Source organism: Onychostoma macrolepis, chromosome 03, assembly GCF_012432095.1.
Source record: "Onychostoma macrolepis isolate SWU-2019 chromosome 03, ASM1243209v1, whole genome shotgun sequence".
In the NCBI taxonomy this organism is placed as follows: Eukaryota; Metazoa; Chordata; class Actinopteri; order Cypriniformes; family Cyprinidae; genus Onychostoma; species Onychostoma macrolepis.
In genome coordinates this window covers 53,806,753-53,878,841 of record NC_081157.1, presented here as the reverse complement: position 1 = coordinate 53,878,841, position 72,089 = coordinate 53,806,753, and the positions used below count along the sequence as shown (strand labels likewise).

Here is a 72,089-nt window from a genome sequence, read left to right as displayed (position 1 = left end):
TCTCTGCCTGTTTTCTCCAGCTTTTCCACAACGTTACAGTTTTTGACTGGCATGTCTCTTTGACTTGTGCATCTTTGAGCCTATATTTAGTAGAAGTAAAATACTTAAGTACTGTTAAAGTCAGATACTCTAATTCTTTTGCTCAAGTTGTTTTGGAATTGGTGACTTGTAACTTGTAGTGGAGTAATTTTCACTGTAAGGTATCTGTACTTTTATTCAAGTATGGTTTTCCGGAACTCTTTACGCCCCATTCACACGGGGCACTGGCGTCAACGCCTCTCGTTTACTTTGAATGGAGTGATGTCAAGCGTTGCCGAATTGAATTGTGGGTCCGTCGCGTTGCTTCACTAGTGATGAATGGATCAGTAGCCCCTCACTGCAGAACAAAGATCCAGGGGGCGGGGTTGGATCCACATCTAGGGGGTGGAGATGGGTAGGTTTAGGGGTGGCGATGGGTGGGTTTAGGGGTGGGGATGGGTGGGTTTTGGGATCAGGGGGTGGAGACGGGTAGGTTTAGGTATATGTAAGGTGGGAGGAGTTGGATCTAGATCCAACCATGCCCCCTGGATCTTGTGTTCTGCAATGATGACCATCTCCTGTAGAATATTTTTATTGATATTAATCAGAATTATTTAGACTTAATCAAGGTGAATTTTGCCAAAAATGTATCTATTGAATCTACCAATATGTTCTGAAGGCCTTTTTGTCAAAATGTGTACGTGGCAAAGCACATCTGGAAGAAGTGAGGAGGGGGCTTTTTTCCCCTTTACCATAACAAAGTCAGGATGGTCTTCTCTCCTATGGGACAGATAGAATTATGTACACTAGTAAAATATAGGATGGTACATGTGGGGTTCAATGTATAGAGACCCCCTCCCTTCTGTTAATTTTTTGAGTATATATACGAGAGACGACAAGTTCTCGGGAGAACTCCTTTGCAAACAAGTTTTCAGGTTTTATCCCATTAAAAAATAAAACCTACTCTGGAATCAAACTCTGGCACTGCGTTTTGTTCTTTGAACTGAGGCGGACGACACTTCAATTGGCGTCACTAACAGGATGGAAAAGAGCAACGGAGAGGACAGCCACTCTGAGCAGATTCTGACGAACAACACATAAAAAGTGGCCACTAATTAATCAGGTAAGCGTTTTTGCTTATATAGTTATGTGTTGTTTGCAAAATCTGTTCTTAGTGGTAAGTTCACTTAAATTTTGCTCTTCCAAAAATTACCAAATTTAAAAAGAAGTGTAAAAGAGTAAAAAGGAGTTTTATTCCAGAGGAAATAACTGCATGCATTATCTGGTTTATTGTTTGAGGCCTTGATAAAGAACTTAATCAAACTCTGGCACTGCGTTTTGTTCTTTGAACTGAGGCGGACGACACTTCACTCCCTCTGATGCAGGGTACAAGATAGTAATAGTAGTAGTAGTAGTAGTAGCCTAATTTATAGTAATATTAAACGGCTCAAAACGTAAGAACGTTCTCAAAACAGTTCTGAAGTATGCTTTTTGTTTATGTTTACTGACAGACACCAGTGTTTCCCACAGACATGCAAATGCAAATTCATTCTCTGCCAGCAGGATGTGCTGTTGGAGCGGGAGATATAACGGTTTCCACGGTAACGACTGTAGTCAAATAAGTGTTGCGCTCACAAACGCTGCTTTATCAGACATTACAGGAAAGACGAAATTAAAATGACATCTAAGCTTTTCTGAAGCCGGCCGGTCGGTTGTTTTCAAAGATACTTTCATATAAAAACACCTGTGCTGCATTTTAATTTTGAAACCTGCAGTGCATAGTTTATTCAACGAAGTGTAAGCCTTTTGATAAATCTATTTGTGGCGGTCAGTTCTGATATAGTGACGAGCCGCCACAAATAACAAATAACAAAAATAAAAGAGTTCACACGTTACACAGCCTGCTGCTCATAACTGATAAAGCCTCTTTGATGTTTCCATGTTTTCTACAAAACAAAATGGAAATCGAGGGTGTATGACGTCACTGGCAGGAGACACAATGACACTATGGACACGGTCCGTGTCACTTGTTAAAATTGCTTATTTCTCTGGATTTAAACTTTCTTCGAAACATTTGGGATAATGTAAGTACTAGGGATGGGAATATTAAGTCACCTCACGATCCGATCCAATTCCGATTCTGGGAGATTAGGGGGCACAATTTTAAAATTCATCTTAACCTTAAGTAGTATTAATTCAGTCATTTTTCACCACGTCATGTATCACTGCAATCTCTAAAAGTAATCTACAACAATTTCAACTAAATTAAATATTTCATCATGTTTAATTTATTTGACATAATTTTGTATTGTAGTGTCAGGGGCATCATGCACTCATTTATTTTATTTTTTTTGAGGGGGCATTCATGCTTGTCATGTGACACACAGCAGCCACAATACCACTGTATAACTGATATCGGCTTATGTCCCTACTGAAAAAAAAAAAAAAAACATCACAGATTTGTATGGTTTCCACTACAAATACCATTACAAACATTACAAACTATCAACTTTTAACCATTAAAAAATGTTTTCCTGAAGTGTGTTTTAGGACATATTCCATTAGGATTTATTAGTTTTAACAAGCCACCAATAGAAGGCAACCAATTACCAGCAGAGACCCACAGGGTCCATTACAGTTTCCAGTAAAACCAATACAAGTCCCATTATATAACCAGTAAAAACATTACTAATTTTGTAATGGTGTCTGTTGTTTTTTTCAGCAAGGGTTTTATTTTTATTTATTTTATTTTTAATTCAATATATCCTTAAAATATATCATGAAATATCTCGATTCTCAAAAATGTGTAAGTAAAAGCATTTTGCACCTTTATAGATTGTTATTTGGTCTATAATGGGCGATGGGCAAAGTAGCCTAATACTGTAATCTATTACTACGCATAAAAGCCCGTCTTTTTTTCTTAAGTACCAGATATGGGTGTCATGCCATAAAATACTTTTAATACGACTGACTTTGTATTTAATGTAAATTTAATAAAAACACTGTAAGTTAATTAGCCTATAACACATTCATTGTAGAAAAAGAGAGCAAAGAACGTTTACATTATCAAAGAACATTTTCACTTCAGTCCAGCGAGTTCAAGCACTCTCAAAAACTGCCATAATAATCTCTAAAGCTGTTTACACTGTGAAATGAATATCTTACTTACATTCGTAAATCTTTACTTTGTTGTTTCTGATGAGAGAATTAATGTCAGTCAGAGAATTCAGTCAGCGCTCGCGGTGATGAAACAGCACTGATTGGTCCTTGCATTCATAAGCTCAACAGAATCACATACGATTCTGTGCCAGTTTTACTTTTTATATAGTTTACAGGACAAACTGCGCATTTTACCCAAAATGGTTTGCTTTGATATGATTCCAAATTTAGGGGTTGGAAGGGGGGTGGGGGGGGCGAGCTTGTTGACAGGGGGCACCCCCCCCCCCAGAACTGCACCTGCCGGTACGGCATTCCACAACAACGCTTAGCTGCCCGCATTTAAATATTAATCAAAGATAACAAGTAAACACAACATGCAGTTTTTAAATTAAGTTTTTTATTATGAAGGGAAAACTAAATCCAAACCCACATGGCCCTGTGTGAAAAAGTGCTTGCCCCCTAAACCTAATAACTGGTTGGGCCACCCTTAGCAGCAACAACTTTTGCGATAACTTGCAATGAGTCTGTTACATCGCTGTGGAGGAATTTTGGCCCACTCATCTTTGCAGAATTGTTGTAATTCAGCCACATTGGAGGGTTTTCGAGCATGAACCGCCTTTTTAAGGTCATGCCACAGCATCTCAATAGGATTCAGGTCAGGACTTTGACTAGGCCACTCCAAAGTCTTCATTTTATTTTTCTTCAGCCATTCAGAGGTGGACTTGCTGGTTTGTTTTGGATCATTGTCCTGCTGCAGAACCCAAGTTCGCTTCAGCTTGAGGTCACAAACAGATGGCCGGACATTGTCCTTCAGGATTTTTTGGTAGACAGCAGAATTCATGGTTCCATTTATCACAGCAAGTCTTTTACGCCAGATGTAATGGGACACACACCTTCCAAACAGTTCAACTTTTGTCGCATCAGTCCACAGAGTATTTGCCCAAAAGTCTTGGGGATAATCAAGATATTTTTTGGCAAATGTGAGAAGAGCCTTTGTGTTCTTTTTGGTCAGCAATGGCTTTTGCCTTGGAACTCTCTCATGGATGCTGTTTTTGCCCAGTCTCTTTCTTATTGTTGAATCATGAACACTGACCTTAATTGAGGCAAGTGAGGCCTTCTTTAGATGTTGTTCTGGGTTCTTTTATGACCTCCTGGATGAGTCGTCTTTGTGCTCTTGGAGTAATTTTGGTAGGCCGGCCACTCCTGGGAAGGTTCACCACTGTTCCAAGTTTTCTCCATTTGTGGATAATGGCTCTGACCATGGTTTTCTGGAGTCCCAAAGCCTTAGAAATGGCTTTATAACCCGTTCCAGACTGATACATGTAAACTATTTTGTTTCTCATCTGTTTATGAATTTCTTAAGATCGTGGAATGATGTGTTGCTCTTTAAACATGCTTCACTTTGTCAGACAGGTTCTATTTAAGTGATTTCTTGATTCAACAGGTCTGGCAGTAATCAGGCCTGGGTTTGGCTAGAGAAATTTATCTCAGCTTTCTAAAATAATGTGGTTAATCACAGTTCTTTCATGATTTAACAGGAGGGGGCAATTATTTTTTCACGTAGGGCCAGGTAGGTTTGGACAGCTTTTTTCCCTTAATAAATGAAATCATCATTTAAAAACTGCATTTTTTATTTACTTGCATTATCTTTGTGTAATATTAAAATATCAGATTACCATATGTGTACGTTGGGGGGGCCCATGAAAAAAAGTTTGGGAACCACTGTCTTACACTATAGCCAACAATACATTGTATGGGTCAAAATTATCCATTTTTCTTTTATGCCAAAAAGCATTAGGATACTAAGCAAAATGTTTTATGAAGATATTTTGTAAACTTTCCACTGTAAACATATCAAAATATTTTTTTTTTTGCTAAGAACTTCATTTGGACAACTTTAAAGGCGATTTTCTCTATGTTTTTTTGCACCCTCAGATTCCAGATTGTCAAATAGTTGTATCTCGGCCAAATATTGTCCGATCCTAACAAACCATACATCAATGGAAAGCGTCTTTTGATATAATGGGATGTTGGAAGTGGAAGAAGAGGAGAGAGAGTTGTTGGCATTGTTGTGTGTTGTGAATTGATCTTTGTGGTGACATATTATTGGTCTTTTCTGAGTGGATAATTTGTGTAATGTATAACTGTATAACAGGGTCGTAACATAAATTGGGGGCTTGTCCTATTTGTGCATATGTAGTGGAAATTAGGAATTCATTTGAATGTGCTTTCTTTGGTTTGAACAAAGCCGACGCTACCCTTCTGGTAACTGCATGTTTGGTAAGTCACATCTCCTGGTTTTGTTGGGGTGTTTTCTTTTAGTGGTGTACGAAAATCTAGTGAGTGCTAGTATAATGGAATTTGATTTACTTGCTTTTACACTAGCTCCAAACATGGAACAGTTTAATCGTTGTAGAAAAGATGAGTTATTTAAAATCGCTGAGTTTTTTAAATTGATGTGCCGCGGAAAGCTTCTAAAAAGAAGTTAAAACTTTGTTGAACAAAGAATTGATTCAGCAGCAGATTTTACCGGAGGAATCGGGAATAGCTGGGGCAGAGGGTGGAGCCGCCACGCCGGTAGAGGCTGACGAAGCCCTCCTCTGTTGTGCGTTCTCCCGTTCGTACAGGCGAACCGTCTTTTGTACCGCACAGTACACCGTATCCAATGTCGGGTGCTGATCGTATGCTTGCTGTTAAATTAAAGGAATTAGAGCTGGAGGTTAAGCGGGTGGAGAGGGAGACAAAAGGCTTCGATTGAGGGAGTTGGAGTTGGAGGAGAGAGCGATTTCGCGATCTTCATGGGCAGCCATTGTCGGCTATGGAGTCGCCGGGACGTGCTCCTCTATGTATTTCGCTCGGCTGCCCTCAGGTCCTGTGCCTGTTTCTTCTAATTTCAGAAATTTAGAGCCCATTTGAAAACAGACAAACAAACCTTTGTGGAGTTTGCGAGAGAAAAACATACTCTGTTTGATAAGTGGTGTGCAGCAAGTAAAGTTTCTAGCTTTGAGGATCTGAAATAGTTAATTCTGTTAGAAGATTTTAAAAGGTGTGTTTCAGAAACTTTGGTGGTTCACCTAAATGAACGAAAGGTGACATCTTTTCTGCTGCCGCCGTTATGGCTGATGAATTTGTCTTAACGCATCGCACTGTTTTCTCTCCTATGGTGAAGTCTGATAAGTTCGCTGTCCAGAGTGCTGAAGTGCAGTTAAAAGGTAGAGAGTGGGGTTTTAAGTTCAATCGGGGTGGGACCTATGGGGGAGGGAGAACGGCGAAAATTCGAGCAGGTAAAGGCCGGGTATGTTTTTACTGTCTGAGTCCTGGTCACTTGATTGCCGATTGCAAGCTTGGAAAAAAGAATGTGTCGGCTAAAGCTAAGGGTGTGGGATTTGTACATTATTTTTATTCTGTCTCTCCGCCGACTGGTTACGAACCATTTTTGCTTGATGGTTATGTCGCAATTAGTGCTGATAATAAAACTAAGCAAGTTACTTTGCTTCGTGATACTGGTGCGGCCCAATCTGTAGTATTGGAAAATATGTTAGATTTATCGCCTGAAACGCATACCAATACAGATGTGTTGTTGCGTGGAGTAGGCTCTGACTGTATAAAGGTTCCGTTACATCGAATATATCTAAAGTCAGATTTAGTGACAGGTTATGTCACTGTAGCAGTGTGTCCAAAGCTCCCAGTTGAAGGGGTTGAGTTTATTCTTGAAATGATTTGGCCGGGGAAAGTGTTCCCACCTCCCGTGGTAGTGGATGCACCTGAAATGTGTACTGATGAAATCACTGAACCACTTTTAAAAATGTTCCCTGCATGTGTGGTGACGCGAGTACAAGCTCGTAAGTTTGATGATGCTGTCAGTTTGTCTGGTTCATTCATGTGTGGTCCTGGGGGTAGCGACCTTTCTCCGCATCAAACAAAAAAAGTGAGCGATGCGCCAAGTATTTCTCTGTGTAAAATGCCGTTGCAGGTGGGGCATAAACAGTTAGTGGCTGCACAACGAGAGGATCTCACACTGTCTGAATGCATCGCGGCTGCAGATAACGCCCGATCTAATGACTCTAAAGTAAGTGTTTTTTTTGATGGTGAGGTTTTGATGAGAGAGTGGGGGTCTACAGATAAGGTATGCCAAATTGTGGTTCCTAAGGGTTTTCGTGATCAGATTTTGAATTTAGCACATGATCATGTTTTGTCTGTTCATTTAGGTATCCGAAAGACTTACCAGCGCATTCTAAGATACTACTTCTGGCCGGGGATGAAAGCCGATGTAGCTGCTTATTGTCGTTCATGTCACGTTTGTCAGGTGGTAGGGAAACCGAACCAGAAAATTCCACCTGCTCCGTTGCATCCGATTCCCGTAATGGGAGAACCGTTTGAGCGCATCTTAATAGATTGTGTGGGTCCCCTGCCTAAATCTAAATCTGGGCATCAGTATATTCTGACTATGATGTGTATGGCTACCCATTTTCCAGAGGCCATTCCCTTACGTAGTATTAGGGCAAAAGTGGTGGTGAAGGAGATAATTAACTTCTGTTCAAAATTTGGGTTACCTAGAGTGATACAGACAGATCAAGGGTCTAATTTTACCTCGACTCTCTTCACACAGGTTCTTCATGAACTCGAGGTAAAACATCAGCTATCGAGCACCTACCATCCTGAGTCTCAAGGCGCGCTGGAACATTTCCACCAGACTCTCAAAACGATGTTGCAGGCGTTTTGTGTGGAAACGGGCCGAGACTGGAATGAGGGGTTGCCGATGCTGTTATTTGCGGTACGCGAAACTGTACAGGAGTCGTTGGGCGTATGGGGGTTCAGAGAGGGGCGGGGTGATTTGAGTTCAGGGCTCTCACAGCCTGGGGGAAAAAGCTGTTGAGCAGTCTGGCAGAGCGGGCTCTGATGCTCCGGTACCGTCTTCCTGATGGTAGGAGCTGGAAGAGACTGTGGGAGGGGTGTGTGGAGTCCTTCACGATACTATTGGCTTTGCTGGAGCATCGTGTGAGGAAAATATCCAGGATGGAGGGGAGGGGGGCACCGATGATCCTTGCAGCGGTGTTCACTGTCCGCTGGAGGGTCTTGCGGTCTGCTGCAGTACAGTTCCCGTACCAGACAGTGATGCAGCTGGTCAGCACACTCTCAATGGTGCCCCTGTAGAAAGTGGTGAGGATGGGTGGAGGGAGACTTGCTCTTTTCAGCGCTGTTGTGCCTTCTTGGAGAGTGACATGGTGTTGGTGGACCAGGTGAGATCCTCTGTGATGTGCACCCCCAGGAATTTAGTGCTGCTGACTCTCTCCACAGTCGAGCTGTCGATGGTCAGTGGGGGGTGATCAACGGAGTTTCTCCTGAAGTCCATCACAACCTCCTTTGTCTTACTCACATTGAGGGACAGGTTGTTAGTGCCACACCATTCAGCCAGCTGTGCCACTTCCTCTCTGTAGTGCGTTTCATCGTTGTTGCTGATGAGACCTACCACTGTTGTGTCGTCAGCAAACTTGATGATGTGGTTGGAGCTGGACTTGGCAGTGCAGTCGTGGGTCAGCAGCGTGAAGAGCAGCGGGCTGAGCACACAGCCTTGTGGGGCACCTGTGTTCAGTGTGGTAGTGCTCGAGGTGTTGTGGCCGACACGGACTGACTGAAGTCTTCCGGTTAGAAAGTCCAGGATCCAATTGCAGAGGGAATTGTTAAGGCCCAGCAGGTTGAGTTTATTTATGAGCTGTTGTGGGATTATTGTGTTGAATGCTGAGCTGAAGTCAATGAACAGCATTCTAACATAAGTGTCTTTGTTTTCTAGGTGGGTAAGAGCCAGGTGGAGGGTGGAGGAAATTGCATCGTCCGTAGAGCGGTTCGGACGGTATGCAAACTGGAGCGGATCGAGTGTGTTGGGGAGGCTGGTTTTGATGTTGTGCATGACTAACCTCTCAAAGCACTTCATTATGATTGAGTCAGTGCTATGGGACGGTAGTCATTTAGACAGGACACAGGTGATTTCTTTGGTACCGGTATGATTGTTGTGGATTTGAGACATGTGGGGACGACTGCCTGGCTCAGCGAGGTGTTGAAGATATCTGTTAGGACATCTGTCAGCTGTGCAGCACAGTCTTTCAGTACACGGCCACGTATGTTGTCGGGACCCGCAGCCTTGCGTGGGTTGATCCTAGATAGGGACTTCCTTACGCCGGCTGGAGACAGACAGAGCGCCTGGTCGTTGGGAGGTGTGGGCAGTTTTGTGCAGGTGTGTCATTCTGCATTTCAAACCGTGAGTAAAAGTGGTTGAGTGTATCTGGGAGGATGTGTCATCATCACAGGCCTGTGGCGGGGCTTGTAGTCTGTGATGGTCTGAATAGCTTGCCACAGGCTCCGTGTGTCACTGCTGTCTGTGAAGTGATTGTTGATTTTTTGAGCATATGACCGTTTTGCATTTTTGATGCTGCGGGACAGATTGGCTCTTGCTGTTTTGAGGGCTGCTTTATCTCCTGATCTGAATGCTTCATCTCTGGACTTTAGCAGCCCACGAACCTCTGCTGTCATCCATGGCTTCTGGTTGGCGCGTGTGGTGATGGTCTTGGTGACTGTCACATCATCAGTGCACTTTTGGATGTAAGCAGTCACAGTTTCAGTGTACTCCTGTAGGTCTGTGTGGTTGTTGTAGGTGGCCGCCTCTTTGAACATGTTCCAGTCTGTGTCCTGGAAGCAGTCCTGCAGTGCTGAGGTGGCATTGTTTGGCCATACCTTGATCTGTTTGTGAACCGGTTTGGCCAGTTTCAGAAGTGGTCTGTATGCTGGGATTAGCATTACAGAGATGTGGTCCAGTACCGAGGTGGGGGCGGGTTCAGCTTTGTATGCGCTCTTAACTGTTGTGTAAAAAAGTCCAGTGTGTTATTTCCTTGTTGCAAAGTTCACATGTTGGTAGAACTTTGGCAAAACTGTCTTTAAGTTTGCGTGGTTGAAGTCACCGGCTATGATGAAAAAGCCGTCGGGGTTATTTGTTTGTTGTTCGCTGATGGCGCTGTACAGCTCAAGCGCGTCCTTTGCGTTTGCGCACGGTGGGATGTATACCGCGACAATAACAATGGCCGTGAACTCCCGCGGCAGATAGAACGGTCGACACTTCACAAACATAAACTCCACCAGCGATGAACAGTGTTTTGTCACTACCCCAGCATTGTTACACCATTCTTTGTTGACGTACACACAAGCCACCGCCGCAAGTCTTACCAGACAGTGATGAATCTCTGTCCGCTGCGGTAGCAAGTTAGTCCGTGCAGCTGAATGGCGGAGTCCGGGATGTTGTCGTTCAGCCATGTTTCAGTGAAAACAAACACACAACAATCCCTTGTCTCATGCTGTGTAGATCGACTGAGTTGAATTAAGTCCAGTTTGTTTTCCAGAGAGCGAACGTTTGAGAGCATGAGTGTTGGAAGAGCCGGTCTTGTGGGGTTTTCCCTCAGCCTAGCTCAGATACCTCCGCGCTTACCGCGCTTCCGTCCTCTCTCACACCGCTATGACGCCGCCTTGTGCGGGTAGCGACAGTAGGCGAGGCCGCGGTCTCGAGGTCCGGCTTCAGCAGTAAACAGAGGCCTCGTAGCTTCTCAGTAGCCGGCGAGAGTTGGTCTTTGTATGCGTTGCCGATATCCAAAAGTCTTTGGCGAACATATATGAGTTTAGGAGTGATTTCCTTATGAACTAGCGGTAAATTTACACTATTTGGAGACGAACAGACGACATTAAAAGACAAAAAGCACCGTCTTTGGGACCTGGAGCAGCCGCTGGCCTGATCGCGCCGCCATCTGCTATTCGCCTTGCCTGATAGTGCCGAAATCTGAAGGCACTTTCAGGTTTTGTACCGACCACAGGAAAGTGAATGATGTCACAAAACCTGACTCGTTTCCTGTCTAGAATGGAGGACTGCGTTGATCGTGTTGGCTCGGCGCGTTTGTCAGCAAGCTAGACCTGTTAAAGGGTATTGGCAGGTTCCGTTAATGGCCAGGGCTTCTGAAATTTCTGCTTTTGTTACACCGGACAATTTTCTTCAATATTCAGTGATGGCTTTTGGGATGCGAAATGCACCAGCCACTTTCCAGCAGCTGATGCACAAGGTTTTGTCCAGTGTGGCAAATTGTGAAGCATACCTAGATGACGTGGTTGTTTATACCAGCACTTGGAAGGAACACTTGAGAGTGTTGCGCAAGATTTTCACACGCTTACAGGAGGCTTCTTTAATTATTAATTTGGCCAAATGTGAGTTTGGGAAGTCTATGGTCACGCACTTGGGTAAGCAGGTGGGACAGGGTTGTGTGCGTCCTGTGGATGCTAAGGTTTCGCAATCTCTGAATTTCCACCCCCTAGGACTAAAAGGGAGCTGCGGCATTTTCTGGGGATGGTGGGCTATTATAGGGGGTTTTGCAAGAATTTTGCTATGGTTGTGTCTCCCCCTAACTGATTTGTTGAGTTCATCTAGAACGTTTTTTTGGGATGCAGAGTGTGAGATTGCATTCCATGCTGCAAAGGATCTGATGTGTAATGCCCCTATACTCTCTGCCCCTGACTTCTCTCGTCCCTTCAAATTGGAGCTGGATGCAAGTGCTGTTGGAGCAGGGGCTGTACTGTTGCAGGAAAGTGATAAGGGAATTGATCATCCTGTGGCTTATTTCTCCAGAAAATTCCTTCGGGCACAGCGTAATTACAGCACTATCAAAAAAGAAGCTTTAGCTTTACTTCTAGCACTTCAGCACTTCGAGGTTTATGTTGGTGGCAGTATTTTGCCTGTAGTGGTTTATACAGACCACAATCCGTTGACTTTTCTTTCACGTATGGCGATACAAATCAAAGGTTGATGAGGTGGTCCTTAATGGTCCATGGGTTCAACCTTGACATACAATTTAACCCTTGTGCGGTCTTCATTTTGGGTTGTGCACTTATGGTCTTTGGGGTCTGTGGAGACCCCAGGCAACAAAATGTAATTTTGTAGCAAAATAGTTGGGTTTTTTTTAAACCAATGTAATTTTACTCTGTTTATTAATGTTTTTACTCCACATTTGTGTAGTTTTTGGAGGATTTATGATAAATTAATTAAAAAATATTTTTTATATAGGTTTTTATACAAAAAAACAGCTTTTTATGTAAATTTCACTTAATAAAAGACCCACATTTCTAACTTTCATTCATGGGGATAACATGGATCATTTGACATGGTTTAATGTAAAATTTTGTCCATATTTTGGAAATTGCAGTTTCAAAAGTAAAATTATCATTTTACCACTAGATGGCTGCAGAGCTCCACTATTTACTATTTGCTATTTGACCAACTGAAAGATATCTTTTCACAAGTTTTTTTCAGTTGGATTAATATCTACATATTGTGAAATCACAATTATAACAATAACAATTATTTTTGTCAAAGTTTTGCATTTTTAGAACTGAAATAAAAATTTAATTTTCAATAATGTTACATTATGATTCGAATCAAACCTGAACAAGATGTTACAAAGAGAAAAGGTTGGAGTCTTTAGAGTTCATCATTTATTTCAATCATCTGTGTTTCATAGAATTTTCAAAGTGTGTGTGTGTGTGTGTGTGTGAGTGCGGGCGGGGGTGATTGTGTGTGTGTGCATTGTCGATGTGTCAGTATCACCAATTTATTTTTGTGGTGGCTCTGCATTTCGGATTATTTTATTTGACAAATTATAAAAGAGCAGTTTTTTTTAGTCTCACAAATTTATTCCTCTGTGTTTGTGTGTGTGACTGTATGTGTGTTCACAGCATGATCATTTTGCAATATTGGAAGTGTGACACTTCATTTCTGTCCATGTGTGTTCTGTGTTGTTTCTGATTTTGAGGATGAATTTTGTCCATTTTCTATGCGGGGTCTCTTCAAATAAAATAATCCAAAATGCAAAACCACCACAAAAATAAATTGGTGACACTGACACATCGACAATGCGCGCACACACACACACACACACACACACACACACAAATAAATTTGTAAAACCATAAAAACTGCTTTCTTATAATTTGTCAAATAAAATAATCCAAAATGCAGAACCACCACAAAAATAAATTGGTGACACTGACACATCAACAATGCACACGAACACACGCACACACACACACACACACTTAAAATTATATGAAAAACAGATGATTGAAATAAATGATAAACTCTAAAGACTCCAACCTTTCTCTTTGTAACATCTTGTTGAGGTTTGATTCAAATCATAATGTAACATTATTGAAAATTTGATTTTTCAGTTCTAAAATGCAAAACTTTGACAAAAATCATTTTTATTGTTATAATTGTGATTTCACATTATGTAGATATGAATCCAACTGAAAAAACTTGTGAAAAGATATCTTTCAGTTGGTCAAATAGCAAATAGTAAATAGTGGAGCTCTGCAGCCATCTAGTGGTAAAATGATAATTTTTACTTTTGAAACTGTAATTTCAAAATATGGGCAAAAATGTTACACTAAACCATGTGAAATGATCCATGTTATCCCCATGAATGAAAGTTAGAAATGTGGGTCTTTATGAAGTGAATTTTACATAAAAAGCTGTTTTTGTATAAAACCTATATAAAATGTATTTTAATTTATTTATATAAATTTAAAATATATCATAAGTCTTCCAAAACTACACAAATGTGGAGTAAAAACATTAATAAACAGAGTAAAATTACATTTGTTTTAAAAAATATATATTTTGTTAAAGAATTACATTTTGTTGCCCCAAAGACCATAAGTGTAACTTTTTTCACACTAACATAAAATCAAGAAATCATTCCAATTTTATTTTTATTTGTAGATCTAGAAAGTGTTGACGACCGTACAAAGTCTCATGCCATTTGGAAAAAGAGAACATTTTTTAAAATTTAGCAACTTCATTTATGGTCAAAAGACCTCAAGAACGCACAAGGGTTAAGAAGGGTAGTGAAAATATACTTGCAGACTCTCTCTCGTGTTTATTATGGGAATGTTGAAGATTAAGTGTCAAATGGTATTGACTTTTATGGGTGGGGGTGTTACGCCTGGGGACGTAGTTTCTTCTCTCTCTCTTGTTCTCTCTCTCTCGCTCTTAGGTGACTCCGCCCTAATTGGACGTAAAGACGCATCTGCTGATTCGTCCCGGGGAAATCCAGCATCTTTTGAAATAGTGGGACGTTGGAAGTGGAAGAAGAGGGAGAGAGAGTTGTTGGCATTGTTGTGTGTTGTGAATTGATCTTTGTGGTGACATAGTATTGGTCTTTTCTGAGTGGATAATTTGTGTAGTGTTTAGATCTTTGTTACAGTGTTGATTATTGTCTCGTGGTTTCGACTTTTTAACTAAGTTTATTTTCTTTTGTTTTTGTTTACTAACAAGGCTGTAAAACTACGTTTTCTCCTGTTTTGGTTTAGGTAGGGAGTCAGGGAAGAATGCTGTCATTTGTTTCTTTTTTCTTTACTTAGGTTATTTAGACTCCTGGGTATAGTTAGTGTTACGTTTTGTTTGTTGTTTTGGCTTTGCCCAATCCGAAGAGAGCCTTTTTACTGTGTTACTACAAGTGAGACTTAAAATAAGAAAATAAATTCACCAATACAAAGTAACATCAGGTCTCAGAATTCTTTATTTATGTTGGCTTCCTGACCCTAGACCAGGGTCTTAACAATAGTAATATAATGGCCAGGGCTTTAACAGCAGGGCCGGCGCTAGCTATAGGCAGAGCAGGCGATTGAGGAGGGCCTCCATAACCGTAACATCCCCTATACGCCACTCCACCAGTCAAGACGGCAGAAAAACTAGCCTCATTGTTCATTGGATATTGTTGAATTGTCACTCACCCGCATTAAACCAATTAATGTTGCCGCTTCAAAGCAGGTCCCGCATTCTGAATGTTTGCCGAACGCTTCCTTCAGGTGCTGAAGCAAAGGCTAAACAGACACGCAAAGAAGTACAGCTCCTAATGCAGGTGTGTGAGTTGTCGTCAACGTACAATATTTTGCAGTGATTGCAATGTATTCTAAATATAAAATTGTTCTGTCCATCAGGGACATTTCTGGACAGATCATTCACCGGTCTATTACGAGTTTAAAGAGCATGAGCGCCGATGACGCCGCCTAAATGCCATGATTTGAATTTGCGGCGTACAGTGAATGACATCACGCCGACTAGCAAAACAGCTAAAAAATAAAAGCAAAGAAGTTTGTGTTCAAATTCAAAAAGCAAACACACTATGCTATTTTTTTAATGCTTACAAAAAAGTACCTCAGATAACATTGTGCTGATGTTTTACTCCTCTAACATAGCACTTACTTTCAGTTTCATTTAACTAATGCACTTACACTTGATTTGTGTAGGCTATATAGTCAAGTCAAGTCACCTTTATTTATATAGCGCTTTTAACAAATTAGGATGGTGTCAAAGCAGCTTTACAGTATCAAATAGGAAAATAGTGTGTCAATAATGCAAAAGGACAAAAGTAAACACTCAATCTTCAGTTAAAGGCAGTTCAACATTGAATTCAGTGATGTCATCGTCCAGCTCAGTTCAGTTTACATAGTTTCTGTGCGATCATATCGACAATATCGCTGGAAATGAAGTGTCCCCAACTAAGCAAGCCAGAGGCGACAGCAGCAAGGAACCAAAACTCCATCGGTAACAGAATTGAGAAAAAACGCAAGTAAAACACATTTTAAAATGAAATGTATAAATAAAAAGGTTAGGTATCATATTTGATTCAAGTGCTTTTTATTGAGGGTGGGGAGCTTTTTGTACACTTTTTAAGGCTTCAAAGATAGAATTTGGAGGACATCTGCTTTACTTATATTAATGCCAGTCTTGGGCTGCAGGGTAATTTGGCTGGCGGCCATATTTTCAAAAAGCCTTTTTCCAAAAGGTACATCTGGAAAAAGCGGGACCGTCTTATATTCGGGTCAATACAGTAGTTAAAAATAAGTAAACTGATTTCTTGTTGATTTTGGCAAATCTGCTTCTTCCACACAGAAATCCATGTTCAGTGAAGCTCCTCACAACAATCACACATTCAGCAGTAAATGCTGGAATATTCCCATCAGTTTACAAGTGAAGACGAGCATCAGAGCATCAGGAAGAGCTGAGTTTATTAAAGAGGACAGAGAGAAGATGAGAGATCCAGAACCCTGCAGAATCAAACACACTGAAGATACTGAACAACAAACAGGTTGGTGTTTATTCTTCATTCTTCATTAATAATGCTGACGGTTATAAAGCTTCAAGTAGTTTTAGATTGTTTGTGTTGTAATTGGAAAATTCTTTAGAGATCTGCAGTAATATAGCTGAATAATCAAATAATAAGAGACACTTTCTGTAAACTGGGTAGTTTTCTTTTCAACAAAATTATTTGTTAGATAACTGTGTTGATCAAACATATTTAATAATTATCCCTATAGAAACATGGGATTTGTGCCTATAATGTTTTAAAAATCATAATTTGAAGATCAGTGTACCTCATTCATTGATGAATGAAAAAGTTGCAGAGATTTCTATATGACATTTACTAGATGTATTTATAAAACTTATCAAAATGTTGTATAGCAATTGCCTACTTTCTGCTACTACATCAGGATTCACGTTTATGTCTTTACGCATTTCTTTTTTTTTTATGAGTTAATGAAAATAAACCATTTTTACTTTTATTTCAGAGTTGATTGAAAAAAACGAGGAGAATGAAGAATTGAGTGAAGTTGAGAGAAAAAATCACTTCAGAACTGGAAAAAAACCTTTGAGTTGCTCTCAAACTCAGAAAGATTTAAAGAAAAGAAGAGCCAAGAAATCTTTCACCTGTACTCAGTGTGGAAAGAGATCGACATGCAAACAGAGTCTTGAGCGTCACATGAGATGATCCACACTGGAGAGAAACCGTACACATGTGATCAGTGCGGAAATAATTTTAGAAAAAAGGGAGACCTTTCATCACACATGAGAGTTCATTCTGGAGAGAAACCATTCACTTGTGATCAGTGCGGGAAGAGTTTCTCACAATCATCAAACCTTAAGAATCACATGAACATCCACACTAGAGAGAAACTGTACACATGTGATCAATGCGGGAAAACATTTTTGTGGGCTTCAGTCCTGAAGCAGCACCTGAGATTTCATACAAAGGAGAAGCCACATTCATGTCATTTGTGTGGAAAGAGTTTTTCACAGCTACAACATTTAAAAGAACATCAGAAAATACACACTAGTGTGAGAGAGTACATGTGCTTTGAGTGTGAGAAGACTTTTACTACAGCGAGCTGTTTAAAACAGCATGAGAGGATTCACACTGGAGAGAAACCACACACATGTGATCAATGCGGGAAGAGTTCCACACATAAAGGTGACCTTACGGAGCATATGAGAGCTCATACTGGAGAAAAACCGTTCACCTGTGATCAGTGCGGGAAGAGTTTCACACGATCATCAACCCTTAAGAATCACATGAAAATCCACACTAAAGTTCATACAAAGGAGAAGCCAAATTCATGTCATTTGTGTGGAAAGAGTTTTTCACATCTACAACATTTGATAGTGCATCAGAAAATACACACTGCTGTGAGAGAGTACATGTGCTTTGAGTGTGAAAAGACTTTTACTTCAGCGAGCTGTTTAAAAAGCACCAGAGGATTCACACTGGAGAAACCTTACAAGTGTTCACACTGTGACAAGAGATTCATTCAGTCAGGAGACCTGAAAAGACATGAGAGGATTCACACTGGAGAGAAACCGTATCACTGCACTGCATGTGGGAAGCGTTTCAATCGTTCATTTGCTCTACACAGTCATATAAAAAACAATCACAGTAAGTAGATCATCTTCAGATCTTTCAGGTCTGATGCTGCGTCCTCAACAAATGCGACACAATAATGCATCAAGCAACAGAATATCATCTGGATAAATCTGTCATAACAAGCGACATGACAAAGAAACATTATCTAAAGTTTTCACAGTGAATAAAGTTCATCTTCAAAACCAGCAGATTCAACTGAGATTCAGATCAACTCAAAGATGGAGTTCCTCCCCAAAGAACAATGCCAAAAAGTTTTATTGCTTTCTTATGAGTTTCATATTATGTTCAATTGTCTTATAATGTATATGCGTCACTTGTAGTTTGTTACTGTTTCATGAAGGAAAGCAGAAGTTTTTACAAACTGTTCTTGTTCAGGAAGATGAAGAAGAGACTGTAACACTTTTAAGAGAGACAGAGATTTATTTTTTATTTTGTTCTTCATTGTGTAAGACCTCTGCAGAACAGACCCACCAAAAATCTGCAGAATAAACACATTCCCAAATCAGGATCTAAAGATTCCCCCACACAGCCTTCACGAGGTGGTAAAACTAACAACACCCTCATTGTCTGGATTAGTTCCTCTCAACATGATAATAGTTAATCCAGTCAAGGGAAAAGAGAACTCGTTTGTCTCGACGAACTGAAGTCATTTAAGCAACATACGGTTAAGAGCTGCCTCGTGGACATGGTGCATAAATCCAGAGTTTTCCGGAAACAGGAAAAATCTAATTTACGTGACACTCTCCAGGCCTGCAAACACACAAGATCCATACAGCGTGACCCCTCGTGACCCCCCGGGGGCAGGGGTCTGCAACCTTCAACATCAACAGAGCCATTTTAAACTTCATTACAATCCATACAATTGTGAAAGTAATTTACTGAAACTCAGGAATTTTCCATAATGAAAGGCAAAAATAAAAATAAAAAATAGAGCTACCATGTTAATCATACTGCATACACCCAAGTGTGAAAAGTGGCAAGTATTCTTTTTCTTTTTTGAGTAGACATTCAAAAACGGGACCAATTCAACAGATTGAAAGTGATAATGTCTGTCAGTTTTACTGGAATCCATCTTTTCGTTGTGTTCCTCGGGAGAAGAAAAATGACAATTATAATCATGACAACACTGGGCGAAACTGTTGAAGTGTCTCGAGTCAGATATGATTGTGTAATTCTTACCTGTAAGAAGGCGTGATGGTGTTAAAACTAAAATGCTCCTGCTGTAATCTGAAAGTGAAAATCACAGTAAAGCACATGTTGATGCAGTACTTCAGCAATCATCATTTCACTTGAACACAAGTCTACAGTTGGCCACAAACGGGTTAATGTTTACACCTCACCGGAAGTGCTGTTTCGTTCTTCCTGTATCTATATCTGTGTATTGTTCACTCCAGATTCTGAGAAATCCAGAGCATTTTGCTTCATTATTTTCATTCTCATGTTGTCACCATGTCTTATTATAAATGCTGTTGACCTAATCAACATTTTACATCAAATCAATGGCTTAGCCATTTAACATGGAATATTGTTTCAGATTTTAAAAATGTATGCTGTGATACAAACATGCAGTTCATATTTAATACTTTTTAAATATTTTAGTTTTCAAATTCAGATGTAATAATGTAAAAAATATCTAAACTAAACAAATACATTGCAGCACAGTTTTACAGGGAAACGTTACCATATTACAGGTGAGACTAAATGTTTCATAATTAATGAATTTCACAATGTTATCAATGTGTTTTCTGGTTTATTTTTGTGAAGCTGCTTTCAAGCAATCTGTTCTGTGTAAACACTATATCGAGGGCTGAGACCCAGAAGGACGAAGAGACATTTCACTAACTTTACAGGAGCCCCAACACAAAAATGTACCTTAGTTTGATCTGATTTTGTGTACTGATTTTAATCATTTATAATAAAAATGTGTACACACATGGATGACAGTATACTTATTGAAAACTATTTTAACATTTATTCAGAATTTGTATTTTATTTTTAAATATTTAAAAATGTCACATTTTTTGTCACCAGTGTCATTCAGTTTCATGTATAAAAACATGGGCACATCTGCTGACAATATGAACAAAACACTGCATTAATGAATTTAAAAGAAATAACAATCCATTGTGATAAAATATCACATAAAAAGACCTTACATCAACTTAGTTAACTGAATGAAAAAAAAATATTTTACTGAAATAATAATCTCAGCCACTTAACAATTTGGCCAAATGGGTGATTGAAAAGTCTCTACAGATGACTTCCCTAGTGAAAAATGTTTTTGAAATACATTTATTTCATGCTATACATAAAATAGATTTACATATTGTTTACATATCACTAAACTGGTCTACTTAAAGTCAGCTAAAGTGGAACAACTAATTTTGTACTTAACGCACTGTAATTGTGAAGAAAGTAGTGAAATGCAACTAAAGATGAACTGTATGGAATTCCAAGACTGCCGAAATTATAAATAAAATAAATTAAAAAAAAAAAAATATATATATATATATATATATATATATATATATATATACTTATTTATAATTTAGTTTCCCTATTTATGTATTTTTCCACATGTATTTATTTATTTTTAAATTTATTTATACATTACTTATTAATTTCTACTTTAATTAATTTTCACATGTATTTATTTACATATTTGTTCATTTATTTTCACATTTACTTCTACATTTCTTTGTTTGCAGGGTAAATAGCAATGGTGTCACGGTGCACACAGCAGGGAGGAACGAGGAACACGGAGACAAGGAGTAACTTCAAAATAATAGTCTTTAATAAGGACATCAGGACAGGGCAAGACAAGGCAAGGTTGACACAGACAGGAACACCGGGGAATAACGAGTAGACCAGACGAAATCTAACTAAACAGGCAGGAACTAAATACACATGACAATAACTAATAATTAGACGAAACACAGCTGGACGAGACTTAACTAATAATCACACTTAACAAGGACAGGAACAAGACCAAATATGGACACAAGAGGCGGAACACATGACACACACGACAGAGGCGTGACAGTACTCCCCTCCCGAAAGGCGCGACCAGCGCCATAACAGTTCCACCAGGGAGGGGGGGTGGGCACTCTGGAGGCCCCTCAGGACAGACATGAACACTAGACGGGGACCTCCAGAGCTTAACACACAGACGGAGGCCCAGGCAGGGCTGGGAGCACAGGCGGTCATAGATGGTCTTCGTGGCCGTGGCCTCGGGTCCCTCGGCCCGGCCACTCTACCCGGAACTCTACTACCCCCAAAAAAATTTCCTTGGGAATCCAGGGGGTATCAGGAGCCCTCCGGGGCTATACAGACAAGACACTGGCCAGACACACAGACAGGACCGGATAGCCCTCCAGGGCTAAACAGACAGGGACAGGACAGGCCAGACAGACAGACAGGACAGCCCACAGGAACAGGAAGCCCTCCTGGGCTAGCTCGGAAGCTGAGGCTTCCTCCGGGCATGTCAAGGAGTCAGGGGCCCTCACAGGGTCCCTCAGCAACCGCCCACTTCCACGACAGGGAGGCAGGCGGCTGGAATGGCCTCCATGGCCACGACTCAAGGAGCCGCCTGCCCTCGACGAGTCTCCATGGACAAGACAAGGTAAGTTTCATTAAAATGTTCCTGTGGGCAAGACAAGACGGCACTCCTGGCCGTCACATGTGGACTTGATCCACAGGGACCCGGGACTGGACTGGAGTCAGCGGCGGCCGGCGGGCGGGAGCTCCAGGCGGGCTTGCCATACGCGCTCCTGGCGGGCTTGCCACACCCCAGGCGGGCTAGCCATATGCGCTTCCAGGCGGGCTAGGGTGAGCCGCGGACGGCGGCGTGACCAGACGAGACCAGACGAAATCTAACTAAACAGGCAGGAACTAAATACACATGACAATAACTGATAATTATACGAAACACAGCTGGACAAGACTTAACTAATAATCACACTTAACAAGGACAGGAACAAGACCAAATATGGACACAAGAGGCGGGAACACATGACACACAGGACGTGACAAATGGAGCCAGAGTAGACGAGGGGTAAGCTTTGAGGCCACAGTAACAAAATACAAGAAGTGTAGTCTATATGACGCGCCTGTTGATAGTGTGGGATGAAGGACTCAGATGGGCAATATGGCCAAAGTCTTATATCACGGGTTAAGTAACTGGCCTAACAATTAGCCTACAAATGCATAAAATCTTATGAGATTGTACTAGTTTCATATTAAATGTATCATTTAATTGATTCCATCATGTCATGTCTCTGCCTTCAAAATATAAAACAGTAATCTCATAACATTTTGTTCAAAGATTTTATAGAAAGCAGAAATACAATCCAATTGGCATTGACTATACATTTAAACACAATGCCAAAAAAAAAAAAAAAAAGTTATTTTATTTATTAATATTTATGAAAAACTCCTGACAAAAATGTTATCGGGGAAGTTTAAACTACATGTTGTCATTTGATCAACCAAAGTTAATCGTGCGTGTTTGTTTCAAAAAGAACCGGTTCATTCGAGTCGTTCGTTCGAGACTACACTGCTTGATTTTCAGTAGCGAAGCAATTTATTGAGTATTTTGTAGTTCAGTATTCTGTATTGTCAACAATGTTTCAATTTTGCTGACAAATATTTTGAAAATCAGAGCAAGCGCTGTACGATCCAAAAATGAATGTCTGGTTTGAGTCAGTTCTTTAATAATAAATTGTAATAATGTTAGCAGTCAGATTAAATCATTTACACTGCAAAATTACAACTGCAATAAATAATGTTATGAGATTAATGTTTTAAATACATTTATTAATGTACAAATAAGAAATGTTGGGGGGGGACATGCATACTTTTCAACATACTAAACCACCAGTAGGTGGCGGTAAGTCACTTCATGAGTGAGTCATTGAGTCGTTCATTCAACTGATTCGTTCAAAACGCTGAATCATTCAGTAACAAAACACCGCGGCGGAGTGCTGCTTGGAGAATGTGCTTTACTTCTGTGATCCTTGTTTGGAACTATTTTTGTAGGTGAAACAGAACAAAACAGTAAATATTGTGTCTAAAATGTAAGTAACTTAATAACTTGACTAACTAACTTTAATTGTTTATTGAACTAAAATCAATGTAACATTTGCAATCGTGAGAACATTCAGCGAAATAGCTCCCTTGGTATATTACTGAACTATATCATGTTATAAATAAACTACATATTTTGAATTTTTCGGTCTGTCCAATGATTGTAAACGGACATTAGGTCTGTCAGACTGAAGATATTTTAGGGTTAATGTGACCAAAAATATTTAAGACCCATAGAATCTGAATTGAAGACATTTTAATACTTTTTAAGGCCTTTTATTAGGAAAACGTTATTTAAGACTTTTTAAGGACCGCGGACACCCTGTGCATACACCACAGAAAACACTGCTAGTGAATTTACACTCGTCCAACAAATATGGCCAAATGTATCGTGTTGACTTTGTTCACAGGTGTTTTAACTGTATTTTGAATAAAGCATTGCATTGTGTCGTGTTTTTAAGGTTAAAGGAAATGTCCATAAACTTGGAAAACATGCTGCTAATTATCTGCCAGAACATTATGTTTTCTACTATTTTTTTGTGTCCATGTTAACTTCACATCATATACGTCTCTGGTTTTACTGTTTTATTGATCTTATTTTTTTCCACAACCACTTCTGCTGCCCCTTTAAATTGTATTTTAATTTCACATTTATATATATATATATATATATATATATATATATATATATATATAAACATTGTGAGATGAATAGTATCACTCATTCAAGAGAGCTGCCATGTCTAATGAGAAATTAAACACCACATCAGATAACAAATTTAGGTTTACAAGAAAACAAGCATCAGCTTACCTTTAAAGAGCAGAACAGCTGCGATTAAGACAGCTAGTGACTTATTAATATTGCTGTTTCTTTCTCAGAACAAAAAACTAAATAACAGAAAGAGATCACAACATATTGACTGTGGACTTAAAGATCAGGAGTAAAAAGTGAAGTGTCGCGCCCCGCAGTTCGAAGAATGAAACAAAGACTTGGAGTTTTGATTCTAGAAAAATTAGATTTTATTCGGCCGATATAAAACCGAAGCTCTCGCTTCAGAAAAGCTTCTCGACTGTTCTTTGTCTCTGGTTTATATACAAGCCATTTAAGGCGGATTCTAAGGTTAAGTCATATGCATACATTTCACTTGTGTATGTAACTCTATCTGTCCCAGAGGAGAAGAGACCCTCTAGAATTTGTTATGGGGGAGAAAGCCCCCTCCTCATTTCTTCCAGATGTGCTTTGCCACGTACGCACTTTGACACAAAGGCCTTGCTTTGCCACGTACACATTTTGACACCGAGGCCTTCAGAATATATTGGAAGATTCAACAGATACCTTATAAGCAAAATTCACCTTGATTATGTCTAAATAATTCTGATTAATATCCATAAAATCTTCTACATTCCTCCCTTTGAGACTTCATGAAGTCTCACAATTTGTTACATCTACCCAGAGTGCCACTTCATAATTCAGTCCTTTCAGCTAACACTATCTAGTGACTAAGTAAGTCACGCAGGTTTACCATCAACGACTAAATGATGCGGCAGCACTCTGGAAGAAAATCAGAACCAAACATCTCTCTCCACTTTTTATTAGAAGAGAGTAAAAGATTCTGTCTCCTTTCCCCCTTTATAGTAAAATACAATGTTAAAAGCATGAGCGTGCGATTGGTTCAGCGCTTGCCTGTGGTTGTCACAGTTATGTATATCAAAAACATAAAAACACATTCAAAACATAATACATCGAATATTCCAAGAAACAATAGTTCAGATCTCCTTCTGGCGCAGTATTACTTGGTATAAAAGTATAGCATTGATCCCCAAGCACAACACAGACTCCTCCCTTTTCAGCTAACAAATAGTCTAAAGTTATTCTGTTTTGCCATGTCATTCGACTTGTTGCATCCAATTGTTCTCCTAAAAGTGATAAGGCGTTATCAGTGTAATTAATAAATCTCTGCTGGTTGTAATATATATAATTGATCCATTCTGTATTTTTATTTTGCGCAATCTAAATGAATATTGATTCAAATCCTGATTTAACTTCATCTCTTACCTTAAATTCATGAGGTATCCTTCTTGGTTGACCAATAGCATCTATATAAACTGCAGGGTCTTTTTCATAGGCCCTTCTCGATCTAGATTTCTCTTCTTTTGTTTCTCCTTCTTCTAAAGAGATGTGATTCATTTTATGTGTCAACATAACCCTAGTGCATAATCCTGACCATTTTCTGGTACTGTTGTCAAAAGGCCATATTCTAATCCACACATCCACCATGTCTACTAATGGAATATCAATGTCATCAAATATAGGTGTTGGGCCTTCTTTTACCACTAAATAGTCAACTGTGCATCGCGGTATTTGCCATATTTTGCTACACTTTCCTTTAAATCTTCCTACGTCAACATTTCCCTTTTTCTCATAACATTCAAATTCCTGATCTGCCATTAATTGTATTCTTCCTTGCGGCTTTTGTATTTTTGTTTCTTGTATAATAGGCCATTTACGGGTACGTTCACACTGCAATTCAGTCACTTCTCTGTAGATCGTTGTGGATTGGAGAAACTGGCCCCAATATGGGCAAAGATGCCATTTTTTGGGTACAGTTTCTAAAGACATTTATCGCTTTGCCTCGTTCTACTAAACATTTACTTCCCATTTTAATACATCTAACCCCATTGCATTAGACAGTCCTGGACATGTCTTCAACCATTCATCATGAAATATTTTGCAACTAGAACTGTGTATAGGTATTGGTACAATATATAAAATTGGTCTCGCTTCAAGGCAAACTATGCAGTTTTCCCATTCTTCTTTTTCGGCTGTGTAATTTACCCATTTATACCAACTATTATCTTCTGCCTTTTCCCATAATATATCTGAATTGTTTTTAATAGTGATGTTATGATTGTCATCTGCAATGTGTCTATTTTGTCTAGATATTTTTTCCTTCTCTATTTGTGCTTGTTCATTTTGGATTAAGTTGAAGTCACTGTTAGATTTATTTGAGGGCTGAAAAGTTAATTCTTGGGAAGTCTGGTTGCTGTTGGTTCTCGTTTGCATTTGCAATTGAAAGGAAGTCTGGTTGCCGTTGTCTTCAGCTCGAGCTTGTAGAATGACAATATGCATTAGGCATGTGATGATCATCAGATATCTTTCCTCTTCCTCTTTTCCATTTGTTGGCTCCCAAGTATTCTGATCGTCTCGTTAGCTGTCCCATCACTCATTCCATCTTCACCAGGGTGACTCTTTGCGAATCGTTGCAATGGTCTTTCCCTCGTTGGCAAGGGAGGGTCGTTACTAGCACGCCCTTCATCCCTCACTTCATGCTGTGTGGGGTTGTTGAAGCTGGTTGGCGTATTTTTAAGGTGAGAGATGTGGACCCAGGTGTCACTTTGCAACTATTTTGCTGATCAATGCAAGATTCTTCCTTGAGGCCATAACTGCACACTCACTGGTTCTTACTGGTGGGGCAAACCATTCCTGGGCCTTGATATAACTGCTGTCACCTGTAAATGGAAACTTTCAGAGTTTTTGTTAGTGATATCAAACATGCTCATTTGCTCATTCGGATAATTATCCTTCTTGGTGTGACCTGTGGAAGTCTCATGTGGGTTGAGGGCTGTCCTGGCCCCATTTTTGAGCTCTCAGAACTCCATTGCTGTTAATAAAATGAGTATATTATTTTCTATAATATGATAAAGAATTTGGTTTTACTCAGTTATCTGCATCCTTACAATTTTTCAATTCATTTCAAATTTATTCTTAACAATTTACTAATTCAGTTATCTCTTTGTTTTATAAACTGAGTTCCACTATATCACTAGATAATTTCCTAGGCCTATCTTGTTCAGTAGCGTTGGTCTTTTGACCTGGAAAACACTCAACCCACTTTATGTTAACAGTCAGAAAGGCAATATTTTATCCTTTTGAGACAGAATCAGCTCCATCATGTTATGCTGAAAAGAAAGTTAGATGTGGGGTGGACAGAGCAAGCTTGCTTGCTTTGTCTTCCCATGTAATGCGCTGCGCAAGTGTGGCACTGTTTTTCTTTCTGCCACAACAATAACCTAGGTACTGACCAGGAAACTTAACCGAATTCATCCATGGTCTTTATTTTACTGGGCGTTATTTGCCCTGTGGGCCCACATACTGTATTCAAATCTGCATACAGCTATTTGGCAAAATAATTGATTTATTTCAGTGTCTCGTCAGACACCTTCTTTCACTCCATACAACACCATCATTCATACTTTTTCACACCCTTTCACACCCCTTTTGGCCAAAACATACTTTGTCTTGAGATTTCAGCTGATTGTGAACTGAATGGTTTTAGTTGTGGAATGCTACGGATTCTGAATATAACATGAAGTTTTTTGTTACACTCTACTGAGCGTAGACCTGGTAGCATTCAACATAGTGTCTAAATGTCATTATGCAACTGGACAACGTCAGTCACTATAAGGTTTGCTTTAACACTGCAGTATAAACCTCCTTTTTCTTTTTCTCAAACAAAATCTAATAGATTAATTGGTTTAGATTATTTGATTTAGGCATTGTGCAGTTGAGAGAGTCAATTGTAATTTCTCAAATGCCACTTGTTTGTCTAATTTAAAGTTTAGTCATAATTTTTTGTTATTGCTCATGAGCTACTTTTGAGATGATGCTTAGAGATCTCTGCATAATTTAGGATCCATGGCCATCAATATTTCTATCTTGTTATCCTCAGTTACGGCAGCATATGCGATTTTGGATCTTTGGCGTAATTTTTTTATGCTTTTAGGCAATCCAGCCCCAGAAAATTACCATTAAACAAAATGGAGTGACCAATATTTTTATTTTATCAGCCATATATATTTTTCTATTAGACATCTTGTCTACTTTTTTCCTTTCCCAAAGAATTCAGCATTGTTGTCAATAATTCAGTTGTGCATTTTTCCCTCGTTGGTTAATGAAATAGCCCTCACTATGCCAAATCCAGCTCGATTTTTTTCCTAAATTGTTGAGTCAAGCACCCACTTCTGTCTGTAAAAATTTCTTATTTCTTAAGACATAAGGCTGGACTGGTTCCTATTGAAAAGCAGATTCAGAATGTTAGTTAAAACACAGAATTCAAAGAACTGCTGTGAGACCAGTGAATAATCAAGATTAATAAAATTAATAAAATGATTAACAAATTTTGAAACAGTCTCTAAAGTGATCAAATAAATGTGCTTCACCTGTGCGCACAATGGGAAGGGATGGAAGTGCTTCTGGTTAGATCATCAGTTTGTTGAAGCTGTTTAGCTGTTGCACTGGGTTGTCAGTCTGTGACGGCACTCAAAGGCCTGATGTTGTGGTGTATGATCTCCGTTGTTTCTCTGCCTCTCCTCAGTCTGGCTTTTGATTGTTTTTGCCAGAGTTTTGCATTTCAGGATGTTCTCTTCACACTCAGGAAAAGTCTCAAGTGAAAGATTCACTTTTCCTGCTTTAAGTCAGCCTTTCTCCATGCAGAAGTGTTCACTCCTCTTTTCGGAGGGTTGCTGAAAATCCATCAGCCCCTCCCCCTTCTTCTCTCTACAGCTGTCTTTGCTTCTTCGCCACTTTGTTAGACAGACTCCATTGCTTTGTCAAGGCACTGATCCAGAAGCCATCTGAAATCTTAACACTCAGAGACTGCATTATTCAAATTGCACCTTTGTAAACTGTGAGCAAATTGTCTCTGAGCAATCAGCTCTTTATCTAATTTTCACTTTTCAACCATCTATTTCTATGGCCCCTTAATAAAAAGGTAAAAATAAGTAAATAAATAAAATAAATAAAAAAGGTAATCTGGTTAAAAACAGCAGTTCCCTTATTCTTTTTTAGTAAAGCAAGTTCTTCATTGCAGGAAAATAGCAAGCAGTTTTTTCTTTGCAAAATGCAGAAAGCAGCAGTAATCTACCTTTATTATGTATTATAATCAAACAAAATAATCCTTTCTGTTACAACAGTATGTATGGTAAACTAAAGACATCAATCATAACTTTTCTTCTATATTTGCATGGTTTAAAATAATCTAGTAATTGTGAATGGATTTTCCCAACCAACATAAAATAATTCCTTTTATTTAATTTAATTATTTAATCAACAAATTCCATTATTATTTTTAAATATCCTAAAGCTTTTGATTCAAAATTTCTATGAACTTGGTCACCCAATCTTGCTCTCATTCAACATTGCACTACACTAGTTATATTTGGTTAGCTCAAACCCAAATCTCTAATTCTGTAATGGATTAACCTTCATACTGTCTCCCAGGGACAACAAGATACAAATTTTGGAAGTCTTCAGTTATAAGCACGTGTAATATTTTTATTCATCTATTAATTTTTTATAATAATGTTGCCACTATTTTTCAATTAATTTTTATTCTTCATTTTATGACCTTTTATTATATCTGATGCATGTGCACTTTCTATATGCTTTTTCTTTATTTTATGATCACATAGTATTCATAATATCTTTAATAATGATTTTATTTATTCATTTCTTAATTATCTCTCGTCTCTATCGTTTTATTTAGTGCGCACTTATTATTTTTAATGTTCTTCATTGAACTTCCTCACTTAATATCTCTTCTGCACAGCGCTGCTCTCAGAAATTTTTCTCTCCCTCTTGCTTTTTTCTCACACAGACACCCAACATAGGATCTTGTCACACATCTGGATTCAATCTCTATTGACCCTATTTCCTAGCAACATGCACCTCTAAGTCCCTCTTGAGTGTGACACGAGCTGCGCCGTTCTCCATTTAGAAGAAGGCACACTTCTCCCCAAACCCAATCGGAACTTATGTGTTTTCTCTTAACTCTCAGTCTTTCACACACATGCATTCAGACACGGACACAGTTTCAAACATTCTCCAAAACAAAACAACAAAACAAAGCTTTTTTCCTCTGGAGTTTCCACCTGCTCCAAAATACTGGTTCTGGTACTGTAACCTCTCTGTATTCTCTTTTCGCAGTAAAAGAACAAGATTCTGTCAGGAATTTTTACCTACCCAAGCAGTCCCCTGTGACCTTACAATATTTTTGTCTTTTTAATTTAATCAGGGCGGTATCGTAGGTCTTGCGCTCTCTATACTATATCTACTTCACGTCTATCTCCGTCTCTTCAGGCCCAGCCCAAATAAACACAGACCATTGCTAGCAATGTATTTTTGCCTGCATCATCTCAGTTCAGTTTAAGTTACTCATCAAGACCTCAAACAATAAACCAGATAATGCATGCAGTTATTTTTCTGGAATAAAACTCCTCTTTTTAAATCTTCTCATCTTTAAATTTAGTATTTTGGAAGAGCAAAATTTAAGTGACCTTACCACCAAGAACAGATTTAGCAAACAACACAATCTTATATAAGCAAAAAATGCTTACCTGATTAAAAAAGGTGGCCACCTTTACGTGTTGTTTGAAATCTGCTCCAAGCGGTGGTGGTACACTTTGTGGCTCTTTTCCAGATCCTGTTCGTGACGCCAAATGAAGTGTCGCGCCCGCAGTTCAAGAATGAAACAAAGACTTGGAGTTTTGATTCTAGAAAAATTAGATTTTATTCGTCGATATAAAACCAAGCTCTCTTCAGAAAAGCTTCTCGACTGTTCTTTGTCTCTGGTTTATATACAAGCCATTTAAGGCGGATTCTAAGGTTAAGTCATATGCATACATTTCACTTGTGTATGTAACTCTATCTGTCCCAGAGGAGAAGAGACCCTCTAGAATTTGTTATGGGGATAAAGCCCCTCCTCATTTCTTCCAGATGTGCTTTGCCACGTACGCACTTTGACACAAAGGCCTTGCTTTGCCACGTACACATTTTGACACCGAGGCCTTCAGAATATATTGGAAGATTCAACAGATACCTTATAAGCAAAATTCACCTTGATTATGTCTAAATAATTCTGATTAATATCCATAAAAATCTTCTACAAAAGCAGGACTATATTGATATGAACTTTCATCTGTGCACACGTCTGCTGAGTTTACCTGCAGTCTGTCTGGGACACGGGAAGTGTTTCAATCTAAACTCTTTTATATTTCACTGCTTCTGAGTTTATCAGCATCAGCTTTGGGTTATTTTTCCAATCTCACAGTAAATCCTCATATACCTGTGGAGGAAAAGCACATTCCTGGATAATATATTAGTCATGGGTTTCAGAGAAGTAAATGAGATCCTTTACTGTCTTGAGAATGTGTGAAGATAGTAAAGCTCTTACGGAGAGAAAAGCCTGTCAAAGACCCCCGGATCATTGCCCCAAATATACCACCAGCCTTTAACCCAAAACATCTCCTGTGAATCAAAGAATATACATATATATTTTTAAATCACCAAAAAAAAAAAAAAAAAACATTACATAAAGTAAGTCATATTTGTTCTTTAGTTCGGCCTGTTCTCACCAAGAACTATAACTATATCTTTGTCTATAAGGTTATAACAAGTGTTTTGTGCCAGTGCCAAAACACTCTAGTCCGAGGTGCCCTAATGACTACCGCCCTGTAGCACTCACACCCATCGTCATGAAGTGCTTTGAGCGGCTGGTCCTGGAACACCTAAAAGACTCTCTATCATCTACATTGGACTCACACCAGTTTGCCTACCATAGCAATAGGAGCACAGAGGATGCAGTTTCCATGGCACTGCACTCTGTGCTCACTCACCTGGACAATAAGAACACTTATGCACGTATGCTGTTTGTTGACTTCAGCTCAGCATTCAACACTGTCATCCCAACCAAGTTAATAGCCAAACTTGGAGACCTGGGCATCAATACCTCAATGTGTAACTGGATTTTGGACTTCCTGACCAACAGACCCCAGAATGTTCGATCAGGATTCACCTGCTCCACATCCATCACACTTAACACTGGTGTACCACAGGGCTGTGTGCTAAGCCCGTTTCTCTACTCCCTCTTCACCTCCAACTGCAAGCCTGTGTATGGATCTAATTCCATCGTCAAGTTTGCAGACGACACCACGGTGATTGGCCTCATCAGTAACAAAGATGAGACTGCCTATAGGGAGGAGATCCAGCACCTGGCCACATGGTGCACTGAAAATAACCTGCTCCTCAACACCACCAAAACAAAGGAGCTCATCGTGGACTTCAGGAAGGAGTCAAGAGGCACACACGACACCATCCACATCAATGGAATGGCTGTTGAGCGTGTCTCCAGTTTCAAGTTCCTGGGGATCCACATCTCGGCGGACATGTTGTGGAAAACCAACACCTCCAGCCTGGTCAAGAAGGCTCACCAGCGCCTCTTCTTTCTGAGGACACTGAGGAAGAATCAGCTCTCCTCTGCTATCCTGGTGAACTTCTATCGCTGCGCAATAGAAAGCATCCTGACCAACTGTGTCACAGTATGGTATGGGAGCTGCTCTGTTGCGGAGCGCAAGGCACTGCAGCGGTGGTGAAAACTGCCCAGCGCATCACAGGGACTCCACTACCTGCCATCGAACACATCCAGAGGAAACGCTGTCTGCATCGAGCTCGCAGCATCCTTAAGGACTCCTCTCACCCAGCCCACAGACTGTTTCTCTCCTGCCCTCCGGCAGGCGTTTCAGGTGCCTCCGGACCAGGACCAGCAGATTAAAGAACAGTTTCTTCCCCAGAGCTGTCTCTTTACTGAACTCTAACCCCCGTTGATCCACTCCCTCATATATTATTAACTCTTCTCTCCTACCTCACATCTGCCTTATTTGCACTACTGAATGTAAATTTTATTACAGTAACAACTGTTTACTTTTGTATCTTGCACTACCATACCTAAATTGGACTATGCTCATTTGCACTGCCGACTGTTGTTACATTATCAATGTTTACATTAACATTTTGCACCGTATGTCTAATTGTAATACGCAATCACTTCCACTGCACTTTTACACCTTGTTTATAGTAATAGTCATCTGTATATATATTATATTGATAGTACATATCACCTGTAAATTCTGCTTATAGTAATAGCCATCTGTATATTTATTCACTATACATATTCACCTGTAAATTCTGTATATTTATTCACTATACATATTCACCTGTAAATTCTGTATATTTATTCACTATACATATTCACCTGTAAATTCTGTTTATATTAATAACCATCTTTCTATATATATTTATACATATATTCAGTACATATCCTTGTCCTGCACTTATTCAACCATTGTATATACTGCACTTGCTGCTATTGCACTTCTGGTTAGACCTAAACTGCATTTCGTTGCCCTGTACCTGTACTTGTGTAATGACAATAAAGTTGAATCTAATCTAATCTAATTATTCTAATGTTTCTAAGAGAATTGAGAAGTTCACATCATAACTATAACAATAGCGACACAGAGGAAATATACTGGTCTAAATTATTATTTTGGAGGTTTAAAAGACAATTAATATTCAGTAATAACTAAGTTAAGCTGATAATGACACTAACTTTACAACATCCACGCTGTTATTGAACTGAATCAACACTGAACACTTAAACTGAACAATTACACGATTGTCTTCTGTATCGCTGCTTCACAGATCAAACTGAATGTGTTTCATAATTAACTTTGCAACATTTCCCTGTTTATTAAAATGAGAAATTGCTTTGAAACAATCTGTATTATACAAAGTGTTATATGTAAGTAAACGTGACAGAATAAATAAATGTGAAATAAGTAAATAACTTCTTAAGGGAATTACTAAAAATAAGATTTTGAAACAAAACAAGAACAATTCACACCAATCGTTCTGTTCAAAGTTTGTGGAGCACTTCTTGAACAAAAATGTTTGAATGTTTCCTTAAATACTTGCACTGATGATCAGAATGGGATTTTCCAGATGTTTAACACGTGTGGAGGAGCTGCTAGCAATGATCCAGAGCAGTGCTTCTCCAGCGCCCCGACACATTATCAATAAAACTGTCTAATTGTCCTAACTGAATATTAAATTTGATCATTATAATTTTGTGTTTATAATGAGGACTGTTATTATATTTACAGTACAATTCAAATGTATGGGGTCATTATGACTTTTAAGAAATGACTTTAATTCAAGGATGCATTGAATTGATCAAAAAAGACAATGAAGTACTTTTTTACAGTAAATTATTTTAAAATAAGTGTAATTTTTAAGCATGTAGGTGATTTTCATTGCTACAGCTTCAGTGAAATTCTGATATATCTTGTTGCCCCAAATTTAAAAAGACTAAATAAACATGTTATTTTAAGATATTTTAGTTTGTTCTTCCATTCCTGGAGCTCTTGAACACTCTTGTTACTGCTGTGAAATGTTATCAGTTTATGTTTTCAATTAACTTTCAGTGAAAAATAATAATATTTATTCCTTAGTTTTACAAGATACCCTGTTTTTTGAGAATATATTGAATTCCCTCTTTTTCTGGCATAGTGGACATGGTTATTTTGGTGGTAAATAACACATTTCAGGGCTCCAGACTGCGACCTGCGGCTAATTTTTGTGTGCAGTCGCACCGGTGCGACCACCGCTTTGTTTAATTCATAAATGCTGCTATTTCTGTTGCATATGAGAAACATCAAACGAAACGCAGCGTAGACCGTTTACCAGCTCGGACCAATCATTGAGAGCAGCGCAAGCAAACTGGTTTGAGCTCAAAACAGGTTTACTTGGCCACCGCTGATTTTGTGACACTGTTACAGCACAGCGCTGCAGATCCAGTGAGAAGTGTTTGAGTTCACCGCAGAATGAAGAAGATTGCTGCAGATCCAGTGAGATGCATTCTGCACAGAGTTCTGTTAGAAACAGATCAAACAGCACTGATGTAGAAGACCAGAAGTAGTAATGATGACTATACCGTGGTGTTGTGGCGGAAATAGCCGAATATTATTACATTATTCATGTCAGGGTTTGCACATATGCTTTTGAGAGAAATTTAAGCACTTTTCAATGACTTCCAAGCATTTCACAACTATTTCCAGCACTTTAAAGCACTAAAAATGAAAACTGAAATATACTTTGTTGTAAACAAACAGTTATTTAAAATAAAATTTAAAAAGACATCAAATGACCACTATAACCAGTAGATGGCAGCAGAGGATTATTTATTGGCTCATTAGTCATTCATTTCCACTTTTTTGCTTTATATTTTGATATTATAAAACTACTATTATTAAATATTAAATAATCAAGAAATCAAAGTTTGTCAAAGTTTTGCACTTTTCATGTGTATGAAGTAAGAAAAGTCACAAAGTGCCTTGAAAAACACAAACTTTTGATTAGTTTGCGACTGAATCACACTTAAAGTAAAGAGCCCTTCTTTTATAATCACTGGTATTGTGATTATACTGTATTATATATCATACTGTAACACTATAAAAGAATAATGATACATTTAATGAGATTAAAAAATAAGAAATATTTATATATAAAATATATATTTACATAATATATGTGTGTATACTAGTGGTGGGCATAGATTAATTTTTTTAATCTAGATTAATCTCACTGTAATCTTGGAATTAATCTAGATTAATCTAGATTAAAATGGCTCATTTGAATTCTGCCAAGTAGATCAGAATAAGTTCACTACTAGTAGTAAACAACTAGCAGTCATCAAGAATTTAATATTGATAATAACATCGAAGACATTGTATGATTATTCCTTAAAGATAAGGTTTTAATAGTTTTAGTAGTAGTAGCCTATTACGTTCTGCCCAATATCTTCAAGTGAAACCGAACTTTTATTTTGACGGGTTGCCGTGAGGATAGTTTTCTCAAATGAAACGCTCGAATGCTCATGAAGTGACTCTCAGAGCAGTTCTGGAGATGTTGTTCATGTATTTATGTCCTCATTTAGTGAGACGACAGACGTTAATATCGCCGCAAGCGTCACGCGGTCTTCTGTATGAGTAGTGAACAAACCCGCGCGTCTGCGCCATACATTAACACAGAGACACACAGAAGTCATATTTAAATAGGCGTTTTGCGGCTTAATATTTACAAATAGGGTGGGAGTGTGCTCACTTGTGTGTGCGCCACGTTTGTTTGTGTGTGTGTGTGTGTGTGTGTGTGTGTGTGTGTGTGCGAACCGGGGCGGAACTCCGCTGTGCGCGATACAGAGAGCGCGACCATGTAACGTAGAGACAGAAATGACTTGCCGATCTTCATTGGGAAGCTTCTTAAAAATAAATTTCCCCTGAAGCAAACCCGGCGGCTTCATAGCTGCATCCATGTTAGCACGCATACACACAGGTTCGAAGACTCGTTCTCGCCCCCTACAGTGCAATTCGGCTAGGTATACATCCGCGCTAAAATATCAAGATGAAAGTCATCATAGCTTGCGTAGTATAGACCCAGCTCCCAGCCCAACTTTGAGAATAGATTAACGGCGATATTTTTTTTATCGCCCGATAAGAGTCTCACGTTAACGCAGCACGTTAACGCCGATAACGGCCCACCACTAGTGTATACTGTGTTTATTTATTATGTATATATAAATACACACACACACAGTATATATTTTTGAAAATATTTTCATGTATATACATTTATATATTTATATTATTATTTTTATATTATATATAAATATTTGATATATACATAAACGTACATAAAGACATAAATGTGAACACTGATGTAGCAGCAGAAAGTAGACGATTGCTACACAACATTTTGATCATTTTGATGAAGTTTAAATAAAAAAAATAAAGCAGTGTCATCTGCCAACTGAGAAATTTGGACTTCTGTATCAAATATTTAATTATTTTTAATCCCAAAATACTTTGATTGTTTAAAATTTGAACAGAGAGAAGTTCAGCAACTAATAAAAGCAGAAAGGGGGGAATCGGACGACCTTGGCGTACACCACGATGGATTCCAAATCTTTTAGAGGTTCCCGTATTCAGAATAATAGAACTATTAATATCATTGTTAAACATTTCTAGAATATCAATGAAATTATTCCCAAACCCAAAAACTTTCAGAGAGTGAAATAAAAAGCCATGTTCAATTGTATCGAAGGCTTTACAAAAACCTAAAAATAAAATAAGAGCCCTTGACTCTATCTGCTCAGAATAGTCTAAAAGATCAAAAATAAGATGAATAATGTTACTAATATGTCTATTTTTCATAAAGATTCAGTAATAATTTGACCTAGTCCTGATTTGAATCTTCTAGCAATCATTGAACATTAAGAAAAGTGGCTCTTCTAAAATATTAAATCGAAAGCCCATCAGGTCCTGGACTCTTACCTGTTTTCATATGTCGGAGAGCTAACTGTAATTCTTCTGTTTTAAGATCAGAATCACAAAGATTTTTAAAGTCATTATTTATCAATGGAATAACATTTTGAATATTATCAGTAAACGCTTTGCAGATATCATAATTAAAGTCGGATTGGTATAATGTTTCATAAAAAACAAATTCTGAAATTAATTTAGGGTCCTCACATATGGAGTTATTAATACATAATGCTGACAATTATTTTTTCTTAAAATTACTTTTTTTTCAAGGGCAAAAAAATATGCTGTGTTTCTCTCGCCCTTTTCTATACACTTAGCTCTCGAGCGCACGAAAGCTCCATTAACCTTGTTGCTATACAAGTCATTAAGTTTTCTTGCGGAAGTTACTGTTGTGAGTGTAGTGTACAGAGCGCTGACGTCACTTCCGCCGGAGCGGGTTCAGGTTACTTTCAGTTTCACTTCTGCGAGCGGAGCATGAGTAAGTTGATAGATGTGTGTTTATCTGTCATATTGTGATAATGTTGTCGCTGCTAGTGAAGCGTTCTGAAGCAGCGAAGCTCAACACAGCTGTATCGGAGAAAGATTCATTACTCGAAGCTTTTCAACACGGTTTTGATCGTAACATCAGGAACCGCTGCTCTTCTGATTCACTTCATAAAGAGTGATGTGCGTGTTATTTACATGCGTGTTTAGCGCCATTATCATGTTATATTTAATATTAGAGAAGATGTATACTGAGGTGAATGTTTACGCACTTCTAGCACTCCACATAACTTCAGAGATTCCTTCACAGCTACACACACTTCTGCTTTACACAACATCTGAAATAAACACTAAGAGCTAGCCTGCTAATACCAAACTCTGCTGCTTCGTACAGAAGAGAACTGAAATCGAGCGGACAAGTAAAGTAAAGATGCTTTATTTATGATGAAGTGTGTGTAATGTTTCAGTAAAGAAAGAGTTTTGTAACAAACTGATTTTCATTCTGTTTTCAGGAGGAACAGGAGAAGCAGCAACACAGATCCTCTTCTGATTCCTGATCTACAAGTATTTTGGTATATCATTGGAACACAAACGATCTATTTTCTCTCATCTCAGAACAGTATGTCTGCTGTGCATCTGCTGAAGTAACAAGGTAACTTTTAAAAACAGTTAAATGAACAAATGAAACAATCAGTCGTTACCTCTATCCATTTACATTCATCAGGATCTTAATATTCACATTTAAACATCTTAACAAATGATCCAGAAATGATCAGAACACAAATGAACTGTATCATGTGTAGATGTGTTTTATCCAGTGTTTTGTGTTCGCTCAACACTAACTCTGCTAGAAGTGATGATTATTAGTCCATAAAAGCAATATGTGTGGTCAGGTCGCATGTTTAGTATTCATACATTACTAGAAAAATTAAATACTATTTTATATTTAATATAATTAAAAATGACTTGAAACCACACAAATATGAGGACTTCACGTTGAATGTCGACTCCGTCATCGGCCCGTCTCCACCGTCACACAGAAAATCTTAGTGTTGACAAATTTAGCATTTATTTCACAAAACAAATAGAGTTCATGTAGCAACCATTTTGTTTTCTCAGTTGATGCTAGATGCTAATGGAACTGCTTCAGGAGAATAAAATGATCTAAATATTTCAAATAATTTCCTCAGAAACTGGAGGATGGTGTTCATATCATGGTTGTGACAGGAAATATTAACATTAGGATTTAAAATATTCTAAACCTATAAATCTGACCAGAGTCTGTCTGACAGTGATGTACTCTGCAGAGGAGGACTGTGACGAGGGGTCCTTTAGAGCCACAGCTGCCCCTGATATTCCCTGATTTTATTACATCTTAATCAGTGTCTGACGGTGCTGACAAAGAGTGGGGACACGGCTTTGAAACCTTATGAAACACGCATGCGTCACTGAAAAACAACCTTGCTTTGATATGAGATCTTAAGTGTTGCTTTTGATAAAACAAGTTCTTTTTCATCATTAAAAACATTTTTATCCATTTTGTAGCATATGAATGATTGAACCCTTCTCTGTGGACACACTGTTTTAGATTCTAGTAGTGAGAAGACAATAAGTGTCATAATAATGATCAAATTAAATTGAAGGGGATAATTGTGTTAAATACATTCTGTTATTAATCCTTCATAACATTTACAGTTGAAAATATTTCCAGTTTTAAAGCTAATAGCAGTTAGAATTGCTGGACATGTTTTGTCCCGTGTCTGAAGAATCAGTGTCCTACATGAGTTTACTGATATAGTCCCCCTGACAGAGAGAATGAACACACGATGAATTCAGACGCTGATGAACAGCTGTTAACAAGCAGATTCACTGAAGAACAGAGAAACAACACAAACACTACTACAGCTGTGAACATGTTCAATTAGCAGGCGTTTAGTGAGAAGTAATATTCATTTTATTATTTTATCATTATTTTACATGATTCTTGGTGAACAAAACCCAGTATTTGTTTCTTTAAATATAGTGAATAATACATCCACACAGAGACATTTAATAACTCATATTTTATAACTGCTGCTATATTTTATTTACTTGTTTATTTTCAAATAGTTGCTTATTTATTTTTAGTCGGTGAAGGATGATGGCATCTGGTGACCAGGATTGTGTGACACGAGATGAGCCCGAAGAAAAAAAGCTGAAACTCGAGGAAGGTAATGAAGAACAGAATATCATTAATGCTGAAGTTGTCATTTAGGAAATGTAATGAATCTCTCTGTATTCCAGCTCAGACGAGCAGCAGTCCTCACACTGGAGTCAGTGTTGATGTGAAAGCTCAGATGGGAGCAGCTGTAAATGCTCCTGTACTCGCTGGAAACACCTTCACAGCTCCAGTGACCATCATCAGCACTGCAGGACACGGTACTGTCACTTTAACTGTGCTCACTGAGACACACTGCTTACTAGCAGCCAGTGTAATAATGCTGAGTGATCGTGAACCCTGTTCCTGTTGAAGTTCATGTAAGAATTAGATTTCTCTTCCTCATCAGTTCAGTAATGATGTCCTAAATCTTCAATCTTTATTGAGCCATTTACACATTTTATACTTTGCATAGAAAGTTGTCTCCCCAGAGAGCGTACAAAGATAAAACCATAAAAGGAATAATTTCTTACTCGTTGACACTTGGAAATAACAAATATGGAATAACCTTGAACAAAGAAAAAAACAATAATGCAGCAGGTAGGAATAAAAGGACAATAACCATACATCACTTGAAAAGTAACTTCTTATAAAAATGTGTGCTATATAAATAGTGTGACATTTCTTCACTCGCACATGTTCTCTATGGTGACTTAACATAAGGGAAGTGAATGGTGACTCATAATACACTCAGGAGGAGAATAACAGGGAGGCCTGTGAGAGACCTCTGAATCTCACAGTTCATTTATGGTCATATTGTTCTTATGCAGACATACTTTCATGTATCTGTATATTTTGTCACACATTTTTTACTTATGTCCTTTTTCTCTCTCTCTTCACAGGGCCACAAAAAATCTCAAAGACAGAAGAGAAACACACAGAAAAACAAGGTGCAGTCTTATCAGTCATATTCAAAACTATGTTTTTTTTGTTTTTTTTTCACTGTATAAACCACAGTGTAAGATTATCAGTGGCGATGAATAAAAACACCTCCATGCAGTGGCATTGTTCATAATGTTGGACAGATCAGGGTTAGGAGCATTATTAATATTAGAACAGAGATGAAATGTGAGAGGTGATGTACTGTATCACCAGATCTAACTAAACTGACCTCCTCAACAGCCAAACACTTCAGCCAACCACCGTATGTGACCAGCAATGACCACACCAATATACCTTATATACACAGAAACAGTACATTCACTGCCAGCTGTTCCTGAAGCCCTGTTCTCTGTACTGAGTTTACAAATTATGCATTGAAAATAGTTAAATATTCCAGGACGACTTGATCTGAATGCTTAAATCCATGAGAGACGTGACAAGTTTAGTGAATTAATTAAATTGAAAACCTCAAAACTGTATTACCAAAGTCCCTTTAAGGCAAATCATTCCACTCTGCAGCCATCTTTGAAACACCTCTCAAGCAGCTATTTCAGTCAAGCAAGCGCAGCTCTTATCTCTTTGAATGGGGAAACATTGAATTTTCCAAAGCTGTTCACCATGCTTACGATTACATTTGAAATCAACAATGAAATCTGACAATTGTCTCACAAGATTTTTTAACACTTTATTTTAGGGTCTCTTAACTAGTTGCTTATTAGCATGCATATTACTAGAATATTAGCCATTTATTAGTAGTAATTAAGCACATATTAATGCCTTATTCTACATCCCTAATCCTACCCAATACCTAAACTTAACAACTACCTTACTGACTATTAATAAGCAGCAAATTAGGAATTTATTGAGGGAAAAGTCGTAGTTAATAGTGAATAAGTGTTCCCTATTCTAAAGTGTTACCGATTTGTTTTTCTTATGCTCAAGTGGCGTTAAAAACAGCTTATTTATCAGGCTAGACCAGTCATGGAGCAGCACAGTCCTAAGAGCGTCTCAGGATGCTGACTGTTTCTATAGCAACCAGAGCTTCTTAGTGCAGCTGCAGTGAAGTGATGACTTTACCAATTAACAACCAGCTCTTTTATTCAGAAGCAGGACTATTCCACCATATTGTGCACTGCACTTCTCCCATTCAAGTATTATAGATGTACCATCTATGTATATTTAAAATCTGTGGTGTTACTTGACAATAATTGTGGAACACACACTATTTATACACGTATACACTTATTTATCTAACACACATACTTAGTCTACATTCCAAATTGCGCATAATATACCTGTACATACAACTGTCTATTGTTATATACCTGTACATACAATTGTCAATTTGTATATTTGTAATTCCCTATTTACTTTTTCTATTTTGTAATTCTTCTTTTTATTATCTGTGTTTTTTGTTCTGTCGCTGTCATTCTGTTGCACTGTGGAAGCTTCGGTCACAAACACAGATTCCTCGTATGTGTAAACATACCTGGCAATAAAGCTCATTCTGATGAAAAGTAATGTTTAATTCTGAAGAGATCATGTTGATGCAAAAGCTTTGTCATGTGTCTTTAAAAAAATGAAATCTGTTTTTGCTTTTCCCCTATGTTTTATTAACTTAATCATCTTTTAAAACAGCAGATTTGATTCTGAAAAAATTCTTGGAAACTCACAAATCTAACATGAAGAAGAAAGCAGAACGTATTTTTGAGGGCACAGAAGAACATGAAGCAGATCTCCAGGCTGTTTACACAGAGCTCTTCATCACAGAGGGAGATATGAAGGAGGTTCATCAGGAACGTGAGATTCTGAATATTGATGATGCTTTCAAGAAGAACAAAAAAACACAGAAAAAAACAGTCAAATGCAATGATATATTTACATTATTAAGGGAAAACAATGAGAAGAAGATTGTGCTGACCAAGGGAGTCGCTGGCATTGGAAAAACTGTCTCTGTGCACAAGTTCATCCTGGACTGGGCAGAAGCAGAAGCCAATAAGGCTATACACTGTGTGTTCCTGCTTCCATTCAGAGAGATTAACTGCATTAAAGACAAAAAGTTCAATCTCCATGAGTTTCTGCTGGTATTCAATGATGAATTGAAGAACATGGAAAAATCAAAGTTATATGACGAATGTAAACTTGCCTTTATATTTGATGGACTTGATGAGAGTCGCCTGCCTTTAAATTTTAAAAGCGAAACATTGAATACTGTTGAGAAAAGATCATCTGTAGATGTGCTGTTCAGAAGTCTGGTCAAAAGGACTCTGCTTCCGTCATCTCTGGTCTGGGTGACCTCACGACCAGCAGCAGCCAATCAGATCCCTCCTCGGTATGTGGGTTTGTTCACTGAGGTGCGAGGATTCACTGACCAACAGAAGGAGCAGTACTTCAGAAAGAGAATCACAGATGAGACTCTCGCCGACAGAATCATCTCACACATTAAGATGTCTCGTAGTCTCTACATCATGTGCCACATCCCTGTGTTCTGCTGGATCACAGCAACAGTACTTCAGGATCTTCTCATCAACAACAGTGAAGAGAACATCAGCACAACACTCACTGAAATGTACATCCACTTCCTGCTGATACAGATGAACATGAAGAACCAGAAATATGACAAAAATACAGAAAGAGAATCTACAAAGAACTTAGATTCAAACAGAGAAATGATTTTAAAGTTAGCCAAGCTAGCATTTGAACAGCTGAAGCAGGAAAACATTGTGTTCTATGAGGAAGATCTGAAAGCATGTGGTATTGATGTGAGTAAAGACACTGAGTTTACAGGAATGATCGCTGAGATCTTTAAGAAGGAAAATGTACTTCATTACAAGAAGGTTTTCAGCTTTGTGCATCTGAGTGTTCAAGAGTTCCTCGCTGCAGTGCATGTGTTCCTCTGTTACCTGAACAAGAACATGCAGGAGCTTCAGTTTTTCTTTGATAAGCCAGATGAAAATATCACATTGCAGAAGCTACTGCAGAAGGCTGTTGGTAAAGCCATGGAGAGTCAGAAAGGACATCTGGACCTGTTCCTGCGGTTTCTGATGGGCGTTACACTGAAATCTAGTCAAAATCTGCTCACAGGCCTGATCACACATACTGAAGACACTACAGTGAGCATCAGACAAACAACTCAATACATTAAACAAGAACAAGACAAGTCCTCTATCTCAGATGAAGATTTAGTCAACCTATTCTATTGCTTGCTTGAGCTCAAGGATCATTCATTATATGAGGAAATCCAGAGATACCTCATTTCAGATGAACATCCAGGAAGAAAACTCTCATCTTCAATGTGCACCGTGCTGACCTACGTACTGCTGATGTCAGAGAAGGTGCTGGATGAGTTCAACCCAAAGAGATATACGTCATCACAATCAGGCTTTACAAGACTGGTTCCAGCTGTGAGATGCTGCAGAAAAGCCCTGTGAGTAATTTCACTGACTGCTGTTTGATCAAATATTTTATTCTACATCACTAAACAATTAATTGTCAAAATATGTATAATAATGTAAAATGTCTTGTTGTCCTGATTATGAATGGTACAATAAGCTATTGCAGAAACACTGAACATCAGAGATTAATCAGAATAAACCTTCTGTTTTGGCAGATTTGACGGCTGTGGTCTTGATGAGAAATGCTGTGAAACTGTATCTTCAGCTCTCCAATCATCAGACTCTCATCTGACAGAGCTGGACCTGGGTAGCAATCACCTGCAGGATTCAGTGAAGCTGCTGTATGATGGACTGAAGAGTACACACTGTCAGCTGAACACACTGAGGTTTGACATTCACTTAATCACTGTGTTACAATATGTGGATGAATTGGCGTTTCATAACTACAGCTAGCAGATTTTCCCATTTACATTGTAGAATGAATGTATCAGTGATTCTTCTCCAAGGACACAAGGCAGGCAATGTCTACTCAAAAACCTGATGCGGAAACAATCAGGGTTTCCAAGTATCCTGGAAAATTTTGAATTTTGTAATGCAGTTTAATTGAGAAATGAAATAATACCTAAATTTCCTTAAGTGATTCTTTTGAACAGTTTGTTTCAATTTACAATTTCATGTCAATTTAAAACATGTTCCCTTTCTTTATGCATTTGTTATAGTAGTTATATTTTCGCTTCATCAGTCAAATCCTCTGCACACATTTATATTACTGTCTTATATTATATTACTTGCCTCATTTCAGTAGGACAGATTCAGTGTGTTGATAACATGAAGCGCTGTGACCAGATCCCTGAGTCAGTTAGTTGAACTGGATCAAATTATTCATGAATCAGTTTGATTTGCTGCAACCTTAACACTCAGGAGTTGATCCTGAGGGATTTTTCGGACCTTGGAGATTTTTTGACATGCCCTGACATTTGTGCTTGTTTCTGTTACTAATACCATTTTAATGTTTATGTTGTACTTAGGACAGACATGCAGTCGAGATTATAAACCTGATAAAACACATTAATATGCCTGTTTTTTTTTTGTTCTCTTCACAGGCTGTATGGCTGTAATCTCACTGCTCAGTCTTGTGAGAGTTTGTCATCAGCTCTACAATCCTCAAACTCCCGTCTGACAGAGCTGGACCTGAGTAACAATGACCTGCAGGATTCAGGAGTGAAGCACCTTTCTGATGGACTGAAGAGTCCAAACTGTCAGCTGGAGATCCTGAGGTTTGGTTTCAAACACTTTCATTGATCGCCCCCTTAAATCAATCATTAAAATCACATTGCTAAGATTTATTCTGTGTGCAATTACTGTTTTTCTCGTTCAGGTTTTCCATATGTAATCTCACTTCTCAGTCTTGTGAGAGTTTGTCATCAGCTCTACAATCCTCAAACTCCCGTCTGAGAGAGCTAGACCTGAGTAATAATGATCTGGAGGATTCAGGAGTGAAGCTGCTTTCTGATGGACTGAAGAGAAACTGTAAGCTGCAGATACTGAGGTAAATTGTTTTCCATAAAATTATTAACAACATGCTACTACATTTAGTTTGAGAGTGAAGCATGACACTGTATTCATTAACATACGAGAAAATCGCGTCTCAGAGTGACTCAGTTTGCAGTAAATGCTATTTCACAAAAACTCAATTTCATGCAAGCGCTGTGAGTTTGGGTCAACATGGATAAACATGGATTTGAAAATGCAAAATGCACTAAACATCAAATACTGTATACTGTATTATTTACTTTTACAGTATAGCATACTGTAAAAATTTGGTCCAAAAAAAATTTTTTAGAGGAGCAATAGCCTTGTCATGTGCAATACCTATTAAAGACAACCTAGATTTTATTCCTTCTATATCGGATAGTGTCTTTAGTAGATCAGAAGAGAATGGTTAATATTATTGAACATGGTTTACCTACTAAAAATCATGTAGCCCATATTTACAGAAAACTAATGCAAGACAAATCTGATGACTCATTTTATACCAAAAGAAATTGAGAATTAGAGTTAAATACTATAATAGAGAATGAGATGTGGTTAAATATATGTGCCAGCTGTCATAAGGGTATTAGCAGTCAAATAAGGAAGGAATTTGAAGAATCTTATTTTCATCTTCCAGTCAGAGTTCCAATTAGATATGTGACTGCAGATTTACAGTTGAAATTACATTTTCTATTTCATTTGGTTATATATTTATCCATTTTTATTTATTTATTATTCTTTTCCCCCAGTATTAATATTTTAAGTAAATACTATGTGTGTTTTATGTTTATAAATAGTAAAAAAACAAAACAAAAAAAAAAACACTCATGCCTGTCTTAGTTTATATAATCTATTTGTTATAGTATACAGGTGCTGGTCATATAATTAGAATATCATCAAAAAGTTGATTTATTTCACTAATTCCATTCAAAAAGTGAAACTTGTATATCATATTCATTCATTACACACAGACTGATATATTTCAAATGTTTATTTCTTTTAATTTTGATGATTAGAGCTTACAGCTCATGAAAGTCAAAAATCAGTATCTCAAAATATTAGAATATTTACATTTGAGTTTGAATAAATGACCATCCCTACAGTATAAATTCTGGGTATCTCTTGTTCTTTGAAAACACAATAATGGAGAAGACTGCTGACTTGGCAATGATCCAGAAGACGAACATTGACACCCTCCACAAAGAGGGTAAGTCACAGAAGGTCATTACTGAAAGGTGTGGCTGTTTACAGAGTGCTGTATCAAAGCATATTAAATGCAAAGTTGACTGGAAGGAAGAATTTGGGTAGGAAAAGGTGCACAAGCAACAGGGATGACCGCAAGCTTGAGAATACAGTCAAGCAAAGCCGATTCAAACACTTGGGAGAGCTTCACAAGGAGAGAACTGAAGCTGGAGTCAGTGCATCAAGAGTCACCACGCTCAGACGTCTTCAGGAAAAGGGCTACCAAGCCACTTCTGAACCAGAGACAACGTCAGAAGCATCTTAACTGGGCTGTGGAGAAAAGAACTGGACTGTTGCTCAGTGGTCCAAAGTCCTCTTTTCAGATGAAAGTAAATTTTACATTTCATTTGGAAATCAAGGTCCCAGAGTCTGAAGGAAGAGTGGAGAGGCACAGAATCCATGTTGCTTGAAGTCCAGTGTGAAGTTTCCACAGTCAGTGATGATTTGGGCTGCCATGTCATCTGCTGGTGTTGGTCCACTGTGTTTTCTGAAGTCCACAGTCAACGCAGCCATCTACCAGGAAATTTTAGAGCACTTCATGCTTCCTTCTGTTGACAAGCTTTATGGAGATGCTGATTTCATTTTCCAGCAGGACTTGGCACCTGCCCACACTGCCAAAGGTACCAAAAGCTGGTTCAATGACCATAGTGTTACTGTGCTTGATTGGCCAGCAAACTCCCCAGACCTGAACCCCATAGAGAATCTATGGGGTATTGTCAAGAGGAAGATGAGAGACACCAGACCCAACAATGCAGATGAGCTGAAGGCCACTATCAGAGCAACCTGGGCTCTCATAACACCTGAGCAGTGCCACAGACTGATCGACTCCATGCCACGCCGCATTGCTGCAGTAATTCAGGCAAAAGGTACCCAACTAAGTATTGAGTGCTGTACATGCTCATACTTTTCATTTTCATACTTTTCAGTTGGCCAAGATTTCTAAAAATCCTTTCTTTGTATTGGTCTTAAGTAATATTCTAATATTTTGAGATACTGATTTTTGACTTTCATGAGCTGTAAACTCTAATCATCAAAATTAAAAGAAATAAACATTTGAAATATATCAGTCTGTGTGTAATGAATGAATATAATATACAAGTTTCACTTTTTGAATGGAATTGGTGAAATAAATCAACTTTTTGATGATATTCTAATTATATGACCAGCACCTGTATAGAGTATAAAAACATCCTTTGCGTCATACAACATTTAGATGCAACGTTGCACTCGATTTCACACATTTTAGTCTGGAATTACAGTTTGGGAAAAGTCCAACTACTAAATGTGTTCAAGTTTATGTCACAATAACACATTATCTAATACAAATAAGAAACATTACTTACTCGGCAGAAATGATCTCCTCTGCTGGATCAATTGGCACATTGCATCTCGTTCTTCTTCTGAGGTAAATTCTGGCTTATTCCTCTCAGCGTGTCTTTTTTTTTAAAAAAGAGAAAAGTAGCCGAGATGAGCTTGATGAATCTTCACACTTGGAGGCGATGTGGGCGTTTACATGTCCACGTGTCTCACGTGGATAATTATCATATGAACAACGTACGCTGTTCATGGGCGAGATCACATTACAGATAATGAGCTCAGACAGGAAAAAACTGTACCTCGCATTAGTTTCATACAGATTACTTTAACACAGAATATTTGTTTTCGATAAGAATGACTTCATTTAAAAGCAGACACTTCAAGCATTCATAGATATATTCATCATGTCTGAGTGTCAAGTATTGCCATTGTCGACCCCAGGAGGTTAACCCTGGGTGTCTAGTGAAAATATAGAAATACTTTGTGCCTGTTTTTAAGTACATTTGTACTTTAATGGAGTATAACTGTTTCTGATTACTTTACTTTTGTGACTGAAACTACAGAAAATAACAGCACAAATGACTGTGTGTTAGTGATGTCTGACAGCCAAACTAATGTAATGTGGACTGTTGCTGTGTGTGTCAATAGGTTGTCTGGCTGTATGGTGACAGAGGAAGGCTGTGGTTATTTGTCTTCAGCTTTGAGCTCAAACCCCTCACACCTGAGAGAACTGGATCTGAGCTACAATCACCCAGGAGATTCAGGAGTCAAGCTGCTCTCTGAAAAACTCAAGAATCTGGACAAACTCATGTATGTTGAGCAGCAAGTTTTTAGGTTTTATTATTTGATTTTGAACTACTCTGTGTCTCTATGTAGGGAGAGTTTCTTGAGGACACAATAATATATCCATTACCGCGGGAAGTAGGGGTGCTGAGGGTGCTGCAGCATCCCCTGGTGTGTAGCCCAAGAAAAAATGGGGGTGCTGGGTGTGCGGTGTTAAAAATAAATAAATGAACATTTTGTAACAAATAATAAATAAAACTAATTGTATTAATTTGTATATTCATTAAAATTCATAGAAAAAAGTAGCCTAAGCCTACAATGACAATAAGCAACAGTAAAACATGAATTAAGTTGAATCAAATTGATTGTGAAAGTCGTTTCAACTTAAACGGACTTTCGGAAGTCGTTTGTTGCCATGACGTTTTGATCATATTATTACCTGTAACATGTCTGTGCTGTACCCAAATCAAGAATTAATGACATTTCTACAGCCATTACAAAGATACAGCGGAGAAAGTTCGAGAGCGTCTATTTACTTCAGCAGCAACCAATCTCGCATCTGCAGCGCTTATTTTGATCTTTAACGTTAGACCTTTCCTATTCTTGGAACAAAATTAATGCTCAAGGTTGATTCAGTATTACTCTTAATGGAAAAAAAAAAATTTTGAATCACAATTCATTTAGAATCACAATTCACCTAACCTGCATGTCTTTGGGCGGTGGGTGGAAACCGCAGCACCCGGCGTAAACCCACGCAGACACAGGGAGAACATGCAAACTCCACACAGAAAGCTCGAACCGGAGTCCTTCTTGCTTTGAGACAACAGTGCTAACCACCGAGCCACTGTGCTGCCCCTCAAATATATGTCCAAACCAATATAACTCCATGTTACAATTTAAAAGCGATAGTTTCCTCAAGAATGACACTTTTCATAATATACACAGTTGTATTTTGTACCGGAATGTGAGTTTTATCTTCAGTGCAGGGCCGTAGATTACACAGGGGACGATTACACCTAACCCATTTTTTCAAAATTTTAATATAAAAAATTGGTGTATTTAATATATGTTGAAGATATAAACATATATATATATAAACATGTTTAGTAATTAATTCAAATTAATTAAACACTTTTAAATAGACTGCACCAATAATATTTTGTCACACATTATTTTGTTTAGTTCAGAATCGTGGGAGAATCGTGATCTCAGTTCGAGACAAAAAAAAATAGTGATTCTCAATTTATCCAGAATCATGCAGCTCTACCGTCAATTGTCCTGAGCATCTTTTTAGGCTGGCATCAGCCAGTCGGTTGAGATCGCCGGAGGCCCCCCCTCAGCCATGGGCCCCTATAATCGTCACCACCACTAGCGCTAGCGCTAGCGACGGCCCTGTGCACACCTATTGGGCCGTAACAGAACCTTCATAGTACAGAAGCACTGTAGAAACACAGTACTGTTTACAAGAAGTCTCTGAGAGTGCAGTTAGATACAAGAGAAGTCCCACTGTGAAAGTAATGCAGTTATTAACCTGGAATATACTGTCATTTGACACTCACATTATTAACAGTGCACCATTCACTTCAGCTTCACCATCATCCCTTTGGCCACCCTGCTCACAACTGCCATTCCTTTCTCTGTTTTCTTGACAAGAACTGAGTTTATTTAGACACAGAACCATCTATTTATGTCCACAACACAGACGTTTCAGGAGAGGGAGTAAAAGAAGACAGCGATCCGGCACCACAAGAGGCAGTCATCGCTTTAGCTGTTCATTTCACGGTCTGGTTTTATTTAGTTTAATGTGCTTTAGACCAGTCCAGTCTCTGTGAAACCAAACAAGACCAGTGAGAAAATCCTGAGCAGATTGAGTGATTTCTTTTGTCTTGTTATTTGCTGTGAGATTTAGTCGATCCGTGAGAGACAGAGTCTGAAAGTGTGTGAGAGCTGCAACCCTGATGCTATGCTATTCTAACATGTTTAGCGTGTTGCTAACATCTAGAATATTGCTAGTATGTTTAAAGCATGGTTTAACATGTGGTTTTATCTTGATTATATTGTTTTCAAAATCACTGGAAGCCAAGATCATAATCAAAAATATAATAATATGACTCTGTGTGTGTTTTATAGTGTGGATCATGGAGGAGAATCCAGAATTACAGCAGGACTACACAAATGTATGTACAACGACACACACACACTCACTCACTCACTCACTCACTCACTCACTCACTCACTCACTCACTCACTCACTCACACACACACACACACACACACACATGTTTGTTTTAGTGGTTTATGGGGACTCTCCATAGGCGTAATGGTTTTTATACTGTACAAACTGTATGTGCTATTGCCCTACACCAACCCTACACCTAACCCTACCCCTTACAGGAGACTGTCTGCATTTTTAGATAAAAAAAAAAACACCATTTAGTATGTTTTTTAAGCCTTTTGTTTTATGGGGACATAGGCAGTGTCCTCATAAACCACCTTCAAATTGTAATACCTCTGTCATACCCATGTTATTAAACAAATTTTGTCCCCGTAAACCACAAAAACCAGTACACACTCACTCACTCACTCACTCACACACACACACACACACACACACACACACACACACACACTCTCATCTTCAGCTAAACACTAAAATAAGAGTGTAAGCTATAACTACTTCACAAATACATAAAGAATAAATAGTAAAATAGGTCATTTTCACACATTTAGTTTATTTGACTGTAAAATTCTAACAGAATGTGCTATTTTCAACTGCAGGGTGTCAGAAAACAAATGGCTTTCAAAAAAAGTACAGTTTTTGACCATTAATGTTGTGTGGTGAGTTTGTAAACAAAATTTAAATAGACAAAAAAAAAAAAAAAAACAGGAATATTTTTTCTGTTTTTTATTTAGAAAAAAAAAAGAGAAAAATCGTGATCGAAATAATCCAACACTTCTTACTTCAAAATTCAACTATAATGAGGGGTGCACATAAGTTTTTCAGCCTGGTTCTCATATGAACCTGGAGATTTGGTTTGGTCCTCAGCATGTAGTGTGACCCATACAATATAACTATAAAGTTTTTTTATTAATAATAGTGATAATAATATTATTGCACTTTATTTCGTTGTTTTTTTAATTAATTAATTTTTTTTTTTTTTTTTTTTATAAAATAACTAACTAAAAATAATAATCTAAATAATCAAGTGTGATAGTACTATTTTATTTTAAAATAAAAAGGGAGTATTACATACAAATTATTTTATAGTAAACTTAAAAATAAAATGCTAATATTTTTATTATTGTCATTATTTTTATTTAAATTTTCATCATTTTCAAACGTAAAATCAGCGAGCTTTTATTTTGGCGGGTTGCCGGTAAGTAAGTATCATGCGCTTCCGGGTTCAGCTGCTGATGAAGAGCGTCAGTGAATTAAATGTCACAGTTTTGCTTTGAAGACGGCAGCGGGTTTAGATTATGCTTTCAGTTTGAATAGAAATCTTATACAGTACAGTTTGTCGATCTAAAATGGTAATTGTGCAATAACAGCTGTGAACCATGTCGATACGCAAATGCGCTCAGAACTTATTTACACGCATTTTTAACTTTGGTTGCGCTTGCGGACCACTTATGTGCACCCCTGACTATAATACATATATACAAGTATTTTTGGTACACTGGGTTGCACAGTTTTCATTCAGGAGGCTTTTTTGTTCATACACACACACACACACACACACACACACACACATCTACACACGCACACACACACACACACACATTTACACACACACACACACACACACACACATTTACAAACACTGACTCATTATAGCGCACACACACCACATGTGAACACATCTCACTCAGACTGCTCCCAAAGTCTCATCAAAAATCATGCTAATCGACTCTTGTGCTGTTTACTCCTCCTTCACCATATTTTTGTTCATTTTGTTTATTATTTTATGCAATCCAAAACTCCTCGCTCCCTGTCTCTCCGTTCAAATTCTCCCTTCCCGCTCTCCAGGAAACCTGATTGGGATTTTTAGGCTCCAGCTCATTTTACAGCAGAGACCAGTGTGATTTACAGTTACATGACCATAAACATCACACAAACCTGACAATACGCTTCATTAGCAAGACTGAGGTGATTAAAGATACTGGATCTTAAACACAACACACGACAGAACTGAACCTGGAACACAGAAGGAGATGTTTAGCAGAAAGTCAGGGTCAGTCTTAACCTCGGACACGACACCATTCACGTTTACACAATGATCATCAGACTCAGACCGGCCCTGATATTCTGCTAAACATCTCCTTCTCTGCTCCACTGAAGACACTCAGTCATACGGGTTTGGAAACATGAGGCTGATGAAACGACGACAGAACTGTTCAGATACTATTCCTTTAACAGTTAAACTTCTGGATTTCTAGAGTCAGATCGTAGTCTGTACTGCTGCCGCACATCAGTTTCACACGATGGAAAATAAGAAAACCAGCAAGAAAAGTGATCATCTTAACAATGACAGCAAATGAGACACAGGAAGTGACATCACTCACTCCGGCTTTTCCTTTTCCAGCTAATTAGCCTTTTTCACACAACAGCAGCCGAACTTAACGAGGATGAATTTGAGAATCTAAGTCTATTCTACAAATGAGATCCTATGAAAATGCTTGAACTGCTGGTACTGTACTCTACAAAGCGCAAACATTTCACGATTAACTGTTTGGTCAGCTCGGGTCGTCACAAATACAAGTTTGTTTAATGCTAAATGGTGGCAGTTATAATTCAGTTAGCTTTATTATTATTATTATTATTATTATTAAAGTAATGTTGTATTTTCTCTCCTTTGCATTAATGTGATGGAGTAAATGTACGTTGTATAATGTGTCCTGGGAAATATATATTAAACAGAGATGACTCGGATTCATGGTTTTGTTCCTATTCTATCAGGATTACGTACTTGTGTTGAGTTTAATATGCTTCAAACTGAGAAACATGTGCATCTGGTCATAAATGTTGTCATTCTGAAGTAATTTATGATGATGTGGTGATTTGAGGGAAATGACGGAGTAAACTGAGATAATACGCTCAAATGTACCGGAGATCAAAGACTATTTAAAAAGGGACTTTGCTGGAGACGAGAATAGATCCATCCAGCGCTATGTTAAGTGCTTTATCTCACGAGTCAGCGGTCTGAGTGGCCATATCAGTTACAAACAAGTCAAATGATATTTCTTTATGATTACATAACAACAACTTGTAAAACAGGCAGAACAGAAAAGGTAAGAAGCATTTTTTGAGAGAAGGGCGCACTGATATAATAGAAGCAGACCTGTAACGGATCGATCTTTACCCTGCGCTGACGTCATTTCAGATTCTGGAGAAAAAGGCTAATTCCCTGATTTCTGATGAAATCTCTTGTGGTTTGTGTGTTGAATATCAGTTTAAACAGTCCAGTACAGTCCTTACTGTTGCTCGGCAACAGCTGCTGTCACTGTTGCTAGGAGACCGGGTCCATCATTTAGAGGAGGTGTGAAGTGAGATCTCTGAACATTTCAACACTCTTATATAATATTTTCAGAAAAGACTGTTAAAACATACATATAAGATGATAATATATATCAGAATGTGTTCTGTGACACAGGTTTAGGTTTAGTGCAGGTTATTATATTAAAGATCATGTGTTTGTGTGTCTGATTTAATAACTCATTCATGATTTCTGATTGTGATGTGTTTTCTCTCCATCAGATTCCCATCAGTTCACTCTGGATCTGAACACAGTGAATAAACTCCTCCATCTGTCTGACAACAACAGAGTGATTACTAACACTGACACAGTCCAGCCGTATCCTGATCATCCAGACAGATTTGATGTGTGGCAGGTGTTGTGTAGAGAGAGTGTGTGTGGACGCTGTTACTGGGAGATCGAGTGGAGAGGAGATAATGTGTGTATATCAGTGTCATATAAGAGCATCAGCAGGAAGGGAGGTGATGATGATTGTAGGTTTGGAGGTAATGATCAGTCCTGGAGTCTGTTCTGCTATCCTGGCGGTTACTCATTCATGCACAATAACATATGGACTCATCTCCCTGTGAAGCCCATCATCAGCAGAACAGGAGTATTTGTTGATGATGATGATGATGATGATGTCAGTAGAGTAGGAGTGTATGTGGATCACGGCGCAGGAATTCTGTCCTTCTACAACGTCTCTGACACAATGAGACACATCCACACAGAACAGACCACATTCACTCAGCCGCTCTATCCTGGGTTTACCGTTTTTCCTCGATCACCAGTGAAACTGTTGATGAATCAGAAGAGACTGACGAGAGATTCTACCCATAATGCTTTGAGCTGCGTGATGAATGACTAACAGATGTTACAGAGTCTCTTCATCACATTAATATGAACATCAATCAGAATAAATGTGTGTCAGAAATCCTCACAGAGAGTCAGATCAGTCATTTATTCAGAAAATATTCATGTTATCATTTTTCTGGATTGTTTTTGTGCACAAATAATAAACACAACGACAGATCATCTTGAGATCAGATTGTAATTGATGAATATGTAATATGTCTCTATTTCTAGTTTCTCACTGTAAAGATGCTTTGAATAAAATAAAGCTGATTATTACATGCAGCTTTTTATCTTTTACAGGACAATAGTATGTATTATTACAATATAAGATATATCTGTTAATGTGCTAAAATATATATTTGTAATAATAAGTGCTGGGGGCGTGGCTTGTGGGCGTGGTCAGATCCTCCTTCTTTTGTGTCTCTAGCTGATCACGTGCCTGAAAACATCTTCAGAGGAAGAACATGACAGAATATTTCATTTAAAATATTTTATAATATTTACTAAATATTTACTGAGTTTGAAAGTGTTTTAATGACAATAGATTCATCAGAAAACTCGAATGTTTTTATTACTTAAACATGTAAAAATGTGTTAAAATATGTAAAAACGTTGCTGATTGATTTGAACAAGTGTAAATATATAATGCAAATATTACTTGAGCTGAAGTATTTGTGTCAATACTGGAGTCCTTTTATTGATTTAACTATTATTTTAATTATAGAAAACAAGTAAATGTTACAATTGCTATAATCATATTGTACTGTAAAATAAAAACTATTTAATAATAATAATAATAAACAACCAAAATATGTATTTTATTTTATATTAATTTTATTATTTTCAGTATATCAAAAAGGAAATGTTACAATTGCAATGATCCTACTGCACTAAAAATAATAATAATAATAAATAAAAATGGGTAATTATAATTATTTATTGCTAATTATAACAATTACCCAAAACCATAAAAAGTTACTATAAAATAAAAACTAAGTATCCAATAATAATAGTAGTAGTAACAGTAAACAACCAAAATATGCATTTTATTTTATTATTATTTTAATTATAACAAATAAAAATAATTATTAAAATAAAACAGTACAAATATACCACAATTGCAATCCTCCTAATGTAATGTAAAATGAAAACTATTTAATAATAATAATAAACAACCAAAATATAAATTTTATTTGATTATTTTTTTTATTATTAAACCTTTATTTAACCAGGAGTTTCAAAACTCTTGAGATTTAAAATCTCATTTACAAGAGGGTCCTGGCCAAGACAGGCAGCACATTTAGTTACACATAAAACAAAATACATTAGTTTACATGCACAGAAACACACACAATTCACTCAAAACATTCTCTACAACTAGATCCTTTAAAACACATCTAAAATCATTTATTGATACCAACTCTTTCAAGCATAACTTATCTTGTGATTGATTCCCATCAAATGGAGCGGCATAACTGAATGTTTACCCATGTTAGTACCAACTTTAGGGATTTAAGAGATAATAATCCTGTGAGCGAAGCACATAATTCTTTACACCTTTTAGAAAGATATTCTGCTGTAAATATGAGGGAAGTAAACCTAAAATGACTTTATATATAAATAAGTACCAACGCTTAAGTCTACGGGACGACAACGCCGGCCATCCGACCCGAAAGTACAATAAACAATGATGAGTAAGGGCTTCTGAATCTGTGATGGACCTTAATGCTCCACGATAAACTGAATCCAACGCCTGTAAACAATGTCAAGTCAAGTCACCTTTATTTATATAGCGCTTTTACAATACAGATTGTGTCAAAGCACTTAACAGTATCAAATTGGAGGATAGAGTGTCAGTAATGTATAATGATAAGATTAAACACTCAATTTTCAATTTTCAGTTAAAGGCATTTCATTATTGAATTCAGAGATGTCATTGTCTAGCTCAGTTTAGTTTAAATAGTATCTGTGCAATCAAATCGGCGATAATCGCTAGAAATTAAGTGTCCCCAACTGAGCAAGCCAGAGGCGACAGCGGCAAGGAACCAAAACTCCCTCTGTGACAGAATGGAGAAAAAACCTTGGGAGAAACCAGGCTCAGTCGGGGGGCCAGTTCTCCTCTGACCAGACGAAACCCGCAGTTCAAAAGTTTATATTTCTATTTTAATTTTATTGCAATTTCTAACAATAGTAGTATTATGTAGTTAGGTATTTTATTATATTTTAGTTATTTTGTTATTTTTGGTTGATATATCTGGGGATATATCTCTGGGGGTCATCTGAGTGTCCTGGTCTCCGCTGACGATCAGGGCTGTAGACATCATCTCTTGGTGCTGATCCACCATCTGATCGGATACGGACTGAGAAACAGACTAGGAAAGAAACAGACAAATATTAGCGTAGATGCCATTCAACTTACGATGTAACGAGTACATCGTGTGTTATGGGGAGTGTTCCCGGTTCTGGTTGATCTAATTAATGCAGCCTAACAATCCTTTAACGGATTTGAATAATAGAAGCGTATTACTGTGTTATGTGTAAGCCAGACTAAAGAGATGGGTCTTTAATCTAGATTTAAACTGACAGAGTGTGTCTGCCTCCCGAACAGTGTTAGGTAGACTGTTCCAGAGTTTGGGTGCTAAATAGGAAAAGGATCTGCCGCCCGCAGTCGATTTTGATATTCTAGGTATTATCAAACGGCCAGAGTTTTGAGAACGCAGTGGACGTGGAGGACTATAATGCGATAAGAGCTCGCTCAAGTACTGAGGAGCTAAACCATTCAGGGCTTTATAAGTAATTAACAAGATTTTAAAATCTATCCGATGCTTGATAGGGAGCCAGTGCAGTGCTGACAGAACCGGGCTAATATGGTCATATTTCCTGGTTCTAGTAAGGACTCTAGCTGCTGCATTTTGGACCAACTGTAGTTTGTTGATCAAGCGTGCAGAACAACCACCTAATAAAGCATTACAATAGTCTAACCTTGAGGTCATAAACGCATGAATTAACATTTCTGCATTTGACGTTGAGAGCATTGGTCGCAATTTAGATATGCTTTTGAGATGAAAAATGCAGTTTTACAGATGCTAGAAACATGGCTTTCAAATGACAGATTGCTATCGAACAGCACACCTAGGTTCCTGACTGATGAAGAAGAATTGACAGAGCAGCCGTCAAGTGTTAGATAATGTTCTAGGTTATTACATGTGGGGTTTTTAGGTCCGATAATTAACACCTCTGTTTTTTCAGAATTTAGCAGTAAAAAATTATTCGTCATCCAGTTTTTATATCGACTATGCATTCCGTTAGTTTCTCAATTTGGTGTGTTTCACTGGGCCGCGAAGAAATATAGAGCTGAGTATCATCAGCATAACAGTGAAAGCTAACACCATGTCTCCTGATAATATCTCCCAAGGGTAACATATAAAGCATGAAAAGTAACGGCCCTAGTACTGAGCCTTGAGGTACTCCATACTGCACTTGTGATCGATATGATACCTCTTCATTCACTGCTACGAACTGATGGCGGTCAGATAAGTACGATTTGAACCATGCTAAGGCACTTCCACTAATGCCAACAAAGTTTTCTAGTCTATTCAAAAGAATGTTGTGGTCGATAGTGTCGAACGCAGCGCTAAGATCCAGTAGAACTGATAAAGAGATACAACCACGATCAGATGATAGAAGCAGGTCATTTTTAACTCTAATGAGAGCAGTCTCAGTACTATGATACGATCTAAATCCTGACTGGAATTCCTCACAGATGTCATTTTTCTCTAGGAAGGAATATAATTGTGAGGATACTACCTTTTCTAGTATCTTTGACAGAAAAGGGAGATTTGAGATCGGTCTGTAATTAACTAGATCTTTGGGGTCAAGTTGTGTTTTTTTTCTGAGAGGCTTAATAACAGCCAATTTGAAGGTTTTGGGGACATATCCTAATGACAATGATGAATTAATAATAGCCAAAAGAGGATCTATGACTTCTGGAAGCAGCTCTTTTAGTAGTTTAGATGGAATCGGGTCTAACATACATGTTGTTGGTTTAGATGATTTAACAAGTTTATACAATTCTTCCTCTCCTACAGTAGAGAATGAATGAAATTGTTCCTCAGGGGATCTATCTGATGCAATACTGTAGCTGACGGCTGCAAGGATACAATTTTATCTCTGATAGTATCGATCTTGGAAGTGAAGTAGTTCATAAAGTCATTACTGCTATGCTCTTGGGAAATGCCAACACCTGTCGATGCTTGATTTTTAGTTAATTTAGTTACTGTATTGAATAAATACAGAGGGTTATGTTTGTTTTCTTCTAGAAGAGACGAAAAGTAATCAGATCTAGCAGTTTTTAATGCTTTTCTGTAGGATAGGGTACTTTCCCACCAAGCTAAACGAAATACCTCTAATTTAGTTTTCCTCCAGCTGCGCTCCATTTTCCGGGCTGCTCTCTTTAGGGCGCGGGTGTGCTCATTATACCACGGTGTTGGACTCTTATCCTTAATCTTCCTTAAGCGTAAAGGAGCAACCGCATCTAGAGTGCTAGAAAAGAGAGAGTCCATAGTTCCTGTTACATCATCAAGTTGTTCTGAGCTATTGGATATACTGAGGAACTGAGATAAGTCAGGAAGATTATTTATAAAGCAGTCTTTTGTGGTAGAAGTGATGGTTCTACCATATTTGTAACAAGAAGTTGGCTTTACAGCTTTAGCTATATGGAATATACAGGAGACTAGATAATGATCTGAGATGCTTAGGTGCCTGCATATGTATGTTATCACAGTAATCCAACACTGACAAAAATGTAGCTGCTACCGATCTCTTCCTTGCTGCAAGAGAAAGACGAGACTTGACTCTAAAAAAAAAGGCCCAGTTTCGACTTTACTGAAAGGTACTGAATATGAGTTTGGATATTTTAGAAGATCTGCACCAAAGACTGGTGCCAGAGAAAGGGGACGGGTGGGAGACAACTTGCCAATATATGTGATCACATAGAACAATGTGGCATTACACCATTCCCAGTGCAGTCAGAGCCTGGTCTGACACCCATTCAAGAATGATGTCTCCTTTCCTCAACCCCATTGAGAAGCTTTTCTGAGCCTGGAGATGGAAGGTTTTTGACCATCGTCCACAGGGTCAAATGCCCCTCCAGGATGCAATGGATGCTGAATGCCAAGACATCACAGCTGAACAATACCAGGAAGGATAAGGCATACCAAAAGATTCTTCCCAAGAAGCCTTGCCAGAGAAGATATCAGGTGTGATATGGATAAGAACATGTGGCCAAATGCAGAAGGCCGGGCAGATTAGATTACATTTATTTATAATTCTTCTGTGGCTTTTTTTGTTTTGTATATTTTGTATTTTCACATAATAAATGACAGCTATATTGCATATTTTTGTTTTTGTGTTTCCTGTATTCTTATTTTCTTTCTTGTCTTTCTAATGTCCTGTTGCAAATAAAGCCTTTACTGCAGCAATTCTGTCTCTGTCTTTCCCCCCTTTCTGCAGCAAAATAAACAAAATACATGCATTTACTAAACCCAACAAAACAAAAATTATAGAGAGGCTTCAAAAGAAACTGTAGTGTAAAACACAATCTAGGATCAATGCAATATACTTGTCTATTAAGGTCAGACCTGACACCTAAAATGCTGCAGTGTCTGTAATTCCATTTGATGTTAGAGTTTTTATGATGTTGTGCTATGATTGGCTAAATGTTCCTGTTGGAAGAGAACATGAGTTAGAGTTTTGGATTAGTAATTTGATTTTGAGACATGCTTGCAGTGTTTAGGTAGATGTAGTGTATTGTGTTAGTGTATTATTGTAATTTGAAAATTAGTGTTGGAGTTTAGTTTGCAATGTGTGATTTTGAGCATGAAATTAACTGTTTTGTCAATTGTGTGTTGTAGGTGTGTTGGTGCGTTAAGAGTTTAGGAAAATTGATAGAAGAATTGAAAAAATTGTCATAGCGACTGTAAAAAACTGTAAATAGTACGCCAAATAAAAATGAAAACTCGTGGTATTGATGGGTAGGATTAGGGTTGTGGGGTAGATGCGTATTATATGCACGTGAAAACTGCGTTTTATATGCACGCCAAACACGTTTGTATCATATATAAGCCAAAGTCCATTTTTCCGTATCAATACCATGAGTTTTCATTTTTATTTGGCATACTATTTATACGCACTTTCATGAGACCGGGCTCAAACTGTCACATTTAAGCAGGAGTGCACTTTTCCACACAAGATCGTCCCAAATAGGTCTTCTTTTACTGTATATCATATGGCCATGCGACTGAAAGAACCTCAACACCTGAGTGTGTTTCCTAGATGGGAATCAGCTGTAATTTCTATATTTGCATAGCTTCAATCACCTGTTTCTGATTAGCAATGGAATACAATACAAGGGACATATTTGTGTTTCAATTCACAATATGAACAGCTGCTCACTTTGACTTTAGCCTATAAGTTAATTTTAGAACATAATGTTATCTGTTCTGACATACAGTGTGAAAGCATTTGAAAATTTGGCAGTAAAATTACATTGTTTTGGTCTTGATTGAGCTTGTGTGTAAAAGAAGTTCAAGCATTTAAAATTAGTTTTAACTGTATGCATTTTGTGTCAAAGCAACAAGAAATGTGTTAATTGTATAGCCTACACAGATGGATGTTGTGCTAACTGTGTTAAGAGTTTAGGAAAATTGTTAGAAGTATTGAAAAAAATTGTCATAGCGATTGTAAAAAACTGTAATAAGCTATTGCCTTCTCAATATTCTAATTTCAAGCAATTACTAAAAAACATAGTAAGATGTGTATAAAGGTCGGTTAGTGAGTACAGTAAGAGAGAAGTATAACCTGATCTGTGCGCGTGTCACCGACGCCTTGAAGAAACCGAAACCGAAAGCGCAGATCCCCGTGTGGAGGCTTTACACTGCTGCAACATATTGTTACGGCCAGCTCGTTTCGACCGTACATAAAGCATACAAGTACAAAATAATGACTTGCAAGATTTTATTGGTCTTCAAAAGAATACAAATAACTTAATATAACAAAGTCTAGGATTCAAAATCAAAGGGGAAAAATCATAATCCAAATGGGGAGGAGAAAAGGTTGATATGAGTTGTAAGCAAGCAAAGGTTCGCAAGTGACTTCTCCAGAGACCGTCAATCCCCTGGACGAAGTGAAGATGAGTGTTTGGATCCAAGCTTTTATCCTCTCTGCAATCAAATGGTGAACAGGTAACAGGGGTGTGCAATCTCCCATGCCCTCCTGGAAGAATTACGCCACCACCAGGCGGGCAAGTAGAATGCAGGGTCGTAACAATATTCAACACAATCGCTGTGCCCTGAAGCACCGAAGGTGGCAGGGCTAACGGGACGATCTCCTGAGGGCACGGAGGAGAAACGGGCACCGTATAATGAGGTGTACACCGCTCTTCCCCAGAGGGACGTGCCCCCCGAAGTCCTAAGCCAAAAGCATCCGGACTCCTTCTGGTAGAACCAGAGCCTGCTGGGCAGGACCCACGAGACACACCTGTCAGGGGCTCCCACACCGCCAGGTGACCTACTAAGGGAACCAGTCTCTCGAGACTGGCCTCTGGTGTGCTTAGAATTGCTAGCTCGGCGCCCTGAAGCGGAGGACCGGCAGGGAACGGCAGATCTAGCTGTTCTAAACACTGGAGGTAGCGAGGCTCTCAGGACCGCTACGTTTCCGGGCGGAAGCTGAGAGAAACACTCGCTGGAGATCGCTGTGCCCTGAAGCACCGAAGGTGGCAGGGGTAACAGAACGATCTCCTGAGGGCACTGAGGAGAGACGGGCACCGTATACTGAGGTGTACACCGCTCTTCCCCAGAGGGGCCTGCCCCCCTGAAGTCTTTTATCGAGACGATGGTCCTCAGACCCTCGTCATCTCCCAGGAAGACTAACTGGTAGAACCAGAGCCTGCTAAGCAGGACCCAACGGGACTTGGCAGGGGCTCCCACACCGCCAGGTGACCTTCTAAGGGAACCAGTCTCTCAAAACTGGCCACTGGTATATTTAGAGCTGCTAGCTTGGTGCCCTGAAGCGGAGGACCGGCAGGGGACGGCCAATCTAGCTGCTCTAGAGACCCCCAAAGGGGCGGCAAGCCTCTCAGTTCTGCTACGTTTCCGGGCGGAAGAGACTAAGAGAAGCGCTCGCTGGAGACCGCCGCGTCCTGGAACACTGGCAGGGTTGGCAGAACGATCTCCTGAGAGCACTAAGGAAAAACAGGCACCGTATAATGAGGTGCACACCGCTCCTCCCCAGAGGGGGCCGACCCTCAAAAGTCCTGGGCCATAGGCGTCAGGACGTTTTTTTTTTTTTTTTTTAAGCCAAAGATTAACCAGCGAAAAGATGATCCGCAGATTCGCCTCCTACTAGAAGCCTTCGGCCCGGGAGCGCCACTCTGACTCCAAACTTCTGGAGAGTACGAGAAGTGACGTTCCATGAAAGAGGAGCTGGAACACGGTTGGGGCTGCTCCCGCCCAGCAGCCCCTGTATAGGAAACTGTCGGGGCCTTAGGGGTGATGCTACAATGGAACAGATAGCCCGCAAGCGTCTGTCCCACCTTAGACATCGCCCTAAAACCTAGCCATTCAGCCCCTGAAATTTGAATATACAAATAAGGGCAAAGAGCTGGAATGACAAATAGTTAAACCCATGCTCTCAACACCTCGGTGTGGAGACAGGGAAAACCAGAGGTCCCGACATGGAGGTTGTGATAGAATGCTTATTTTCTTTTACATTTCTCTAGTTACAACCTCCAGCAACTCCCCTTTTTTTTCCAAAAGTCTTGAAATAACGTGCTGACCACATCAACCTCCTCGAAGGAAGAGAGGTAAACACTGTGCACTCACGCGAGACTATCGATCCCTGTAGAGAGCACTGTATAGAGAGTGAGGGAGGAGAAAGGGGGCCCGTCTCCAATTCCCTGTGATGATTTATATATAAATATAACATATCTAACTTCTTAAAGCTAGAAGAATATACAACATTTAATTCCTCAGAATTAAATGCAACCAAACAACCAGACAAGTGAACACGATCTGATTATAATAAGATGCAATATAAAGAATGGCGAATAACAGCCTGCAAACGCATTTATGCATTTGCACTTGTTAGGGGAAATAGCTTTATTGTTTTTCTTTTCTAGGGAAAAAGATCCTCCTGCAGCTTTAATTGCTGCTAAACCCATAAAGCACGTGTTGCCTCGGCAACGCGCGAGCCACTCTATCTACATTGCAAAAACTTTCTTCCCTCTTTCCAGAAGAAACGCCACTTTTTTGGGGGGGAAAAGAGGTATTTATAGAGATATAAATGCGATCCCCGCGAGCCACATCGCCGCCGTGCCTCAGCAACAGCGGGACAGGAACCGCAAAGATCGCAACACGGACACACTCCTCGAAGTGTGCCCGGCGGGAGCGGAGCATTCGCGTTTGCGGGAGCAAAACGCACAATCAGCTCCCTCAAGAGCTGACTGCATGCTCCGCTCCCAAACAAACAACACAACGACCGCGCGCATTCACACCCGTAAAGTTCAGCGCGGGCAGAGAAAGACACACGGTCTAGAGTGCTGTCTGTAGTTCGCCATAGGAAGTGATTGTGACTGATAGACAAACAACAGTAAATAAAACTGACATGTTTCACACAGAGCGCTTGCTGAAAACAACCAGGGTTGTTGACAATGATTCGTTGCTTGCTCCGGATGCGCTTTTATGCTCTCTGGTCTCTACGTCACCCCGCCCGTGACGTTTCGCCATTCCGTTGGACTGATTGCACACATGTTTCAGAGCGTGGGAACACAGGGGCGTTCCCGAAGCGTTCCGACGCAGCTCGAGTTCCCGAAGGGGAACTTTATTGTCCCGAAGGAAATTTGCTTTAGACACATACAATACGATACAATACAATACAATACAAATTTTATTTTTATAGCACATTTAAAACAACTGCCGTTGACCAAAGTGCTTACCAGCCTCAATACATACAGTCACAAAAACAATTCAACAAAATTCAACATTAAAAAGTACAACCTGATCCCTCTAATCGACTCCAAAAGCTCTACTAAAAAGGTACGATTTCAATCTAGACTTAAAAGCATCCACAGATGGGGAAGATTTAATATGCATTGGGAGAGGGTTCCATAAACGGGGAGCAGCCACTGAAAAGGCCCTATCGCCCTTAGATTTTAATCTCGTTTTAGGAACATGAAGAATCATCTGATTCGAAGATCTCAAATTTCTTGAATTTTGATAAGGAATTAAAAGGTCAGCGATATATTTTGGAGAAATACCATGCAACACTTTAAAAACCATCAACAAAACCTTGAATTAAATTCTAAATTCTACAGGCAACCAGTGTAAAGAAACCAAAACTGGAGTAATCCTCTCTCTCTTCTTTGTATGCGTCAAAAGTCTGGCAGCAGCATTTTGTACTAATTGAAGACGAGATAACTGACCCTGTGAGATACCTATATATACAGAATTACAGTAATCGATGCGTGATGACACAAAAGCATGAATAAGAGTCTCCAGGTCCTTAAAAGAAAGAATAGATTTCAGTTTAGAAATAATTCTAAGTTGATAAAAGGCAGCCTTCACAACACTAGAAACCTGTTTATCTAAAACTAAAGCTGAATCCATTGTAACACCCAAATTCTTAACATGATCTGAAACACTTATCTTCATAGAGGCCAACCTACTTATAATTTCCTTGGAAGCAGAGGAAGTTCCAAAAACAACACACTCAGTCTTATTAGTATTAAGATGAAGAAAGTTGCTTGCCAACCAGGCTCTTATCTCACCTAAACACTGAACAAGTTCCTCAAAAGATTGAGATGCACTTGGATCTACTGGGATATATAACTGAGTATCATCTGCATATAAATGATACATAATATTATATTTACGAAAAATTGAACCCAAAGGGCCCATATATAATGAAAATAAAATAGGCCCAAGAATAGACCCCTGAGGCACACCACTACGTAATTTAGCTGATGTCGAACACAAATCTCCAAGGCAAACCGAGAAAGATCTATTATTTAAGTATGATTTGAACCAATTTAAGGCAGTACCCCTAATACCAACATCTTCCAAACGCTGCAATAAAATACCATAATCAACTGTATCAAAAGCAGCTGTGAGATCAAGTAAAATAAGAATAACTACCTTTCCTGAATCAACTGCCAAAAAAATATCATTAAAAACCATAAGAAGGGCGGATTCTGTACTATGAAGAGACCTAAAACCTGACTGGAACATATCTATAACAGCATTCGTATCTAAATATGACGCAAGCTGGGACAGAACAACCTTCTCTAAAATTTTCGATAAGAAAGGAAGTTTCGATATAGGTCGGTAATTATTTAAAACAGTACAATCTAAATTTGGTTTCTTAAGAAGTGGCTGCACTACTGCATGTTTAAAACAAACAGGGACATTTCCATTAATTAAACTACTATTAAGAAGAGATTGAATAGTTTTACCTAAAAGATCAAACTAATTTAACAACAGCCGAGGAGGAAGAGGATCAAACGGATGTGCAGCCGGCTTAGTGTGCCTTAATATATGCTCTAACTGAGGTAAAGAAATAGGTTCAAAACTACAAAATGAGCTCTGACAATTTAACTCAGCATGAAAGATCGTTACTGAGATAATCTTTAACCGAAGATTATCAACTTTGTTTACAAAGAATTGCAGAAAATCCTCACACATCTTTTGAGTAGGCTCTAGACAATTAGTAGGTGCAGGAAAAATAACTTTATTAATTGTTCTAAATAAGACATTAGGCTTGTTTGAGTTCTTATTAATTATATTTGAAAAATATTTTGCTTTTGCAGCCTTCACAATAGATTGAAAATTTGCCAAGGCTTCTCTTAATATATCAAATGAAACTTGCAACCTATCTTTCTTCCATTTTCGTTCAGCCCTTCTGCAAATTTTCCTTGAGGTACGAATTTCATCATTCATCCACGGCTGTGATTGTTTATTTGATTCCCTATATTTTAAGGGTGCTATCTCATCTAAAATTTCTGTACAAACCGAATTAAAAGAATTAAAATACCCTTCCACACTATGGTTCTGAGAAGAAAACTCTAAATCATGGCAAAATGAAGAGGCTAAAAAGGCCTCTGAAAATTTATCAACAGTTGAAGTATTTATAAAACGAGTAGAGTGGCCAGACCTATTGCTTACTGAATTCAACGAAGGAAATACAGCATCAAAACAAACAAACAATACGATATCTCTGCTGCTCTACACGAACAACACACCACACCCATACAATACATGTAACAATCCGTCTCTGCCCCTCCCCACAGTACACAGCGAACAGCCAAACTGCACCCAACCCACCGTGCAACCCCCACCAATCATCGTTTGTGCACCCAGATGCATAGAGAACAAAAAAACACATTATAATTGTTGACATCTAGCTAACTTATCATTTAATGCTTTAATGGACAGTGGGACAAAGGAGTTCTTAAAACGGTTAAGCCTACACTGAAGAACTCTGAAGCGTCTCCCAGAGGGAAGAAGTTGGTACTCAGAGTGGAGGACATGAGTGGGATCTGAAAATTTTTTTTGAGCCTGTCTAACAACTGTTTCTTCAAAAATAGCCTGAAGTGTAGGATGCTGCTTAACTCCCATAATTTTCATGGCTCTCTGTGTTAGGCGTGTAATCTGGACTTTCAAGTGTACATTAAGATTGCCAAACCAGGCTGAGATGCCATATCAAAAAATGCTCTCGATTACAGCATGGTAAAAAAGAAGTAACACTTTCTGGTTAACACCAAAGACCCTCAACCTACGAAGAAAATATAATCAGTGTTGGACCCTAATGCAGACATTTTCAACCTGAACACTCCATGTCAGTTTATTATCAATGTGGATGCCCAGATATCTGTAAGAGTCCACCTGGGCTATATTCTGACCAGTAATGACCACTGGTAAGTGGTCTCCAATGGACCTGGGGTCAAACATCATCTCCACTGTTTTTTTATGTTAATACTGAGAAAATGTTTATCACAGCACTGGGCAAAGTTTAGAACCTCATGTTTGTAAGTAATAACATCTGATGTTCCAGATATAAGACCTAAGATAGCAGTGTCGTCAGAGAACTTGATCATGTAATTATTATCAGCACTGCATGTACATTCATTAGTATATAAAGTGAACAGGACTGGAGAACTGACACACCCCTGTGGGGCGCCGGTGCTGATTCAGATCGTAGATTCAGACAACATCCTGTTCACCCTGACCTGCTGGCTACGATTGGTCAGAAAGGAGTAGAACCACTTAATAATAAAGGGATTGGCATTCATCCGCTGCATTGTTTTCAGAAGAATATGAGGCTGCAAGGTATTAAAGGCTGAGCTAACATCTACAAACAACAGTCTAGCACAGTGGTTTTCAAACTTTTTTAAGCGCGACCCTTTTTTTCTTTTTTTTAAATTGATGCGACCCACATATACATATATATATATATATATATATATATATATATACAACCGCATTTTACAAATTTACATACAATCAAGTCACGTATATATAAGCGTGTGTGTGAGCGTACATAACTTACTTTAATAAGACGGGTGGGCCTGCTTATTCTGCATAATCTGGTCCCAAGCCGGTTCGCAGGATGACAGGGCAACACGCATGTCTGGAGAAGCATTCAACTGGTTTCGTTCTTTCGTCTTCATTTTGGTTAAAACTGAGAATCCAGTTTCACACATATAGGTAGTTGTAAAAGACAGTAGCAATGAAACGCTTGCTTTGCTCAGCATCGGATACTCGGTGGAGAGATCATTTTTCTGTTTTGTGGCGAGTTTTCAACGTGCCGTCACAGGTTAGCTGCAGCATTTCGGATTCTTCTTCAGGAGTTAAATTCAGTCCAGCAATTGAATCTGGAGTTTCAAAGTCAAGTGGATTTTTCACCCACCGCTTGTCTTTTAATTCATTGAACTTCTCCTGGGGAAAGTAGCGAGAGAATTTCCCCATCAGTGCATCCAGATGTGACTGCATGAGGCGCGTCAAGTCAGCAATCGTTTTCTTGGACACATCATTTTCTTCAAAGTGTTTCATCATTGTCAGGAACATATAGTAGCTTGAGGATTTGAGTCGAAGCTGCCAGAGTTCGAGTGATTTCTGGAAAGCTTGAATTTGTTCGGAATGTCTGAAAATATTATCCTCCCTTCCTTGTAGTTTTAGATTCAGTTCGTTTAGAACAGAAAATATGTCAGCAAGATAAGAAAGGGTTAAAAGCCACTTTTCATCACTGAATGAGCTTGCGAGAGGTGACAGTTTCTCAGTTAGAAAAGCACGTATTTCATCCCTCAGTTCGTACACTCGGCTGACCACCCTGCCCTTCGACAGCCATCTCACCTCTGTATGAAAGAGTAAATGTGTGTGCTCGGCCCCTATTTCGGTACACAGGGCCTTGAAAAGTCTGCTGTTAAGAGCACTACCTTTAATGTAGTTCACAACTTTAACAATGTCTCTCATCACCACTTCAAGCTCGGGTGGGATTCCTTTTGATGCCAAAGCTTCACGATGAATAAAACAATGATTCCAAACAATGTTCTGTCCTGCTGCATCCCTAATCCTTCTGACAACTCCGCTATTTTTTCCAGTGATGTTGGCTGCGCCATCGCTGGTGATGCCTTTGCAGTTGACCCATTCTAGGCCGCATTTTGTCATGAAAGCATTTAATTCTTCAAAGATATGTGCTCCTGATGTGCTGGAAGGCAGTGTTAGGCAGCACAGAAGATCTTCAACAAATTCACCTTGCCAGACGTACCGAACATAAACCAGTAGCGTAGCGCTTGATGTAATAGCAGTGCTCTCGTCCAGCTGAATAGCAAAATCCTTTGCTGACTTCAGTCTCGCTATCAGCTGTTCTTCCAAATTCTAGGCAATATTCCCAATTCGGCGTGACACCGTATTGTCACTAAGAGGAATTCGTTTTAGCTTTTCAGATGCCTTTTCATCCAGAACTGTATTTACTATGTCTAATGCAGCAGGTAAAATTAATCTCTCTGCAATTGTATGTGGCGCTTTTTCTTTGGCAACACGATATGAAACTTTATAAGATGCCAAGTGTAATTTTTGATTGACTGTTATGCTTCTGCTGAGTACCTGAGCTGATGACTGAATCTCTTGAGCCTTCCTCTGAAAAAAAGCCAATGGTTTGTCCGCAAAATCGGCATGACGAGTACTTAAATGTCTTTCCAGCTTTGCTGGTTTCAAACTTTCATTTGCTAACTTTTCACAGGATATTACGCACATTGGTATTGAAGTGTGGCCTGCATCCGAACAGTTGACGAACCCAGACTTCAAAAAATCATCTTTATATGGCCTTACTCCGGATTTCTGCTTTTTCTTTGCTGGGCAAAAAGTACTGCTATGATGTTCACATGCATCACCTTCACTATCTTTTCTGCTGATCTCCGCTGTTTGCGGCAGAGTTGGGCCGCTGACGCTGTTTTCTGCTGCTTCATTTGAAGTGGTCTTGGTCTCAGGGCCTCTTTTCCTCGTGAAAAAATCATAAATTGTACTTTTTGACTTTGGCCTGCTCATATTCAGCATAAAATAAATTAAAGACTGGCTACTAATATAACTCTACTCGCCTTTGCAGTTTGCATCATCGCAGTGGGGAAAAGAAAATGGCTGCGTCAACGACTTAGCGCTATGTGATTGCATGAAACGTTACGTGGGTCAGGTGACGGAAATCTAGTATTTATTTTGCTTTCTTTTAATGTTGTTTTTAAGTGTGTTTGTTAACACTTTAGAACAGGGAACACTTATTCACTATTAACAACGACTTTTCCCTTAATAAATTCCTAATTCCCTGCTTATTAATAGTTAGTAAGGTCGTTGTTAAGTTTAGGTATTGGGTAGGATTAGGAATGTAGAATAAGGTCATGTAGAATAAGGCATTAATATGTGCTTAATTACAACTAATAAATGGCTAAAATTCTATTAATATGCATGCTAATAAGCAGCTAGTTAAGAGACCTTAAAATAAAGTGTTACCGTGTGTTTCTATTCAAAGTTATTATTATTGTTGTTGTTATTGTTTTATTATTATTAAAATTGCATTAAATATTTTTATAACATTTTCCTTAACTCATCCCGCGACCCATTTTTTAAGTCTGGGTCGCGACCCAGGGTTTGAAAACCTCTGGTCTAGCATATGAATCTATGATTCTCAAGATGTTTAGTCACTAGGTGCACTAAACTGTTGATAGCATCATCTTTGACGTTTATATGCGAACTGATAGGGATCTAACTGATGACATACTTCCAGTTTTAATTGGCTCACGATGAGCTTTTCCATACACTTCATCACAACAGAAGTTTAGGCGATAGGTCTAAGATCATTATTCTCCTGTGGACAAGCTTTTTTAAGAACAGGGGTAATGATTGCCTTTTTCCATAGATTTGGCACAATGTGAGCGTACAGGGACCTCTGGAAAATAGGAGACCAAGCTGATGTTAGTTTGTCTGCACATGTTCTTATTAAAAAAGGAGATATGCCATCTGGACCTGTGGCCTTAGTTGCATTAACTTGCTTAAAAACCTTAGTGATGGATTTAGGGTCAATCTCC

The 72,089-nt window shown here is 38.6% G+C and overlaps 3 protein-coding genes across 3 annotated transcripts in view; 2 read left to right on the top strand and 1 right to left on the bottom strand.

Annotated features, from left to right (window-relative positions):
* LOC131535842 (zinc finger protein 501-like) overlaps window positions 1-19,569 on the top strand; it is a 515,807-nt gene extending 496,238 nt beyond the window's left edge. The window contains exons 4-5 of the mRNA XM_058768346.1: window positions 17,386-17,632; window positions 17,813-19,569. Coding sequence (XP_058624329.1) covers window positions 17,386-17,632; window positions 17,813-17,983 — 418 coding nt within the window. The 3' untranslated portion in view covers window positions 17,984-19,569. The remainder of the gene's footprint in view (window positions 1-17,385; window positions 17,633-17,812) is intronic.
* Window positions 19,570-37,671: 18,102 nt separating this feature from the next.
* On the top strand, window positions 37,672-55,547 carry LOC131536474 (NACHT, LRR and PYD domains-containing protein 12-like). Its single transcript, XM_058769416.1, has 12 exons — window positions 37,672-37,740; window positions 38,258-38,397; window positions 39,873-39,955; window positions 40,029-40,163; window positions 40,785-40,832; window positions 42,463-44,251; window positions 44,435-44,605; window positions 45,323-45,496; window positions 45,598-45,768; window positions 48,960-49,121; window positions 51,225-51,271; window positions 54,850-55,547. Exons 3-12 carry the CDS (start codon window positions 39,883-39,885, stop codon window positions 55,473-55,475), a joined length of 3,396 nt encoding a protein of 1,131 aa, XP_058625399.1. The 5' UTR covers window positions 37,672-37,740; window positions 38,258-38,397; window positions 39,873-39,882; the 3' UTR covers window positions 55,476-55,547.
* A 13,515-nt stretch (window positions 55,548-69,062) lies between these two features.
* LOC131535840 (protein FAM200A-like) lies at window positions 69,063-71,058 on the bottom strand. The gene is given in 2 exon segments (XM_058768345.1): window positions 69,063-69,288; window positions 69,290-71,058. Coding segments are annotated over 2 exon segments (1,995 nt in total).
* Between the last annotated feature and the right edge of the window lie 1,031 nt (window positions 71,059-72,089).

Bases quoted from the DNA above. Each gene is read 5' to 3' on its own strand.
- LOC131536474 (XM_058769416.1), top strand. From the start codon at position 39,883: ATGATGGCATCTGGTGACCAGGATTGTGTGACACGAGATGAGCCCGAA. The intron at 45,769-48,959 runs GTAAATTGTTTT...GTGTGTCAATAG, and splicing joins TGTAAGCTGCAGATACTGAG to GTTGTCTGGCTGTATGGTGA. The intron at 49,122-51,224 runs GTATGTTGAGCA...TGTGTTTTATAG, and splicing joins AAGAATCTGGACAAACTCAT to TGTGGATCATGGAGGAGAAT.